The sequence below is a fragment of the Erythrolamprus reginae genome, unplaced genomic scaffold (genome assembly GCF_031021105.1).
Source record: "Erythrolamprus reginae isolate rEryReg1 unplaced genomic scaffold, rEryReg1.hap1 H_3, whole genome shotgun sequence".
NCBI classification, from domain to species: Eukaryota; Metazoa; Chordata; class Lepidosauria; order Squamata; family Dipsadidae; genus Erythrolamprus; species Erythrolamprus reginae.
In genome coordinates, this window is record NW_027248484.1 from 1,420 (window position 1) to 72,376 (window position 70,957).

The 70,957-nt window shown below is 44.5% G+C and overlaps 2 protein-coding genes across 5 annotated transcripts; both read right to left on the reverse strand.

Annotated features, from left to right (window-relative positions):
* Positions 1-15,200: 15,200 nt before the first annotated feature.
* LOC139155565 (F-box/LRR-repeat protein 18-like) lies at positions 15,201-40,263 on the reverse strand. 4 transcript variants are annotated; one of them, XR_011557092.1, is made up of 6 exons: positions 40,142-40,246; positions 38,181-38,381; positions 36,128-37,683; positions 34,304-34,522; positions 15,794-17,153; positions 15,201-15,651 (listed from the first exon to the last, which is right to left on the reverse strand). XR_011557092.1 is itself a non-coding variant. In XM_070730748.1 (5 exons), exons 1-5 carry the CDS (start codon positions 40,222-40,224, stop codon positions 16,997-16,999), a joined length of 2,211 nt encoding a protein of 736 aa, XP_070586849.1. In that variant the 5' UTR covers positions 40,225-40,262; the 3' UTR covers positions 15,201-16,996. The 4 variants fall into 4 exon arrangements, 3 of the variants coding, with proteins under 3 accessions (XP_070586849.1, XP_070586850.1, XP_070586851.1); XM_070730748.1 differs by having other exon boundaries at positions 15,201-17,153; positions 40,147-40,262; XM_070730749.1 differs by having other exon boundaries at positions 15,201-17,153.
* Positions 40,264-42,117: 1,854 nt separating this feature from the next.
* Positions 42,118-50,761, reverse strand: LOC139155541 (actin, cytoplasmic 1). Its single transcript, XM_070730721.1, has 6 exons — positions 50,346-50,761; positions 48,256-48,385; positions 45,568-45,807; positions 44,527-44,965; positions 44,101-44,282; positions 42,118-43,190 (listed from the first exon to the last, which is right to left on the reverse strand). The coding sequence occupies exons 2-6, from the start codon at positions 48,376-48,378 to the stop codon at positions 43,047-43,049; spliced, it is 1,128 nt and encodes a 375-aa protein (XP_070586822.1). The 5' UTR covers positions 48,379-48,385; positions 50,346-50,761; the 3' UTR covers positions 42,118-43,046.
* Between the last annotated feature and the right edge of the window lie 20,196 nt (positions 50,762-70,957).

The following is a 70,957-nucleotide window of genomic DNA, read 5'->3' on the forward strand; positions in this document are numbered from 1 at the left end:
GGAAATGGCCTTCTGCCGGGATTTATCTCCGAGAACATCCAAGGTTTTGATAAGGATTTACAGCTTCCCACGCTTCTGTCTCGCGCCAACGTTCAGCCTCTAGTGACATCTACCGGCTCGGGCTTGGTCTGTAATTTTGGCCCCAAAGCCCAGAAAGAAAATAACTAAGCTTTTTTTTTTTTCTTAAGAATTTTTTAGCTTTTAAATCTCCTCTTTATTTATTTTTTAAATTTATTTTTATAAAATAACTCAAGTGGGCCAACACACCTAACTCGGAGGGCGGCGACATACAATTCTAATAAATTATTATTATTATTATTATTATTATTATTATTATTATTATTAACGTAAATTCCCCCCCCCCAAAGCACCAGAAGGCAGGACAAGAAACATGCATGGAAATTAAATCGAGGAGAAACGCAAACCTGGAATGAAGGAGAAAGTTCGACCATGATCGAAACATTTAAATATATTAAAGGGTTAAATAAGGTCCAGGAGGGAAGTGTTTTTAATAGGAAAGTGAACACAAGAACAAGGGGACACAATCTGAAGTTAGTTGGGGGAAAGATCAAAAGCAACATGAGAAAATATTATTTTACTGAAAGAGTAGTAGATCCTTGGAACAAACTTCCAGCAGACGTGGTAGATAAATCCACAGTAACTGAATTTAAACATGCCTGGGATAAACATAGATCCCATCCTAAGATAAAATACAGAAAATAGTATAAGGGCAGACTAGATGGACCATGAGGTCTTTTTCTGCCGTCAGACTTCTATGTTTCTATGTTTCTAAGTTCCTAACAGGAAAGACAATTAACCAGTGGAACCACTTGCCACCAGAAGTTGTGGGTGCTTCATCCCTGGAGGGTTTTTTTAGATGAATGCTGAATGGTTATATTTATTTGTTTTTATTTGTTTTGTCAATATATATATTTAAATACACAATATAAGTCAAGTCTAAAACTTGGAACGAAAAGCATTAGAAGTAATAATATTCATATACATGGAGCAAATAAAATCTCCTGCTTGGGCAGGGGGTTGGACTAGATGACCTCCGAGGTCCCTTCCTTAAGTTTTGATTAGGTGGCTCAGTGGCTAAGACACTGAGCTTGTCAATCAGAAAGACTGGCAATTCGTCAGAAAAATCAGTAGCATTTAAAGAAAACTACTATAAAATGTTCTACAGATGGTATTTAGCCCCGTCAAGATTGGCAAAAAAATCTAACCAAATTCTAATTCAAAATGGTTGGAATGTAAAAATGAGTTAGGCACCTTCTTTCCTATGTAGTGGACAGGTCCCAAAGCGAAGGGCTACTGGAAAATATATTGATTGATTGATTAGATTTGTATGCCGCCTCTCTCCGTAGACTCAGGGCGGCTAACAACGATAATAAAAACAGCGTACGACAAATCTAATATTTAAAATAGCTAAAAACCCTTATTAAAATCAAACATACACACAAACATACCATGCATAAATTGTATAAGCCTGGGGGAAGGAATATCTCAATTCCCCCATGCCTGATGACAGAGGTGGGTTTTAAGGAGCTTCCGAAAGGCTAGGAGGGTGGGGGCAATTCTGATCTCTGGGGGGAGTTGTTATTATATATATAACTGGTTGCAAGGTGTAATGGAAAGAGATATAGAATTTACTCCGGAATTGTTTTTACTTGGAATAACGAAGAAACAGTATATATATGTGGTACATTGCTTAAAGCAGTGATTTTCAACCTTTTTTGAGCTGCGGCACATTTTTTTACATATACAAAATCATGGGGCACATTGAGCCAGGGGGGGAGGGCTAAAAAAAGTTTGGACAAAAAATTATCTCTCTCTCTTCCTCCCTTTCACTCTATTTCTCTCCCTCTTTCTCTCTCTTCCTTCCTCCCCCTCTGTCCATCCATTTTTCTTCCTCTCTTCCTTCCTTCCTCTCTTTTTTGCTCTCTTTCTATCTCTCCCTCCTTCCCTGACTCTCTTTCTCTCTCTCTTGCTTTCTTTCTCTCTCTTTCTCTCTTGCTTTCTTTCTCTCTCTCTCTCTCTTTCTCTCTCTCTCTTTCTCTCTCTCTCTTGCTTTCTTTCTCTCTTTCTCTCTTTCTTTCTTTCTCTCTCTCTCTCTCTCTTGCTTTCTTTCTCTCTCTCTTTCTCTCTCTTGCTTTCTTTCTCTCTCTGTCTTGCTTTCTTTCTCTCTCTCTCCTTTCTCTCTCTTGCTGAGCTTCGCGGCACACCCTGACCATGTCTCGCGGCATACTAGTGTGCCACGGCACACTGGTTGAAAAACACTGGCTTAAAGTATATATAGTAACTGTTAGAGGGATCTTGGGGTCCTAGTGGACAACCATTTAAATATGAGCCATCCGTGTGCAGCAGCTGCCAAAAAAGCCAACACAGTTCTAGGCTGCATTAACAGAGGGATAGAATCAAGATCACATGAAGAGTTAATACCGCTTTACAAGGCCTTGGTAAGGCCACGCTTGGAATACGGCATCCAGTTTTGGTCGCCACGATGCAAAAAGGATGTTGAGACTCTAGAAAAAGTGCAGAGAAGAGCGACAAGGATGATTAGGGGACTGGAGGCTAAAACATATGAAAGAACGGTTGCAGGAACTGGGCATGGCTAGTTTGATGAAAAGAAGGACCAGGGAACCATTTTTGCAGCCCATCTTTGGACCCGTTCAATTTGATCCATATCTTTTGTAGGTGAGGTCTCCAGAACTGGACACAGCATTATTCCAAATGGGGTCTCACCAGCGCTCTATACAGCGGGGTCACAATCTCCCTCTTCCTGCTTGTTATACCTCTAGCTATGCAGCCAAATTGTCTTTATCTGTTGATCAAGTTATAGCTATCTGTTATCTTCCAGCTGCATTCCAATTGATATCTACAACACTCCGTGGCCTGCATTGGCTGCTGATCAGTTTCCGGTCACAATTCAAAGTGTTGGTCATGACCTTTAAAGCCCTACATGGCATTGGACCAGAGTACATCCGGAACCGCCCTGCTACCGCACGAATCCCAGTGGCCGATAAGGTCCCACAGAGTTGGCCTTCTCCGGGTCCCGTCGACTAAACAATGTCATTTGGCGGGTCCAGGGGAAGAGCCTTCTCTCTGGCGGCCCTGGCCCTCTGGAATCAACTCCCCCCGGAGATTAGAACTGCCCCCACCTCCCTGTCTTTTGTAACTACTCAAGACCCACCTATACCGCCAGGCATGGGGGATTTGAGGCATCTTTCCCCCAGGCTTATTATAATTTATGTTTGGTATGTATGTGCTGTTTGGTTTTTAATTATGATAGGGTTTTTAGGGGTTTTTTTTCATATTAGATTTGTGCCATTATAATATTGTTTTTATCGTTGTTGTGAGCCGTCCTGAGTCTTCGGAGAGGGGCAGCATACAAATCTAATAAATAATAATAATTATGATTATGGTTATGGTTATGGTTATGGTTATGGTTATGGTTATGATTATGATTATGATTATGATTATGATTATGATTATGATTATGATTATGATTATGATTATGATTATGATTATGATTATGATTATGATTATGATTATGATTATGATTATGATTATTATTATTATTATTATTATTATTATTATTATTATTATTATTATTATTCAACAGCCCATTTCTGAAGCAAAAGCAGGGGCAGGTTTACAAATCAGCCAGTTGGTCTTCAAACCCAGCTTTGGAAGAGTTTTCCTTCTTCCACCAGCTTCACCCGACTGTGAGGTTTTGTGGGCACGCACACACCCAGACACACACACAAACAGCATGGTTTTCTCCGTCTGCGGGGAAATTATTTACATGAATTTTTGGCTCGGCCTCTCAAAGCATGACTCATAAAACTCTGGGCAAACCCCAGCGGAGAAAAATAAACAGTGTCTTTTGCAATCCAAACAGCTCTGACCTTGGCGGATGGGGCCTTCCACCTACAGTGGTGCCTCTACCTACAAATGCCTCTACTTAGGAACTTTTCTAGATAAGAACCGGGTGTTCAAGAGTTTTTTTGCCTCTTCTCGAGAACCATTTTCCACTTACAAACCCGAGCCTCCGAAACTGCACTGGAAAAGGCAGGGAGAAGCCTCTGGGGGGCCTCTCTAGGAATCTCCTGGGAGGAAACAGGGCCAGAAAAGGCGGGGAGAAGCCTCTGGGGGGCCTCTCTAGGAATCTCCTGGGAGGAAACAGGGCCAGAAAAGGCAGGGAGAAGCCTCTGTGGGGCCTCTCTAGGAATCTCCTGGGAGGAAACGGGGCCAGAAAAGGCGGGGAGAAGCCTCTGTGGGGCCTCTCTAGGAATCTCCTGGGAGGAAAAAGGGCCGGAAAAGGCAGGTAGAAGCCTCTGTGGGGCCTCTCTAGGAATCTCCTGGGAGGAAACAGGGCCAGAAAAGGCAGGGAGAAGCCTCCATGGGGCCTCTCTAGGAATCTCCTGGGAGGAAACGGGGCCAGAAAAGGCAGGGAGAAGCCTCTGTGGGGCCTCTCTAGGAATCTCCTGGGAGGAAAAAGGGCCGGAAAAGGCAGGGAGAAGCCTCTGTGGGGCCTCTCTAGGAATCTCCTGGGAGGAAAGAGGGCCGGAAAAGGCAGGGAGAAGCCTCCGTTGGGCCTCTCTAGGAATCTCCTGGGAGGAAACGGGGCCAGAAAAGGTGGGGAGAAGCCTCTGTGGGGCCTCTCTAGGAATCTCCTGGGAGAAAACAGGGCCAGAAAAGGCAGGGAGAAGCCTCTGTGGGGCCTCTCTAGGAATCTCCTGGGAGGAAACAGGGCCGGAAAAGGCAGGGAGGAGCCTCCGTGGGGCCTCTCTATGAATCTCCTGGGAGGAAACAGGGCCGGAAAAGGCAGGGAGGAGCCTCTGTGGGGCCTCTCTAGGAATCTCCTGGGAGGAAACTGAGCCGGAAAAGGCGGGGAGAAGACTCCATGGGGCCTCTCTAGGAATCTCCTGGGAGGAAACAGGGCCGGCGGGGAGAAGCCTCCGTGGGGCCTCTCTAGGAGCGTTCTAATTCCGCCTTCCATATTGGCATCCATATTCATCCACCGCATGATTGCAGCAAGCAAGCTGACGGTTATCCTTCGCTCTTCTGGGCACGGGCCAAGCCGAGGAGGGGGCAAAGCACCGCAGCATGCAATACAAGGGGAAGCTGCCCATTTCCCCCTCCCCTGTCCACCCGACACACACATTTATGATCTCTCTCCAGGGTCCCCTTTGAAAGCTACGATGGATCGTAAGTCAAACTGAAATGTGCCGGGCAAAGCAACCTTTACAGCTAGTAAGAAGGTGGAGGGGGGGGGGGAAGAGATCTTTATTTTGCCTCCGAGAGTCATTTAACTCCTGGCATTAGCATTCTGCAAGGGTGTGTGCATTTGATGTGCAATAAATAAATAAACAAACAAAATACATGACATCCATTGCCTGGTCACCCACTGATCCAATATTGGAAATTTTCAGTGTGTAGGGAGGGGGAGGGATGAGAATCGATCGTGGGCTCCTAAATAGGAATAATAATCCCCATTTTAGATTGGATCCCACTCTTTGGAGGCTCGCATCAGTCTTCGCGTCAAACGTGACCAAAAGTCCAGTTCCGTGGAATTTTGACCAAAGCTCTATGGAGTCTTGACCATAAAACCAACTCTATGGAATCTTGGCCGAAAGACCAACTCTATGGAATCTTGACCAAAAGATCAACTCTATGGAATCTTGACCATAACACCAACTCTATAGAATCCTGATCAAAAGTTCAATTCTATGGAACCTGGGCCATAAAATCAACTCTATGGAATCCTGACCAAAAGATCAACTCTGGAATGTTGACCATAAGACCAACTCTATGGAATTTTGACCAAAAGTCCAATTCTATAGACTCTTGGCCATAAGACCAACTCTATGGAATTTTGACCAAAACTCCAATTCTATGGAATTTTGACCAAACAATCAAATTGGACCAAAAGTCCAATTCTGCGGACTCTTGACCATAAGACCAACTCTTTGGAATCTTGACCAAAAGTCCAATTCTATGGAATCTTGACCAAAAGATTAACTCTATGGAATCTTGACCATAAGACCAACTCTATGGAAACCTGACCAAAAATCCAATTCTATGGAACCTGGGCCATAAAATCAACTCTACGGCATCTTGACCAAACCTCTATGAAATCTTGACCAAAAGATCAACTTTATGGAATCATAAATCATACGTAGGACACAAATACATGTACTCCTATACACAGAGAAGGAATTGACAAGCAAGCAATTTTATACTCAGATAGAAACATAGATGTCTGACGGCAGAAAAAGACCTCATGGTCCATCTAGTCTGCCCTTATACTATTTTCTGTATTTTATCTTAGGATGGATATATGTTTATCCCAGGCATGTTTAAATTCAGTTACTGTGGATTTATCTACCACGTCTGCTGGAAGTTTGTTCCGAGGATCTACTACTCTTTCAGTCAAATAATATTTTCTCATGTTGCTTTTGATCTTTCCCCCAACTAACTTCAGATTGTGTCCTCTTGTTCTTGTGTTCACTTTCCTATTAAAAACACTTCCCCCCTGGACCTTACTTAACCCTTTAAGATATTTAAATGTTTCAATCATGTCCCCCCTTTTCCTTCTGTCCTCCAGACTAGACAGATTGAGTTCATGAAGTCTTTCCTGATACGTTTTATGCTTAAGACCTTCCACCATTCTTGTAGCCCGTCTTTGGACCCGTTCAATTTTGTCAATATCTTTTTGTAGGTGAGGTCTCCAGAACTGAACACAGTACTCCAAATGTGGTCTCACCAACACTCTATATAGCGGGATCACAATCTCCCTCTTCCTGCTTGTGATACCTCTAGCTATGCAGCCAAGCATCCTACTTGCTTTCCCTACCGCCTGACTGCACTGTTCACCCATTTTGAGACTGTCAGAAATCACGACCCCTAAATCCTTCTCTTCTGAAGTATTTGCTAACACAGAACTGCCAATGCAATACTCAGATTGTGGATTCCTGTTTTCTTGATATACCTTTTTACATATAGGAAAGTGAACACAAGAACAAGGGGACACAATCTGAAGTTAGTTGGGGGAAAGATCAAAAGCAACATGAGAAAATATTATTTGACTGAAAGAGTAGTAGATCCTTGGAACAAACTCCCAGCAGACGTGGTAGATAAATCCACAGTAACTGAATTTAAACATGCCTGGGATAAACATAGATCCATCCTAAGATAAAATACAAAAAATAGTATAAGGGCAGACTAGATGGACCATGAGGTCTTTTTCTGCCGTCAGTCTTCTATGTTTCTATATCTCAACAATTCAAGCCCTATTGTATAGTTTGAACCCAATTTCTTACCTTTAAATCAGGTAGAACGAAGACAGCCCAGGTCTGCAGCTGCCACGAAACAACTACGCTGAGTGGACTCACATAGGAGTGACTGCCTAAAGGTGCCCTATTCAAGGAAGGTCAATGTAGATGTTGCACCAGGAGAAACACAGTGGAGCCTTTTTCTGTTCTCACAAGAAAACCAGATTAAACATCTTGTGACACCTGCCTCCCTCAGGTGCTCTTCATTTGTCACAGCTGCTTTCAATGTTTAATCCCCAAGTTAAAATTAAACTTTGTGGTTTTAAGATTGGAAAAGAAGGGGGAAAAATGGAGGGTGGGTAGATTTTACCCTGGGAAATGTCCTGTGTGTGTGTTTGTGTGTGTGTTAGGACACGCTCACTCCTTACTGACTGCAGTCTCTTCCCTTTGTGAACACGGTGAGCCTGCAGAAATTACAGACAGGTTAATTTGCTTATCCATACAAGACCGGCTGGGGAATTCTGGGCAGTTGGAAGAAACACAAAATTAACTCACGTACTCCTGACCATTCAAATAATGTACTGTATATCTAAAGTTTCGCATTCACACCATTACTGTAGGCTGAGAAAAAAAATGTGGTGCATTACTTTCTGGGCGACCCTTGTAGATAGATAGATAGATAGATAGATAGATAGATAGATAGATAGATAGATAGATAGATAGATAGATAGATAGATAGAGAGAGGGATAGAGGGGGGGAGGGATAGAGGGGGGGAGGGGATAGAGAGAGAGAGGGATAGAGAGGGGGTAGATAGATAGATAGAGAGAGAGGGATAGAGAGAGGGGGGATAGAGAGAGAGAGGGGAATAGAGGGGGGGAGAGAGGGATAGATAGAAAGATAGAGGGATAGATAGATAGATAGATAGATAGATAGATAGATAGATAGATAGATAGATAGATAGATAGATGGAGATAGAGAGAGAGGGGGATAGAGAAAGAGAGAGAGGGGGAGGGGATAGAGAGAGAGGGATAGAGAGATAGATAGAGAAGTGGATAGATAGATAGATAGATAGATAGATAGATAGATGATAGATAGATAGATAGATAGATAGATAGATAGATAGATAGATAGATAGATAGAGGGGGTCATAGAGAGAGAGATAGATAGATAGAGGGATAGAGAGGGGGGGTCAGAGAGAGAGAGAGAGAGAGAGAGAGACAGACAGACAGACAGACAGACAGACAGACAGACAGACAGATGGAGATAGAGAGAGAGAGAGGGATAGAGAGAGAGGGAGGGAGAGGGGGAGGGGGAGAGAGAGGGGGGAGAGATAGAAAGATAAACAGACAGAAAGATAGATGGAGAGAGAGAGAGAGAAGGGCTACCAAACTTTTTACTACCACACTGTGGGCATGGCTTGTGCAGGGCACCCTGCATTTCCTTTCAACATCTTTCAATGCAAATTGGGTGCTCTGGGGTGAAGTTCCATTTTTGCTACCCCACTGTGTCCCCCCCTCCAGTAGTAGCCTACCCCTGGATATAGAGACAGACAGACAGACAGACAGGTAGGTAGGCAGACAGACAGAAAGACAGACAGGCACGCAGGCAGGCAGGCAGGCAGACAGACAGATAGATAGATGGATAGATGAGAGAGAGAGAAAGATAGATTCAAAAATAATAATAAATTTGATGGCATTACAGCCGGGCAGGTGGGTGGGTGCAGTCGCTGTTACCGGTTCACCCAAACTGGCTAAATGCCACCTCTGGTCCTGCCCGTAGTTTCCAACCCCACATAAAATGGTAGAACTTAAAAGAAAAAAACCCTGCCACTGCATTCCAACATCTTTTACAAGTGAACCCCAACGCTCTCCTCCTTTCAAGCATTTAGAAGAAGTAAAAATAGGAGATAAAGCACACCCAGCCTAGCTCTTTTATGCTTTTTAATAAAAATTCTCCCTCCATCAAATATCACGTTTTTGAACATTCGGCGCTCCAAAATAGAGCAGTATTTCTTTTTTTTTTTTCTTTTTTTGTTTCCTTTAATGTTTTCAGACAGCCGTTTTTCAAAGTTTTCGCAAGAGAGAAGAAAAAAAACCTTTATCTTGCATCTTTGGAGGGAAGCGTTGACTTCAAAGCATTACGGTAGGAGGAGAATTCGCAAATACATACAGAAAGCTCAAATCCGAAAGGCCCCAGTAGCTTCGCGACCGTATTATTTAATTATCAAACAGCTAATTAGCAATGCTTAATTTAACATTCTCTGTATGTTCAGGAAGAAACTATCCTTATGGAAGGGAGCTATTTTAAGGCAAAAGGAGACCAGCTGAAAATAAATAACTTTAAAAGGTGGCGGCTGAGCAGCTTGCCTCGATAGTTAACAGAGGGAAAAAAAATTGCTTTTGTGTGTTTTTTTTAATTGTACATTTAAAACGAAATTTCTTTGTCTAATGTCAGATCTGCCGGTAATTCTCAATTATTTCCACTGAGCTTCAGCTAATGTTTGAGGGGTTGGGAAAGGGTGTCTGTTTTGGTATTTTTAATTTTTGCCCTGGAAGCAGGATTGCAAATATTCTTGATTGTTTCAACGATGGGGATTCTGCCTTTACTTGGAGTTATATTGTGTTAAGTGTTCCCTTTCTTTTTTTTTGAATAGTATACTGTATATTCTATACGTATTAGAAACATAGAAACATAGAAGACTGACGGCAGAAAAAGACCTCTTGGTCCATCTAGTCTGCCCTTTTACTATTTCCTGTATTTTATCTTAGGATGGATATATGTTTATCCCAGGCATGTTTAAATTCAGTTACTGTGGATTTCCCAACCACGTCTGCTGGAAGTTTGTTCCAAGGATCTACTACTCTTTCAGTAAAATAATATTTTCTCATGTTGCCTTTGATCTTTCCCCCAACTAACTTCAGATTGTGTCCCCTTGTTCTTGTGTTCACTTTCCTGTTAAAAACACTTCCCTCCTGAACCCTATTTAACCCTTTAACATATTTAAATGTTTCGATCATGTCCCCCCTTTTCCTTCTGTCTTCCAGACTATACAGATTGAGTTCATTCAGTCTTTCCTGATACGTTTTATACTTAAGACCTTCCACCATTCTTGTAGCCCGTCTTTGGACCCGTTCAATTTTGTCAATATCTTTTTGTAGGTGAGGTCTCCAGAACTGAACACAGTACTCCAAATGTGGTCTCACCAGCGCTCTATATAAGGGGATCACAATCTCCCTCTTCCTGCTTGTTATACCCCTAGCTATGCAGCCAAGCATCCTACTTGCCTTTCCTACCGCCCGACCACACTGTTCACCCATTTTGAGACTGTCAGAAATCACTACCCCTAAATCCTTCTCTTCTGAAGTTTTTGCTAACACAGAACTGCCAATGCAATACTCAGATTTAGGATTCCTTTTCCCCAAGTGCATTATTTTACATTTGGAAACATTAAACTGCAGTTTCCATTGCTTTGACCATTTATCTAGTAACGCTAAATCATTTACCATATTACAGACCCCTCCAGGAATATCAACCCTATTGCACACTTTAGAGTCATCGGCAAATAGGCAAACCTTTCCTACCAAACCTTCCCCTATGTCACTATGTATTCTAATCTATATGTATTCTATTCTATTCCATTCTATTCTACTCTCTCGATATATTCTGTTCTCTGTGTATTCTGTTCTATTCTACTCTATTCTATATTCTATTCTATATATATTCTATATACACATAAACCACACAACATAACTCCAAGTAAATCAAACTTCTGTGAAATCAAACTGTCCACTTAGGAAGCAACACTGATGGACAATCAATTTTACCTGCTGTTGTGCACATTCAACTTTCTACAGGACAAAGTATTCAATGAGAATATTTCATTCATTCAGATCTAGGATGGGTTCTTTGAGTGTTCTCTTTATTTTTTTGAGCAGTATATATTCTATCTATATATATTCTATTCTATATACTATTCTACTCTACTCTCTCTCTATTCTATTCTATATACTATTCTATTCTACTCTATTCGATATGCTGTATATATATACTATTCTATGGTATATATTTATTTATTTATTTTTATTTTATTTATTTATTTATTTTGTCCAATACACAATGAAGGTTTTAGTGGGTATATATCTATATACACATAGTAAAATACATGATGAAGGTTATAGAGGAGATACTCATAGTAAAATATAACTTGTCAGATAAAGCCTATGTAGTTTTAGTGCATGATATGACTGTATGTATGTTTTTTATATTGGGGTTCCTTGTTTTTAGATTTTTTAAATGTACAATTGTTATTTTAGATTTTAAATTATTAGATTTGTCAATACATATTGTTTTTTATCACTGTTGGGAGCCGCCCCGAGTCTGCAGAGAGGGGCGGCATACAAATCTAATTAATAATAATAATAATAATAATAATAATAATAATAATAATAATATATTTAAGAGATAATAGAAAATAATATTTCTAGATAATATTCTCAGTGTTCTGGAGGGAAAATAGTCCAAAGGCTCAGACAAGACAAGAGGGAAGGGCTTGAGGGTCTTCCAATCCTTTGGGTGGGTTTAGGGCAGTGTTTTTCAACCAGTGTGCCGTGGCACACTAGTGTGCCGTGAGACATGGTCAGGTGTGCCGCGAAGGTCAGAGAGAAAGAAAGCAAAAGAGAGAGAAAGCAAGAGAGAAAGAAAGCAAGAGAGAGAGAAAGAGAGAAAGCAAGCAAGAGAGAAGGAAAGAGAATGAGAAAGAAAGAGAAAGAGAGAGCAAGAGAGAGAAAGAAAGCAAGAGAGAGAGAGTAAGAGAGGAAGGGAAGGAGAGAGAGAGTAAGAGAGGGAGGGAAGGAGAGAGAAAGAGGGACATAGGGAGGGACATAGGGAGGGAGAGAGAAAGAGAGCAAAAGAGAGGAAGGAAGGAAGAGAAAGAAAGAGGGATGGAGAGAGAGAGAAAGAAAGGGGAAGGAAGAGAGAGAAAGAGGGAGGGAGAAAGAAAGAAAGCGAAGGGGAGGAAGAGAGAGAGAGAGAATTATTTTGTCCAAACTTTTTTTAGCCCCCCTCCCCCCCTACTCAATGTGCCCCAGGGTTTCGTAAATGTAAAAAATGTGCCGCGGCTCAAAAAAGGTTGAAAACCACTGGTTTAGGGGACGGGGGTGTGTGTGGCAAAAAAAGCCATTGCACCTCTCACCACCACCACCCCCTCCAATCCTGTTAGCGACCCAGGGGCTGTGAAGGTAATGCGGTCCTGGTGGCTCCAGAGCCAAATTAAACCAGGAAGCAACAATGGAGAAATAGAGCAAGGAAAAGCCGGCATCGTCGCCAACTCTGCCTGGTATCCTGGCATTCTCTTCTCGGCGTAGGGAACATATGGCCCCATGCTTTACAATCCTCACCCCATCGATCGGGAGGCCATTTCGGGCAGGGGGTCTGCGGGTCTACCTGTTCCCTTCTCCCAGAGCCAATTTATTATTTATTTATTTACTTACTTACTTATTTATTTATTTATTTAGTCCAATACACAATGAGGGTTTTAGTGGGTATATATCTATATACACATAGTAAAATACATGATGAAGGTTATAGAGGAGATACTCATAGTAAAATATATCTAAGAAAGAATAGAAAAGAAGGTATAGTAATAGAACATATCAATGAAAGAACAGAAGAAGAGATATAGGAATAGAAGAAAGGTGTAGGAGATATAGGAGAGCAATAGGACAGGGGATGGAAGGCACTCTAGTGCACGTGTACTCGCCCCTTTCTGACCTCTTAGGAATCTGGACATGTCAACCGTGGATAATCTAAGGGTAAAGTGTTGGGGGCTTGGGGATGACACTACAGAGTCCGGTAATGAGTTCCACGCTTCGACAACTCAGTTACTGAAGTCATATATTTTACAGTCAAGTTTGGAGCGGTTAACATTAAGTTTAAATCTGTTGTGTGCTCTTGGGTTGTTGTGGTTGAAGCTGAAGTAGTCGCCGACAGGCAGGACGTTGCAGCATATGATCTTGTGGGCAATACTTAGATCTTGTTTAAGGCGTCTTAGTTCTAAACTTTCTAGCCCGAATATAAATTGTAATTAACACCGATGCCAAAACAACGGCACTTAGGAGAAAATAAGCAGGGGATTAACATCTGCTGAAGCCTGCCTGGAGAGACCCCCCCAAGCCCCCTCCCTGGGTCTCTCAAACGCTCTTCTTGCATGCCGAAGGCTTGTGATGGAGCGGCTCGAAGGCAGCAAAAGACTAGGGAGTGTGCCCACCCCAGTGGCGTTGTATACGGGCACAGGCAGTCCTCAACTTATGACAGTTCATTTTGCAACCGTTCGGAGTTACAATGGCGTTGTTGGGGCAGTGAAGGGCTACCAAATGTTTTACTACCACACTGTGGCCGTGGCTTAGGAAGGACGCCCTGCGTTTTCTTTCAACATCTTTCAGTGCAAATTGGGTGCTCTGGGGTGGAGCTCCAATTTTGCTACCCCACTGCGTTCCACCCCATCTGGGCAGAAGCCCACCCCTGCGATGGGGAGGAAAAAGAAGGAACATTTTGACCGTTTTCACACCGCTTACACCCCCTAGGACAGTGACGGCAAACCTTTTTTCCCTCGGGTGCCGAAAGAGTATGGGTGCGCGAGTGCCCAGTCATTACCGGACTCCATAGTGTCATCCCCAAACCCCCAACACTTTACCCTTAGATTATCTACGGTTGACCTCTCCAGATTCCTAAGAGGTCAGTAAGGGGCGAGTACAAGTGCACTAGAGTGCCTTCCGTCCCCTGTCCTATTGCTCTCCTATATCTCCTATTCCTTTCTTCTATTCCTATATCTCTTCTTCTGCAGAAAAAACAATTGCTGCCAACCTGCCTTCCATTGAGGACCTGCAGACTGCACGAGTCAAAAAGAGGGCGGGGAAAATATTTACTGACCCCTCACATCCTGGACACAAATTGTTTCAATTCCTACCCTCAAAACGTCACTATAGAGCACTGCACACCAAGACAACTAGACACAAGAACAGTTTTTTTCCGAACGCCATCACTCTACTAAACAAATAATTCCCTCAACACTGTCAGACTTTCTACTAAATCTGCACTTCTATTCTACTACTTTTTCTCATCATTCCTTTCACCCATTTCCTCCCATGTTGACTGTATGACTGTAACTTATTGCTTATATCCTAAGATTTTTATTAATATTGCTTCATTGCTTATTTGACCCCTATGACGATCATTAAGTGTTGTACCACATGATTCTTGACAAATGTATATTTTATTTTATGTACGCTGAGAGCATACGCATCAAGACAAATTCCTTGTGTGTCCAATCACACTTGGCCAATAAAATTCTATTCTATTCTTTCATTGATATGTTCTATTACTATATCTTCTTTTCTATTATTTCTTAGATATATTTTACTATGAGTGTCTCCTCTATAACCTTCATCATGTATTTTACTACGTGTATATAGATATATACCCACTAAAACCCTCATTGTGTATTGGACAAAATAAATAAATAAAATAAATAATTCAAGGCCTGGGGAGGGCAAAAACCGGAATCAACTCCCCCCGGAGATTCGCACTGCCCCCACCCTCCTTGCCTTTCGTAAGAACCTGAAAACCTATTTATGCCGTCAGGCTTGGGGACATCAGATCCCAGCCTCTGGCCATTGAAGCTTTAGTATGTTTACGGTTGTAATTGTATGAATGATTTTAATGTTTAGCTTTTTTTTATAATGTTTTACATTATCTGTTTATATTAAATTGGATCTGGCTGTATTATTGTATGCTGTTTGGACACTGATAGGTTGCGAGACGCCCCGAGTCCACGGAGAGGGGTGGCATACGAGTCAAATAAATAAACACATTAAATAAATAAAAACAGTTTCAATAAAACAATAAAAACACGCAAACACACATTTTTCTCCCAGAGTGGTTGTTTTTATTTTTATTTTTTTAAAAAAGGAAGAACAGGACCGCCCCAAAAAATGTGTAAAGAAATGTTTATATGCCATCTGGATAGGCAAAGCCATGGTTAAAACCACTTAACACTGAATGGGCACGCCGGGTATATACATACACACACACACTATTACGGATACTCAAGCTGGCTGGTGATTTTGGGCACGGAGCAGCCCGAGTTGAGTCGTGAAGGATTGGGAGGCGGAGAGGGGCGAGGAGGAAGAAAAAAAATCTACAAAAGGCAAGGGGGTGCCATAACATTCCTGGCCTCCAGGTCGTCGGACCATTCTTTGGAAAAGCAACTTCCTTCCCAAAATGTCTTCTGCAGCCTGCCTGAGTGGCACACACACAAACACACACCAGGACAAAGTTACTGGCGGAGCAGTTACAGGTGGAACACAGTCCCCCCTAAGGCAGGGGGAGGCAAAGTTGGCTCTTCTAGGACACGTGGACTTCAACTCCCAGCATTCCTGAGCCAATCATGCTAGCTCAGGAATGCTGGGAGTTGAAGTCCACAAGTCACAGAAGAGCCATCTTTGCCTACCCCTGCCCCTAAGGCAAGATCCTCTAAAACAGGGGCGCCCCCTTTAAGACACGTGGGCTTCAATACCCAGAATTCCACCTGGCTGGGGAATTCTGGGCGTGGAAGTCCATAGGCCTTAAAGGGGCCACGTTTGAACACCTCTTACTTTAAAACCTAGAAAAGCGAGACCAGAAGAACTTCTATCTGTGCTCTAGGCGAACCCCCCATGAGACAAGAGGGCTTCTGCTCTCCACGATTATATTCTTGATTTTTAGAACTGCAAATGCTCCTGGCTGGTGGAATTTAGTCCAGAGAAGCCTGGTTGCTCCTGCTAAAATAAACTTAAAAAAAAAAAAGGCAGACTGATTAAGAGCCATTTGAACAATCCATTCCATGCATTTAGCGTTGATGGGAACATTTCTTGCCTCTCGCTATTTAAACACCGCTTTTAAATCTCTTTTTGACTCCCCCCCCCAGGAAAGGGACATTCAAGAAAACAGAAGGAAGGACACACTTGTCAGATAAAGCAGCTATGCAAACGGCATTAATGCAATGGCTAAAAAAATCCCAAATTCATCTGGATTCTCACAAGTTTGTCTTTTTTTGCCATCGTTTTTGGGAGCGCCTTAACGAGCGACGGTAAAGCAGGAATCCTGGAGCAGAGGTGCGACGTTTTCTCAACTCTGAGCAAGTGTGAGAGGTATGTGGACTTCGTCTCCACGCTGGCTGGGAGAAAATTCTGGGAATTGAAGTCCACAACAGCTTCAAGTGCCTCGGGCTGCGAGAAAAAACCACGCGAGGGACGAAGACGGGGAAAATGAGGTCGCCAGGGACTGATGCGATGGGGAAGCGGAAGAGTACATTCGTTCCAAGCTGAAATTTCTGCTTACCTTGAATCCCACCTCAAGTTAAAACGAGAATTTCAGACATTAAATAGCAAGGAAGAAAACAAACGGCAAAGGTCCCTTTTCTATTAGCCGCCCATTCCCACGTTCTGCAGAAACAAGGGCTAGAATTTCTTTTTTAAAACAATGATAATAATAATAATAATAAGGGTGATGGTGGTTACAACTTTTCTCCCAGGGCAAATTCTGCCCAAGCGGGATTCTCGGAGCAGCATCGAGCGTTTCAAAGACAGCCGCGAGGCTCCAAAAGCAGCGACACTCAACCACGGAGGAGAAGGAAAAGTTTCCGGCTTCCGGGTCCTGTTCTGGATGGGCTTCGCGCCCATCACCACCACAAATTGGGCGGCTCCTCGGCCACTCGGCTTTTGAACAAGGTGATCTCGTCCAGGTGCATCATGGGGACGTCGCGGATGACCTCAGTTAGGTCTTCGTGCAGGAGAGGGAAGACGACCACGTTCAGCGCTGGGCGCTCGGCCTGGAAACTAACCCAGAGACAAGAGGTGTTAAGATCAGATGGGGGGATGTCGGAATGGGGCGGTGGTTAGGGTGACAATTTCAGAGAGCTCCGATCGATTCCCAGCACAGGGAATCCTCGACTTAACATAGTAACATAGAAGATTGACGGCAGAAAAAGACCTCATGATCCATCTAGTCTGCCCTTGTACTATTTCCTGTATTTTATCTTAGGGTGGATATATGTTTATCCCAGGCATGTTTAGATTCAGTTCCTGTGGATTCTTCCTTCCTTCCTTCCCTCCCTTCCATCTCATCCTTCCTTCTCTTTCTTTCCTTCCTTCTTCATTCATAGAAACATCGAAGACTGACGGCAGAAAAAGACCTCATGGTCCATCTTGTCTGCCCTTATACTATTTCCTGTATTTTATCTTACGATGGATCTATGTTTATCCCAGGCATGTTTAAATTCAGTTACTGTGGATTTACCAACCACGTCTGCTGGAAGTTTGTTCCAAGGATCTACTACTCTTTCAGTCAAATATTTTCTCACATTGCTTCTGATCTTTCCCCCAACTAACTTCAGATTGTGTCCCTTGTTCTTGTGTTCACTTTCCTATTAAAAACACCTCCCTCCTGAACCTTATTTAACCTTTTCACATATTTAAATGTTTCTATCATGTCCCCCCTTTTCCTTCTGTCCTCCAGACTATACAGATTGAGTTCATTAAGTCTTTCCTGATACGTTTTATGCTTAAGACCTTCCACCATTCTTGTAGCCCGTCTTTGGACCCGTTCAATTTTGTCAATATCTTTTTGTAGGTGAGGTCTCCAGAACAGGACACAGTATTATTCCAAATGTGGTCTCACCAGCGCTCTACATAAGGGGATCACAATCTCCCTCTTCCTGCTTGTTATACCTCCAGCTATGCAGCTAGAGGTATAACTTAACATAAAAACATAGAAGACTTAACATAGAAACATTGAAGACTTAACATAGAAACATAGAAGATTGACGGCAGAAAGAGACCTCCTGGTCCATCTAGTCTGCCCTTATACTATTTCCTGTATTTTATCTTACAATGGATATATGTTTATCCCAGGCATGTTTACATTCAATTCCTGTGGATTTACCAAGCACGTCTGCTGGAAGCTTGTTCCAAGCATCTACTACTCTTTCAGTCAAATATTTTCTCACATTGCTTCTGATCTTTCCCCCAACTAACCTCAGATTGTGCCTCCTTGTTCTTGGGTTCACTTTCCTGTTAAAAACACTTCCCTCCAGGACCTTATTTAACCCTTTGACATATTTCAATGTTTCGATCATGTCCCCCCTTTCCCTTCTGTCCTCCAGACTATACAGATGGAGTTCATTAAGTCTTTCCTGATACGTTTTATGCTCAAGACCTTCCACCATTCTTGTAGTCTGTCTTTGGAGGAAAAAAATGTGGTGCATTACTTTCTGGGCGACCCTCGTATTTATCCTTGGTAATGCCCCAAAAGAGGATAGATAGCCTGTATTTATTCTCCTTTTTCTAGTTCTTTTAGGCATTGTTAGTCTGCCTTCTTCCCCATCACTCAAGAACCCGCTGCCTTAAATTTTCTGCCTGTGCCGTTAATTTTCCCTTATTAAAAAAAAGAAGAAAGGGACCGCCGTAAATTTCTCTCTCGTATCCACACACACCCAGGCTGCAGGCATGTTAATTAATGCAACAGGAAAAGGCACTGCAGCAAAAGTGTGCTTGTACACACTGCCGCAGCAAGGAGAGAGAGAGAGAGAGAGGCTGCGGCAACTTAAAATCCATCCAGAGTTTTTTTTCCTCAAGGAAAATGTCCATGAAATTGCAGGAGGGGGAACATTTATATACCTGTATTCCAAAAGCCGGGGCAAGCAGCCGTCTCACAGGATAACGACAGTTAAATAGGACAGGGCGTGAAAGGTGAAGGGGAGGTGAGCCAAGAAGGAAGCAGATGTTGGATATATTATACCCTGCAAATGCACGGGTGGAGTAAATCACAATGTTTGGCCTTGGATGCCAGTGGAGTAAATGCAGGTTACATCTCTTTTTTGGGGAGGAGGGGAGAAAGGAGGCCGTTTGTCACACACACACACACACACACTGGACACAATCCTGGGCCTAGAAAGCTTAGAACTAAGACGCCTTAAACAAGATCTAAGTATTGCCCACAAGATCATATGCTGCAACGTTCCTGCCTGTCGGCAACTACTTCAGCTTCAACCGCAGCAACACAAGAGCACACAACAGATTTAAACTCAATATTAACCGCTCCAAACTTGACTGTAAAAAATATGACTTCAGTAACCGAGTTGTCGAAGGGTGGAACTCATTACCGGACTCCGTAGTGTCATCCCCAAACCCCCAACACTTTACCCTTAGATTATCTACGGTTGACCTATCCAGATTCCTAAGAGGTCAGTAAGGGGCGAGTACAAGTGCAGTAGAGTGCCTTCCGTCCCCTGTCCTATTGCTCTCCTATATCTCCTATACCTTCCTTCTATTCCTATATCTGTTCTTCTATTCTTTCATTGATATGTTCTATTACTATATCTTCTTTTCTATTATCTCTTAGATATATTTTACTATGAGTATCTCCTCTATAACCTTCATCATGTATTTTACTATGTGTATATAGATATATACCCACTAAAACCCTCATTGTGCATTGGACAAAATAAAAAAATGAATAACTGCAGTGTTGCTTTCTTTCTCTGTTGCCTCTTGCTCAAACGTTATGCCATCCCTGTGGCAGAGAGTAGGATGCAATCTTCTCCCCCACCCCACACTGTGAAATGGACATTAAAATCTGTGCAACTACACAGTGTAAATTTCTTTCTTTCTTTCTTTCTTTTTATTTATTTCTTTCTTTTTCTCTCTCTCTCTCTCTCTCTTTCTTTCTTACCTCCGGAACCGCCTGCTGCCGCACGAATCCCAGTGACCGATTAGGTCCCACAGAGTTGGCCTTCTCCGGGTCCTGTCGACTAAACAATGTCGTTTGGCGGGCCCCAGGGGAAGAGCCTTCTCTGTGGCGGCCCCGGCCCTCTGGAATCAACTTCCCCCCGGAGATTAGAACAGCCCCCACCCTCCTTGTCTTTCACAAATTACTTAAGAGCCACCTTTATCGCCAGGCAATTGGGCCAAAAACACCCAGATGGCTTTTGTTCTTAAGGCAGAACTAGAACTCACAGTTCTCCTAGTGATTGGCCCAAAGTCACCCATCTGGCTCTCATGCCTAAGGCAGGACTAGAACTTTCAGTCTCCTAGTGATTGGTCCAAAGTCACTCAAACAACTTTCGTACGTAAGACAGAACTAGAACTCACATTGCTCCCAGTGATTGGTCCAGTCACCCAGATAGCTTTAATGCCTAAGGCGGGACTAGAACTTTCAGTCTCCTAGTGATTGGTCCAAAGTCACTCATAGAAACTTTCAAGTCTAAGACAACACTAGAACTCACAGTTCTCCTAGTGATTGGGCCAAAGTCACCCAGACAGTTTTCGTGCCTAAGGTAGGACTAAAACTTTCAGTCTCCTAGTGTTTGGCCCAAAGTCACCCAAATGGCTTTCGGGCCGAAGACGGGACTACAACTCCCATCTCCTGGTTAATTTCCAGCTGTGTGGGCCAACTCCCATCCTTTCAGCAATGGCCATGCAGCCTGGGGAAGTCTGGGAATTGTAGTCCCAACTGCATTTGAAGGCTGCTGGGAATTGCAGGCCTGTATTGTTTTCATACCAGCCAGCTGCAGCTTTTGAGAAAAGGTTGGAGGGGGAGAGAGAACTGACCCAGCTTTACTCCCAGCTCCACATTAATTGAAATTAAAGGTAGCTGTTGGAATCTATTTCCATAAATCAGCAAAAAGTGCACGGAAACAATTGGCCGGTTTATCTCATCAGGTTAAACAGCGCCAAAGCAGAAAGAAAAAACCCACTCCTTCCAATGATGTCTTCTTTCCAACTGCTTAATCAATGAAATTGAAATAAAAATAAAATACATATGAATCCCTGCCAATCTTAAGGGATGAACGTCCAGGAGCTGATTGCTCAAACATGGAAATTCCACCTCTCCGGTCATTGCTGGCTTGTTTCTTCAGCAGCTGAACTTCTCAAGGAAAAAACAACAACAGGGAAATGGGAATTGGGATACAGATGCCAAGTCCTGATGCCAGGGAGATGCCACCTGGAAGAAGAGCTGAAAAGACCTACATGGCACCGGACCAGACTACTTATGGGACCGTCTTCTGTCTCATGTATCCCAGCGGCTGGTCAGGTCCCACAGATTTGGCCTTCTCCGGGTCCCATCAGCTAGACAAGATCACCTGGCGGGACCCAGGGGAAGAGCCTTCTCTGTGGTGGCCCCGGCCCTTTGGAATCAGCTCCCTCCCGGAGATCTGTACTGCCCCCACCCTCCCTTCCTTCTGCAAAGCTCTAAAGACACTTCCCTGCCGACAGGCCTGGGGCCATTAAGTCTAACATCTAGCCCCGGCTGAAGAATGAGCTACTGTATATGTTTGTTTGAATGAGTGAGTGTGAGCGACTGATTTTAGAAATTAGGGTTTTCGGACTTAGAATTCTACATGCTTTGTATGTACATACAGTATTTCTATGGTGAGCCGCCCTGAGTGTGAGGAAAAGGGCAGAATAGAAATCAATCAAATTAATTGATTGATTGATCAATTAAATAAATAAATAGAGTGAGTAAATAAATAAATAAATAAATAGAGTAAATAAATAAATAAATGAGTGAGCAAATAAATAAATGAATGAGCGAGTAAATAAATAAATAAGCAAGCAAGCAAGCAGGTGGTTTACTGAGTGAGTAAATAAATAAATGAATGAGTGAATAAATAAATAAATAAGTGAGTGAGTAAATAAATAAATAAATAAACAAACAAACAAACAAACAAGCAGGTGGGTTAGTGGGTGAGTAAATAAATAAATAAATGAGTGAGTAAATAAGAAAGTAAATAAATAAAGAAATAAATAAATAAGCAAGCAGATGGGCGAGTGAGTGAGTGAATAAATAAATAAATAAATAAATGAGCGACGCGAGCGAGTAAATAAGTAAGTAAATAAATAAGTGGGTGGGTGGGTGAATAAAAGAAATAAATGAATGAATGAGTGAGTGAGTGAGTGAGTGAGCAAGCCAGTAAGCAAGTAATAGGTAGACAGACAGACAGACAGACAGACAGACAGACAGACAGATGATTGATCAATGATAGATAGATAGATAGATAGATAGATAGATAGATAGATAGATAGATAGATAGATAGATAGATAGATAGGCCAGTATTTCTCTTCCCTTTGGCTTGGCTACCCTGCCGTGGCCTGCAGTAAATTCATACTGAGCGCTTTGAAGCCCCAGAATATATGGCAGCTGGCTAAGTGCCAACCATCCCGTGGAGTTGAAGGGGAAGAGTTGGCACGAGAGGGCAAGGATGGGAAGAGGCAGGACGGCCCCTCGGAGGCTGGAGGCTCAGGGACCCCTATGGCAGGCAGGAAAAAAATGCCCTGGGGAAGCTGCTTCCCCCACCACCCCCAACATCTCTGCAAATTAAGAAGTTATTTCAATAATTGGCCAATTAAGCCTAATTTAGACATGGGAAACACGTTAATGGTTTAAGCCTCTTGTTCTGCCCCCCCTCCCCACCTCTTCCTCTTGCCACCCATTCGTGCATCAAGTGGTACACGTTGGCACAAACAAAGCGTGACAACTAGGCTTTCGATGGGAGAAAACATTTGGGAAGAGAGGAGGAAGGAGGAAGAGAAAGGAAGGAAGGAGAAAGGAAGAGAGAGAGAAAGGGAAGGAAGGAAGGAGGGAGGGAGGGAGAGTGAGAGAGAAGATGGATGGATGGATATAAGATGGCTGGATAGATATAAGATGGATGGCTGGATAGATCGATATAAGATCTTTATATCTCTCTCCTTCCCTCTCTCTCCCTTTTTCTCTGTCCTCCCTCCCTTTCTCCCTCTCTCTCTCTTAATCTCCCTCCCTCTCTCTTTCTTTCTCTCCCTCCATCTTTCTCTCCTTCCCTCTTTCTCTAACCTTCTTTCTCTCTCAATTCTCTCTCTCTCTCTCCTCCTTTTTCTGTCCTCCCTCACTTTCTCACTTTCTCCCTCTTAATCTCCCTCCCTCTCTTTCTCTCTCTCTCTCTGTCTCTCCCTCCCTTTCTCTCCCTTCCTCTCTTTCTCTAACCTTCGTTCTCTTTCAATCTCTCTCCCTCTCCTCTCCTCCTGTTTGTCCTCCCCCCCTTTCTCCCTTTCTCTCTCTTAATCTCTCTCTTTCTCTCTGTCTCTCCCTCCCTCTTTCTCTCCCTTCCTCTCTTTCTCTAACCTTCTTTCTCTCTCAATCTCTCTCCCTCTCCTCTCCTCCTGTTTGTCCTCCCTCCCTTTCTCCCTTTCTCTCTCTTAATCTCCCTCCCTCTCTTTCTCTCTGTCTCTCCCTCCCTCTTTCTCTCCCTTCCTCTTTCTCTAACCTTCTTTCTCTCTCAATCTCTCTCCCTCCTCTCCTCCTGTTTCTGTCCTCCCTCCCTTTCTCTCTCTTAATCTCCCTCCCTCTCTGTCTCTCCCCCCCTCTGTCTCTCCCTCGCTCTCTTTCTCTAACCTTCTTTCTCTCCAAATCTTTCTCCCTCTCCTCTTGTTTCTGTCCTCCCTCACTTTCTCCCCCTCTCTCACCCCCACTCCCTCTCCCCAGAGCAGAATCCAAAGCCAACAAGTGCTTCCTCCACCCTCAAGGAACGCAGCACACCAAGAAAGCAGCCTGGCCATTTATTATTCATTCAAGCTGACAGACGGAGGATTCGAGGGTTCCAAGCGAGCAGGAAGCCAAACAGACAATGAACGCTGGAACGAGATCTTAAATGATTCACTGCATTAAGCCCTCCGCCAGCAATCGGAGGTGGGGAGCCGGCCCAGCAAACGTGCTTAGGCAAGCAAAGAGGGCTTGGCAGCCCATGTACCAACAACGGGCTCGTCACCAGCCATCGCTGGAGAGTGGCAGAGCCTTTTCAAGGTCAGCAGGAGGGGCAGAGGAGGAGAAAAGGAGGAGGAGGAGGAATAAGCAGGAGGAAAGGAAAGGAGACCAGAGGAGGCAACATAGAAGGAGAGAAGAGGAGGAGGAATAGGAAAGGGGGGAAAGGAAAGAAGAGAGGAAAAAAGGAGAAGGAGGCAAAAATAGAAGGAAGGAGAGAGGAGGAGGAATAGGAAAGGGGAAAGGAAAGAAGAGAAGAAAAAAGGAGGAGGAGGCAAAAATAGAAGGAAGGAGAGAGGAGGAGGAATAGGAAAGGGGAGGAAAAGAAAGGAGAAAAGAAAGGAGGAGAAGGAGGCAAAATAGAAGAAAGAGAAGGAGGGGTAGAAAAGAGGAAAGAAGACAAAAGGAGAAGGAGGCAAAAATAGAAGGAAGGAGAGAGAAGGAGGAATAGGAAAGGGGGGGAAAGGAAAGAAGAGAAGAAAAAAGGAGGAGGAGGCAAAAATAGAAGGAAGGAGAGAGGAGGAGGAATAGGAAAGGGGGGAAAGGAAAGAAGAGAAGAAAGGAGGAGAAAGAGGAGGCAGAAATAGAAGGAAGGAGAGAGGAGGAGGAATAGGAAAGGGGGGGAAAGGAAAGAAGAGAAGAAAAAAGGAGGAGGAGGCAAAAATAGAAGGAAGGAGAGAGGAGGAGGAATAGGAAAGGGGGGAAAGGAAAGAAGAGAAGAAAGGAGGAGAAAGAGGAGGCAGAAATAGAAGGAAGGAGAGAGGAGGAGGAATAGGAAAGGGGAGGAAAAGAAAGGAGAAAAGAAAGGAGGAGAAGGAGGCAAAATAGAAGAAAGAGAAAGAGGGGTAGGAAAGAGGAAAGGAGACAAAAGGAGGAGAAGGCAAAATAGAAAGAGAGGAAAAGAGAAGGAATAGGAAACAGGAGGAGAGGAGAGAACAGGGAGGAAGGGGGAGGGGGGAGGAAAAATAAAAGAAAGAAGAAAGAGAAGAATGGGAAACAGGAGGAGGAGGGCTGAAGAAGGGGGAAAATTTGCAAAATTTGCAGCCTTTACCTGTAGCCCTGAGTAAAAATTCCTTACGTCACCTGTGCACCTGCAGGTTTCTGCAAATTCGGAATCCGCTCAGTTCTAACATTTATTTCATTTATCTAGCTAACTACGGCCACTGGCAGAAGGTACTCTACTCTTTGAGCTTGGGAATGCATTCATTGGAGAATGCTAAGGGTCCCGGATGTTACTTTATTGCTTGTATGCACCTGAACTATCATTAAGTGTTGGACCTCATGATTCTTGACAAATGTCTCTTTTTCTTTTATGTCCACTGAGAGCATCTGCACCAAAGGCAAATTCCTTGTGTGTCCAATCACGCTTGGCCAATAAAGAATTCTTTTCTATTCTAATTCTACTCTATTACACACACACACACACACACACAAAAAAAAAGAACAATGGAGATTCTCAGACAGCTTCTTGAATGAGAAGCGAAAGGAGAAAAAGGGGGAAGGGGGAAAACCCCTCCAAGAAGGCCCAGTCGTCTTTTGGAAAACAAGACCTTTGGGACCAAGCAGCTGATGGTAAAGGCTGCTGAGGAAAATGGTCTTTGTCTTCCCACCTCCCAGGGACCCATTAAAAGTCACCCACCCCTCTCTTCTTAAAGGCCTGCAAAGCATCTAGTTCTTGCTTTCCAGTGATTTTTTTTAAAAAATGGTAGTGGTTTTTATATAGAATGTAGTAGAACCGAATAGAACGGAGTGGAGAGGAGAGGAATGGAATGGAATAATGGAATACAGAATAGATTAGAGGAGGGTAGGGTATAGTAGAGTATACTAGAATAGAATAATAGAATGAAGAGTGTAGAGTAGAGTAGAATAATAGAATGAAGAGTATAGAGTAGAGTAGAGTAGAGTAGAATAATAGAATGAAGAGTACAGAGTAGAGTAGAATAATAGAATGAAGAGTATAGAGTAGAGTAGAGTAGAATAATAGAATGAAGAGTATAGAGTAGAGTAGAATAATAGAATGAAGAGTATAGAGTAGAATAGAGTAGAGTAGAATAGAATGAAGAGTGTAGAGTAGAGTAGAATAATAGAATGAAGAGTATAGAGTAGAATAGAGTAGAGTAGAATAGAATGAAGAGTGTAGAGTAGAGTAGAATAATAGAATGAAGAGTAGAGAGTAGAGTAGAGTAGAGTAGAATAATAGAATGAAGAGTAGAGAGTAGAGTAGAGTAGAGTAGAGTAAAATAATAGAATGAAGAGTAGAGTAGAGTAGAATAATAGAATGAAGAGTATAGAGTAGAGTAGAATAATAGAATGAAGAGTGTAGAGTAGAGTAGAGTAGAGTAGAATAATAGAATGAAGAGTATAGAGTAGAGTAGAGTAGAATAATAGAATGAAGAGCATAGAGTAGAGTAGAATAATAGAATGAAGAGTATAGAGTAGAATAGAGTAGATTAGAATAATAGAATGAAGAGTATAGAGTATATTAGAGTAGAGTAGAGTAGATTAGAATAATAGAATGAAGAGTATAGAGTAGAGTAGAGTAGAGTAGAATGGAATGAAGAATAGAATAGAACAGAACAGAAAACCGAACAGGAACAGGACTAGGACTAGAATAGAACAAATTAGTTGGAAGACACCTTGGAGGTTTTGGGGTCCAAAAAAGACTCCCAGTCCAGACAATTAGCACAGACCAAAGTGCTTCCTTTTTCAACAACAATTCATAAAGAAGAGGTCTCGTCTCACATGCATTTGTCACCAAGCCGACAAGGAATTTTTTTAAAAAAAAAAACCCGATCCTATTAATAAAAACCTAAAAATAACCCTGCTCCTACTCCCAATTTCACTTCGGTTCTGGAGCCAAGCAGGTTCGGTCATTGATACCTTAGCTTGTCCCCAGAGGTGTGAGTCCTGCCTGTGACCTAGAATTTGAGGCTGAAATCCCCCCCACCCCAAGGATTTAAAAACCCAAGTGTTACTCGAGTGTGTCTCGCTGGCTGGAAAGAGATTGTCAAACCAGAAGGAGGCCGTTTCGGAGAAGAAGCATCGATGGTGATTAATGAGCTGGAGGGACCCACTCTAAGTAGAAAAGGGAGGGGGGTTTGAGGAGAGGGAAGAACAGGATTAAATACAGTGATTCCTCGATTATCGCGAGGGTTCCGTTCCAAGACCCCTCGCGATAATCGATTTTTCGCGATGTAGGGTTGCGGAAGTAAAAACACCATCTGCGCATGCGCGCCCCTTTTTTTCCCTATGGCCGCACATGCGTAGATGGTGGAGTTTGCGTTCCCCGCCGCCCACGCAAAGGGGAAACCCCAATTCGGCTCCTCGCTGCTGCTGCGCTACCGAGCAGATCAGCTGCTGGGCGGCCGAAGGAACCTTCCCTGGGTCTTCCCCCTCTTGCTGGCGGGCGGGCGAGCGGCGGGCATCAGCGAGGAGCCGGGGTTTCCCCTTTGCGTGGGCGGCCGGGAAGACCCAGGTTGGGGGTTCGGGGGGGTGCTGGGAAGTCCCCCATGCCGGCTGCGACCTTTTAAAACAGCCGCGCCGCTTCCCAGCTGACTCCCGAAGCCAAACGCGGAAGTGGGTTTTTAAAAAATTAATATTTTTTTAAAAATCGCGATATAGCGATTTATTATTATTATTATAAAAAGTTTTGGGTTTTCCTTTTATCGTGTGGTGTGTGTCTTCCTGGACTAATTACCCTGTAATTACAGGCGGTTGAAACACGATGGCAGAACAGATAGATAGAGAGAGAGAGAGAGAGAGAGAGAGAGAGAGATAAATATTTTAGTTTTATTTTATTATTTGGATTTATAGATATAGATAGGTAGACAGGCAGCCAGGCAGATATGAGCTACTCTTTCCAAGGGTTGGTGGATAAGAGAATGAACAGAGGATCTTGAGAAGCAATGCAAACACTGCTGCTTGATATAAATTTTATTTATTTACAAGGGTAGGGAGGAGAAATGCACCACGAGGGTCCAAAGAAAGCTAAACATTTCTTTTAACATTGCCTTGTTTCCCCTAGCTCCTTCTGTAATGAGTAGAAAGCTGCTTTTTCTTAAGCCTTGGCACCCAGGGGTAGTAGCTCCACTGTGGAAATTCTTCTGCAAGGTGGGGAGGGGGGGGGGAGGGAGAGGACCCGAGGTGATAACAACTTTTCCTGCAGAATGGGAAGGGAGGGAGGATGATTCGTACAGGCAAGATGGTGGGGATGTTTTAAGGAACAGCCACAGCTCCACCTAATGGGAAATTTAACACAGACTCATTTTCTTATGAAAAGGAAGATGACCTGGGGATGGAGCTACAGGTGTGGCCTAGAAACAGGATGGGACAGGAGTCCTCACCTGCCTGGAGATGCCACATGTCGAATCAGAAAGGGAGGGAAGCAAGTTAAAACCTCTCTTAGGCAGAGAGGTTTATTATTTATTTATTTATTTATTTATTACTTAGATTTGTATGCCGCCCTTCTCCAAAGACTCGGGGCGGCTCACAACATGTAGAAACAAATCATAAGTAAACAGACAAATTTAAAAATATTTAAATATTTAAAAAACCCCATATGCTAACAGACGCACACACAGACATACCATGCATAAATTAAACATGCCCAGGGGGAGATGTTTCAGTTCCCCCATGCCTGACGGCAAAGGTGGGTTTTAAGGAGTTTACGGAAGGCAGGAAGAGTAGGGGCAGTCCTAACCTCCGGGGGGAGTTGGTTCCAGAGGGCCGGGGCCGCCACAGAGAAGGCTCTTCCCCTGGGGCCCGCCAACCGGCATTGTTTAGTTGACGGGACCCGGAGGAGGCCCACTCTGTGGGACCTAACTGGTCGCTGGGATTCGTGCGGCAGAAGGCGGTCCCTGAGATAATCTGGTCCGGTGCCATGAAGGGCTTTATAGGTCATAACCAACACTTTGAATTGTGATGGTGTCGTGCAGCCAATATAGCTGGCTACAGATTTCTGGGAGTTGAAGTCTTTAAGTCTTAAAGTTGCCAAGATTGGAGATCCTTGATATAATCCCTGTTTAAGCAAATCACGGCCGTTGTTAAGTTAGCAACAAGGTTGTTAAGTGAATTGGGTTCCTCCCACCGCCCACCCCCGACTTTGCTCATCCAAAGGTGGCAAAAGAGGATCATGTGACCCTGGGAGACTGCAACTGGCATAAGTACATGTCAGTTGCTAAGCCTCTGAAGTTGGATAGAAACATAGAAGATTGACGGCAGGAAAAGACCTCAGGGTCCATCTAGTCTGCCCTCATACTTTTTCCTGTATTTTATCTTAGGATGGATCTATGTTTATCCCAGGCATGTTTAAATCCAGTGACTGTGGATTTACCTGTTAGCCATAGCACTTTTTAAAAACAGAGCCAGCCTATTGCCCCCACAATCCGGGTCCTCATTTGACCCACATCGGAAGGATGGAAGGCTGAGTCAAACTTGAGCCGGTGATGACATTTGAACCGCTGACCCGCAGATCTTAGGAGTTAGCATTAGTGTAATTTCATTGTAATATTGTTTTATTATTTCTGTGAGCTGCCCCGAGTCTTCGGAGAGGGGCGGCATACAAATCTAATAAATTATTATTATTATTATTATTATTATTATTATTATTATTATTATTATTATTCCAATACATCACATCAAACGAGATCACTATGCTGGATTTCGTATTTCATCACCAGTCGGGCGCTTCCCAAGCACCTAGGACTGCGTGATGTAGCGGCGAATTATGTTTGCCGATCCCAGTAAAGCGGCCTTTTTGCAATTGACCGATGGAGATTTTGTCAATTCCGATGGTTTTCAAATGTCCATTGAGACATCTCCCCCAGGCTTTTATAGTTTTATGTATGGAATGCGCGTGTTGCATGGTTTTTAAATGAGGGGTTTTTAGATGCTTCTTTAATATTAGATTTGTTGACATTGTCACATTGTTTTATTATTGTTGTGAGCCGCCCCGAGTCTTTGGAGAGGGGCGGCATACAAATCTAATAAATTGTTGTTGTTGTTGTTGTTGTTATTATTATTATTATTATTATTATTATTATTACCACCTGAAACCTTGACACCGGCAATCAGTCAAAGAGGCCACAATGACCTGTAAAGCTGGGAAAGACCCTCGCGGGAATCCCTGAGGTCCACTGGCAGGTCACATCAAGTAGAGATGTGGAGATGAACCAGAGAAAGTAGCGAAAGACAGTTTCTCTTGGGCCCGGCTGCCGATGCTGAATATATAGTCGTGAGGATTAGCTGTCTCTTTTGACAGTCTCTTTCCTAATCTCCCTTCTTTACGCCACCTAAATTAACAGCCACACAAAAGACCCACAGGAAGGTTCGCCTCCCGTGGAGGTTTTCATTAACTCCAGCCCCCTTCACCCTCCTGGCTGAGAAAGTGGAAAGACCACATTCTGCCCTCTTTGTGCTTTTTGAATCAGGCGTCAGGGGAGCAAAAAAAAATGGTCCGGGTGGCTGTTTTAAGACACAGGATAAGCCGCCGCGAATGTTATTTCTGGCAGGAGCACCACATGTAATATCTCCCGTATTGTTCCAGCTGTCATCTGCCACCCCATTTAAAGCACTTAGCCACATGCAATATTATTTTCTTATATTTTTTTTGCTCTAAAAAGCTCCTCTATATATACGCTTAGAGACAAGTACGGTCTATTGAATTCTACTCTCCGGTGTAGTGATGACAACCAGAATAAGCTTAGAAAATACAGGAGGATGGGTGAGGAATGTGGAGCTGTCACAATCAGGCCGGCCCACCTCGAAAAAGTTGTTATTAGGCTTAAACGGACATCGTCACAAAGGACAAAGGGGCTCTGAGTGTTGGTTATGACCTAAAAAGCCCTACATGGCATCGGACCAGATTACTTGCGAGACCGCCTCCTGCCAGCAGCCAATTAGGTTCCACAGAGTCGGCCTTCTCCAGGTCCCGTCAACTAGACAATGTCGCTTGGCGGAACCTTCTCTGTGGGGGCCCCGGCCCTCTGGAATCAGCTCCCCCCGGAGATTCGTACTGTCCCCCACCCTCCTCGCCTTCCATAAGAGTTTTAAGACTCATTTATGTCGCCAATTAGACCTTAGCCCCTGACCAAGGAATGATTGTATGGTTGCTGCATAAATGGGTGAAATTGATTTTTAATATAACTAGGGATTTTATCTGTAGATAGTTATGTAGTTTTTAATTTAATTGGATTTAGTTTTATTGTAATCTACTGTTTCTAATATGTTGCAAGTTGACCCAAGTCCCAAGTTTACCGGTTCTCCGAGCTACTCAAAATTCCCACAACTGGTTCTCCAAATTACTCAATACCTGTTCTCCGAACTACTCAAAATTTCCACTACCAGTTCTCCGAGCTACTCAAAATTTCCACAACTGGTTCTCCGAATTACTCAATACCTGTTCTCTGAGTTACTCAAAATTTCCACTACCAGTTCTCCGAGCTACTCAAAATTTCCACAACCGGTTCTCCGAATTACTCAATACCTGTTCTCTGACCTACTCAAAATTTCCACAACTGGCTCTCCAGACTACTCAATATTCTCACTACCTGTTCTCTGAGCTACTCAAAATTTCCACAACCGGTTCTCCGAATTACTCAATACCTGTTCTCTGAGCTACTCAAAATTTCCACTACCAGTTCTCCGAGCTACTCAAAATTTCCACAACCGGTTCTCCGAATTACTCAATACCTGTTCTCTGAGCTACTCAAAATTTCTACTACCGGTTCTCCGAACTACTCAAACTTTCCACAACCGGTTCTCTGGACTACTAAATATTCCAGCTATCTGTTCTCTGAGCTACTCAAAATTTCCACTACCAGTTCTCTGAGCTACTCAAAATTTCCACAACCGGTTCTCCGAATTACTCAATACCTGTTCTCTGAGCTACTCAAAATTTATACTACCTGTTCTCTGAGCTACTCAAAATTTCCACTACCAGTTCTCCGGAATAGTCAAAATTCCTGCTGCCGGGCTAAACTGGAATCTCCTTCAAGTGTTTTGCCGATGCTCTCCGTAGCCACCAGCTCTTCAGCTGTTCTCTTCCACGTTCCTAACTCTGATTCCCTTAAAAAACAATAACAATCCGTGCAAGCTGCGAACATTATTCTTTGCATCTGATTCTTTGCCGTGGTCCTTTGTGCTATTACGTGAGATTAAAAATTAATAGCATCTTGGTTAGCTCTGACTGGTCAATGAATCAGGAGTTGCCTTCCTTAATGGACATCTAATTTCTTGTTCGTAATATCTAAAGGTGTTTGGCTTCTGCAGCTGAGTCAAGGCTTTGGGCATTGATAAAGGTTCAGACGTAATAGGCACCGTATTTTTCGGAGTATTTTAAACGCACCTCAGTTTTTGAAGAGGAAAATAGGGGGAGGGGGATTTGCTGACCACATATTCATCTGACTAGCATCCTTAGTATGGTCAGCTTCATCACATTATTTTATCCCCTGGTTAGGGCTGAAAAAAACCTTACTTTTGGAGAGAATAATAATGAAAAACAAACCCTGCAAAAACTTAGAGCTGGAAAAAACATTATTCGGAGGGAATAGCAATGAAAAAGATGTTACTAGACATTGGGCAGGTGAAGGAATGTATATAGTCCTTGAGGTACAACTACAATTGAGGCCAAAATTTATGTTGTTAAGTGAAATGTTTAGCAATAGCATTCAGATGTACCCCTTTCCCCCCAAACAAATAAGATCTCCCCTGATAATAAGCCCAATCAGGCTTTTGAGTGCATGGCAAAATGGCCAAGTGCTTATTTCAGGGTTCAAAAAATTATAAGACAGGGTTTTATTTTCAGGGAAACATGGTATATACTGCTTCTCAGTGCTTTACGTCCCTTTCCAAGCGATTTCCAGAGTCAGCAAATTGCCCCCACAATCTGGGTCCTTGTTTTACCGACTTTGGAAGGATGGAAGGCTGAGTCGACCTGAAGCCTGGTGTTATTCGCAAGCGGCACTCTGAGCACTGCATCACTGTGGCTTAAGTGACTTTTGCCTCACTTTACAGCCTTTCCTGCCACAGTGAGGAAGCGAATCATTGAAGTTGCTAATAACATTGTTGTTAAGTGAATCGGGAAGCTTCCCCATAGATTTGGATTGTCGGGAGATCAGAAAACTGGACCGTGTGACTCCCCCCCACCCCAGATACTGCAACCATCATAAATGCGAACCAATTGACAAAGACTCTGAATTTTGGATCAGGGGACCCGAGGGGATGCTGCAAATGTCGTAAGTCTGAAAAACAGTCGTAAGTCACCATTTTCAGAGCCCGCTGTAACTTTGAACGGTCACTAAACGAACCACTGTAAGTTGAGGACTACCTGTAATGGAGACATAATTTCTGGATAACTTGGGGGTGTGGCGGGAAAGCTCCCCATGGACGAAGACTGGTGGACTTCAACTCCCAGAATTCCCCAGAATATCGAAGTCTATAAGCCAAGGTTGGACACCCATAAGTTAAGGCAGGGGTGTCAAAAGTCAATTATATTGAGGGCCGCATTAGGGCTGTGGTTGACCTCGGGGGACCAGGTGGGTGGGGCCAACTGGGTGGGCGGGGACAGCTTGACAAACCACTCACTGGGCGTGGTTGATTGGGTGGGCATCGCCAGCTTGACGCCACTCACTGGGCCTGGCTGACTGGGTGGCCGTGGCCAGCATGCCACTCACTGGACGTGGCCAATTAAATGGGTGTGGCCAGCTTGACACCACTCACTTGGCATTGCCAACAAAGTGGGTGTGGCCAGCTTGACACCACTCACTGGGTGGAGCTGATTGGGTGGGCGTGGCCAGCTTGCTGCCACTCACTGGCTGGGGAGGGCTAGCTTGACACCACTCACTGGACATGACAGAGAAGGTGGGCGTGTCCAGTTTGACACCACTTACTTGGCATGGCCGACGGAGTGGGCGTGTCCAGCTTGACATCACTCACTGGGCGGGACTGACTGGGTGGGCGGGGCTTGCTGGCATGCTTCCCCTTTGCATTGGGTATACTGGCCCGAAGTGACGTGGGACAACCCCTTATATTTCCCAGGACGGCCCCACAGGCTTTGAGTTTGACACCCCGGAGTTCAAGCAACGAAGAAAGTAGCCGAACGGTCATGTTTGCCCTTCCAAAAAAATGCGCTCTCCAGATTAACGGCGCAACGGGGATGCGCCGAAAGGAGAACCGGGTGCGGTTTCTGGCACTCACCTCCGTATCAGGGTCTGCTGCAGGCTTTTGCAAAGGGTGAGCGACTCCCCCGTGAACATGTGGCACATGACCACCTCGCGGCAGGCAGCCATGAACGACATCACCGCGTCCGACTGCAGCGTCCCGCTCCGGGAGATGATGCAGAGGCGCTGCAGGGAGGAGCAGCAGCTGAGGGCGTGGAAGAACTGGGCGTTGGCGTGGAAGTAGGGCTGCTCGAGCCTGGCAGGGAGGAGGAAGGAGAAGGTTGGAAAAAGAGCTGGACCAGGTTTTCAGAGACATTTCAGAAGAATAAGTACAGATACAGTGGTACCTCTACCTACAAGCGCCTCTACTTATGAACTTTTCTAGATAAGAACCGAGTGTTCAAGATTTTTTTGCCTCTTCTCAGGAACCGTTTTCCACTTACAAACCTGAGCCTCCGAAACTGTAACCGAAAAGGCGTGGAGAAGCCTCCCTGGGGCCTCTCTAGGAATCTCCTGGGAGGAAAGAGGGCCAGAAAACTTGGGGAGAAGCCTCTGTGGGGCCTCTCTCCTGGGAGGAAACAGGGCCAGAAAAGGCAGGGAGAAGCCTCCGTGGGGCCTCTCTAGGAATCTCTTGGGAGGAAACAGGGCCAGAAAAGGCAGGGAGAAGCCTCCGTGGGGCCTCTCTAGGAATCTCTTGGGAGGAAACAGGGCCAGAAAAGGCGTGGAGAAGCCTCCCTGGGGCCTCTCTAGGAATCTCCTGGGAGGAAAGAGGGCCAGAAAACGTGGAAAGAAGCCTCTGTGGGGCCTCTCTCCTGGGAGGAAACAGGGCCAGAAAAGGCAGGGAGAAGCTTCCGTGGGGCCTCTCTAGGAATCTCTTGGGAGGAAACAGGGCCAGAAAAGGCAGGGAGAAGCCTCTGTGGGGCCTCTCTAGGAATCTCTTGGGAGGAAACAGGGCCCCCACCCTCCCTGTGGTTTCCCCAACCGCACACATTATTTGCTTTTACACTGATTCCTATGGGAAAAATTGCTTCTTCTTACAAACTTTTCTACTTAAGAACCTGGTCACAGAATGAATTAAGTTCGTAAGTAGAGGTACCACTGTATATGGAAATAGGAGAAAAAAATTTAAAAACAATTTAAAGACTGAAAAATCCCATCTTGTAATTGGCTGTTTGATCCGCCAGATGGCAATGTTGCTCTATCCTCTTCTGAAGAGTCCTGATTAAAAAATTGTGGGGTATTAATATTGTGGGGTTTTTATAATGTATTTTGTTTTTTAAACTTCTGTACGCCCACCAGAGTCCACTGAAGAAGGCCGGCCTATAAATGTGATTCAATTCAATTCAATTCAATTTATTAGATTTGTATGCCGCCCCTCTCCGAAGACTCGGCTTGGCTCACAACAATAATGAAAACAATATTCCAGCGAAAACACATCTAATATTAAAAAGCACATAAAACCCTATCATATTTTTAAAAAGCAAACAACACACACATACCCAAACATAAATATAAAAAAGCCTGGGGGAAAGGTGTCTCAACTCCCCCATACCTGGCGGTATAGATGGGTCTTGAGTAATTTACGAAAGGCAAGGAGGGTGGGGGCAGTTCTGATCTCCGGGGGGAGTTGATTCCAGAGGGCCGGGGCCGCCACAGAGAAGGCTCTTCCCCTGGGGCCCATCAAATGACATTGTATGGTCGACGGGACACGGAGAAGGCCAACTCTGTGGGACCTTATCGGTCGCTGGGATTTGTGCGGTAGCAGGCGGTTCCGTAGGTACTCTGGTCCAATAAAATGACCCAGAAGGATTCCCAGGAGACAGGAAAAGCAAAGGGGGGGGATCTTCTGGGCTTCTCTCACCTGAGATCCTGCAGGCACCTGCAATGCTTCAGCATTTCCACCAGAGCTGACACGTACATCACTTTCCCCATCAGGCCCAGGTTGGCCAAAGAGAGCGCCCGCAGCCGCTGGCACTGCACCCCGATGTTGACCAGCCCGTAGCCCGTGAGAATATTGGGCAGCTGAGCCAAGGTGAGGTTCTGCAGGAAGGCCAGCTGCCCAATGGCGGCCACTTCAACGTCCCCGATGTGCTGGGCCCGGCTGCAGGGGGGCAGAGAGTTCCGGATGGCTGGTTCGTTCCGCGGCATGGCCGAGGAAAAACTAGAGCCGATCAGCTCCAACTTCTCCAGGAACGGGAGGTTCTCCAGAAGAGTCCAGAAGACGGAGGAAGGCGGCCTGGCGTGGCCCTGCTCCAAGCAGTTCCTGGGGTACGCCTGCACCCCGATCCGGAGCTTCTTCCCGAAACCTTGAGAGACCGAATGAGCCACCGGCTGCACCGAAGGCTTGTCGGCCGTCAGCAAGGCGGCGGCGACGTCAGCCACGGCGCAAACCGGCAGCGCCAGGGACAGGAGGCCTTTCAGGCGAGCCAGGACCTGGCAAAGGTGCTTCCCCAGGCCCCCGGGGCTGTGGTGGTGGGCAGCGGAGAGGTTGAGGTGCTTCAGGTTCCCGCAGGAGCCCACCAGGGCCTCGGCGATCCCGCTATCGATGTCGTCCTCCGCTTTCCGCAGCAGGGAATCGGGCGAGAGGCAGTGGACGCAGCCGCTCAGGTTCAAGCCCACCAAACTGCCCAAGTCTTTGCCGCTGTTCAACACCCGCTGGACCAGCTGCCCGCCGGACAAACTGCAGCGGCTGAAGCTGAAGTAAAAAGGGTTGCGGAACTTCAAGTGCTGCAGCAGGCTGGAGCCGTTCATCCAGGAGCGCGGCAGCTGAAGGGCGTCTAACGTCACGTTCCGGGCCATGGAATCCAGGAGGTTTCTAACGGCGCAGCTCTGAGCGAAACCGCCCGGGGCGGAAATGAGGAAAGCGTGAAGTTTTTCCGGCGTCCGGTCGCTCAGCACCGCTAAGTACAGCCTCACCACTTCCTGGTTGACCGGGCCTGGCGCCAACCTGGCGTAAAAAACCCGTAGGTTCTGGTAATGGGGCACGTTACTCTCCCCTACCATGAGCTGCCCGGAGATGATGAGTCCCTCCCGGGATCGGTCAAGGATCTCGAAGTACAAGAGCAGCTTCTCCAGGCTGGTGCAGCAGGGGACCACCCCGTAGGAAGGCGTGTAGAGGGTCTGCTTCAGTTCCAGCACCCGGCTGAGGGTGGCTTTGCACTCGCTGCTCAGGTGGGAGGCGTCGAAGCCGGGGTTCACGTCGATGGCCAGCGAGCGGAGGTGCTGCAGGGCCGAGAGCATCTTCGAAAGGCGGAGGGAGGTGAGGTGGCAGCCGGAGAGGTTCAGCTTCACCAGATTCTTGCAGCGGGTCACCTGGTCGACGGTCAAGCCCGGCAACCAATAGCAGCCGGTCATGTCCAGCTCGTGGATCTCTTTCCCGATCTCCTTCATCAGCTGTTTCACCTTGTCTTTGTCCACCTGAGTAGAAACATAGAAACTTTCAAGACTGACAGCAGAAAAAGACCTCATGGTCCATCTAGTCTGCCTTTATACTATTTCGTGTGTTTTATCTTACAATGGATATATGTTTATCCCAGGCATGTTTAAATTCAGTTCCTGTGGATTTACCCACCACGTCTGCCAAAGGTTTGTTCCGAGCATCTACTATAATAATATTTTCTCACGTTGCTTCTGATCTTTCCCCCAACAACCCTCAGATTGTGTCCCCTTGTTCTTGTGTTCACTTCCCTACTAAAAACACTTCCTTCCTGAACCTTATTTAAGCCTTTAACCTATTTAAATGTTTCAATTGTTTCAAGCTTCTCAAACAAAGAGCGTTTTAGGGTGATGTCTTCAGTCTCCTCTTACTGCAATCCTTGTCTGAGCCAGAGACTCACTGACGAAAACTCAAGATTTTTTAAACACTACATTTTCATCCCGCTCATTCTGGATCGTCTCTGGCAGCCCCTGCTCACCTGGTAATCTTTATGCAGGATCACAGTGTGAGTGAGGCTTTTGTCAAGACTGAGGGTGGAAAGTTTCCGACAGACGCTTCGGACGTTCAAGACAAGATCCGACACGGGAGTATATCGCAAGATGTGTAAGAGGATTTCATCTGAAAACTCCATTAAGTTCATGCCGATATTCTCCTCCTGGTTCTCCTCGCTGGTTATGTCCTGCAGGAAAAAACAAGGCACAGTATAAATGAAAAGCTGGGGAAGGAATTGGTCCGATTTCTGAAGGGATTCAATCAATGTTTATCCGTCTTCGGAACCCTGCTCTAAAAAGACAGTTTGGTGTCAATATTATACAATATAATACATTTTAAGAAGGTTCTTAGTTGATACCCAAGAAGCTGGCAGCAATCCTGACCCAGAAAGGGCCGCAACTGGTATGCCAGGCGAACCTGGGCAAAGGTCCCCCTGGCCACAGCCGAGAGGTGATGATCAAGGCTCAACTGTGGATCCAGGAGGACATACTGGCCAGGCAGGCTCTGGATGATGGGAGAGACAGTCCCCCTAAAGCAGAGGGTCTCCAAACTTAGAAAATTTAAGACTTGTGGATTTCAACTCCCACAATTCAAATCCCAAAATTCTGGAAGTTGGAAGTCCACAAATCTTAAAGGTTGGGAACATAAGAGCATAAGAACATAAGAAGAGCCATGCTGAATCAGGCCAAAGCCCATCGAGTCCAGCATTCTGTGTCCCACAGTGGCCCACCAATTGTACATGGGGATCTTGAGCAGAAAGAGAAGGCAAGACCCTCCCTTTCCCTTGACCCCCAACAAATGGTACAAATGGTACTCAAGGGAACCCTGCCTGCCTCAACCAACATAGAGGCGGCACTTGGACATCCGTTTCAATAACCACCAATACACTTGCCATCCACAAATCTGTCTAATCCTGCCTTGAAGCTATCCAGGCTGACAGCTGTCATGGCATAAACCAATGACCCTCTGGGTGAAGAAATATTTCCTTTTATTTGTCCTCACTTTCTTACCTCTGAGCTTTAGGGAGGGCCTCCTCCTCCTAGTATTGTGTGATAGAGAAAATATTTTTTCTCTATCCACCTTTTCTATCCCATGAATGATTTTATATACTTTGGTCAAGTCACCTCTTAAACGCTTTCGAGGCTGAAGAGACCAAGGCATTGTAACCTGGTTTCATAAGGGAGGTGCTCCATTTCCTTGATCATTCCTGTTGCACCTTTTCTAGTTCCATTATATCCTTCTTGAGGTGCGGTGACCAGAACTGTATATAGTACTCCAAGTGTGGTCTCACCATTGATTTGTACAGAGGCAATACAACACTTGCCGACCTGTTTTCGATTCCCTTCGTAATTATGCCAAGCATGGAATCTGCTTTTGTTACACCTGCTGCACACTGAGTTGATATCTTCATTGAGCTGTCCACCAAAACCCCAAGATCCCTTTCTTGGGTTGTCTCAGAAAGCTTGATCCCCATCAGTTGGTAGGTATAATTGGGGTTCTTTGCCCTGATATGCATAACTTTGCACTTGGGTTGGGGACCCCTGCCCAAAAGGCTGCCTTGAAAGTCCTTCTCGTTAAATGCAAGCTTTCCAAACAGGGGTGTCCAGCACATCTGGAAGGGGGGGCAGAATGTCATTCAACATTCATTAATCTGCAAAAAAAGCCACAAGCCCCCGAAGGGACAACCCACCCACCCACAATTTAATGGCCGTCCAATAGCACAGGGCCCCTTGCCAGAAATAAAGACTCCTCCCCGCCCGACTCAGGCCCAGTCAAAATCGCCTCTGCCAAACGAAGACATCTCCCCCAGCCCTGACACGCGGCCTCCCGGGTTCAGACGTGCCCTGCGAGTCAGGGGTTGCCATGGAGACGCCGAGGCTGGCGGGGAAGGCGAGGCCCGTGGTCCGAAAGGAGGCGGAGGAGGGCTCTTCGGCGAGCCGGGCTTACCTCACCGGAGGAGGACGCCATGGTCCGGCAAAGACCCTCGTCCGAGCCAGCTGAGACACTCGCCCCCCGTCTCCTCGTCTCATAGGGCTTTCCCTTCAGCCGGCACACACCGAAGCGACGCGGGACTTCCGGCGCCTCCGCGACGTCACTTCCGCTCCGGGCGGCCGCCATCTTAGATGAGGCGCTGCGAGCGGCAGCGCCGTGTTGGGCGTGGCCTCAGATGCAGCTGGGATGTTCCAATTATGCAGCGCAGCACGGGGGTGGGACAAAACTGCCCCTGGTTTTTCCAACGCGCTCAAACTCCTGGTTTTGAATTTGGGGGGCTCCCCTACAGTTGCACGTGGGTCGAGATGTGTCTGTGGGTTATCTGCAGATCCTGAGCTCAAATCTGAGCTCAATTTCCATTTTAAAGCCTTTTGGGTTGCTCCCACATTTGTCTATGGAGATTTGTCAAGTCATCCATAGAATTAACAAGAGTTGGAAGGGACCTTAGAGGTCATCTAGTCCAACCCCCGGCCCCCAAAAGCAGGAGACCCTACACCATTTCTGACAGCAATCCAGTCTCTTCTTGAAAGCTTGCAGGCATAAAGCTCCCAGTTTCTAAAAGCAGGGTCTTCCCATTTAAAAAAAAAAATAGTTCCTAGTGTCAGAAAATGTCTTATTTCCAGCTTCAATCTCTCCTTGATACTGTAGACTGTTGTGAGTTTGGGTTTCCCCCCCGTGTAATATTTTCAGTGTCTTTGCGACATTTTGGCAAAATCATATTTCCCATCATCAGGCTGAAGTTATTGGCTTCGTGCTGCTTTGAATACGGATATTGTTATATCTTTGTATACTACTGTTATGTACTTGAATGAATAAATGAATGAATGATTAGTTTCCATCCATTATTTGTTCTCTAACCTCCAGGTGCTTTGGAAAATAGCTTGACCTCTTCCTCTCTAGAACAACTGAGCTCCTAAAATATTGGAACACTGCTGGTCAATTTTCTTCACTAGATTAGCCATGCCCACTCCCTGCAACCGTTCATCATAGGTTTTAGCCTCTGGTCCCCTAATCCAGTGTTTCCCAACCTTGGCAACTTGAAGATACAGTATCTGGACTTCAACTCCCAGAATTCCCCAGCCAGCATTCTGGGCAATTCTGGTAGTTGAAGTCCAAATATCAAGTTGCCAAGGTTGGGAGACACTGCCCTAATCATCTTGGTTGCTCTTCTCAGCACTCTTTCTAGAGTCCAAACTGTCCCACTGATTAATTGTTCTGTCAGGAAATTTCTCCTTAATTCTAAGTTGCTTCTCTCCTTGTTTAGTTTCCACCTATTGCTTCTTGTTCTGCCTTCAGGTGCTTTGAAGACTCCCATCTCCTTTGTGGCAACCCCTGAGATATTGGAAGGCTGCTATCATGTCTCCCCTGGTCCTTTTTTTTCATTAAACTAGCCATGTCCAGTTGCTGCAACCATTCAGGTATTTTAGCCTCCGGTCCCCTAATCATCTTGGTTGCTCTTCTCTGCACTCGTTCTAGAGTCTCAACATCCTTTTTATAGTGTGGGGACCAAAATCCAGGTCATAGTTTGCATTAACATAACAAAGTATAAACAAGTGATAAAAAGGATAATAGGACAGAAAGGACGGTAGGCACATTAGTGCACGCCCTTATAATAATAAAATAAAAATAATAATAAATTAGACTTGTATGCTGCCCCTCTCCAAAGACTGGGAGCTGACCTTTTAGAAAAGGGGAGAGGTCAACAGTAGAAAATTTAAGGTTGAAGATCTTGGGGTTAGGTGAAGAAACTTAGTCAGGTAGCGAGTTCCAGGTATTAATCACTCTGTTGCTGAAGTCATATTTTCTTTTTAAAGTAATTTAGACTTCTTTGTATCTATTGTTGCATTTATAATGTACGCCGAGTCAAATAAATAAACTAACTTGTAACCAACTTTCTAATACTTAAATTAACAAACGAAAGCAATCCAAAGTTATGGTTGTGCATCTTTATTTGAAACTGGGGAGAGGGGGGATTGGTTTACTTTTCCGAGAGTCAGTGTATACAGTTTTGCCTGCCCCTCCCCCCCTTACACATACTGGCATCAAAAGGGGTGCAAATGGTCCTTCCCCACTGGGAACTGGGGAGGGGAATACAAGAGGAAAGACTGTAAAACCCTTCAGGCGGTGCAAAAAACACGAGCAGCCCATTCATCTTTTGTGTTTTATTATTATTTTGGACTTGACCCAAAATAATCTTTAAAAAAAAAATAATAGATGGACGATCAAGTGTGGCTATTTTTTTTTAAAGTTTTGTTTTAAGGCGCAAGAAGACAAGAGAGACACTTGAATCATGATTCATAGGCAAAGCTAATACTTGTTTTCCGATAAAAAAAACAGAATAATAAACCTCGGGACTGTTTTTGTGTGTGTGTGCGCTCTTGAGAAAGAGCCGGGCTGCTGCCTTCACAGAGGCTGGTTTTAACTTCCCCTCAATGAGATTTGCTTTTTTTTTACAATTATTTGGAATGACTATTTTTGTTTTCAAAAAAGAAAGAAAGAAGAAACAACACACATACAATCGAAGTTCTCAGATGCACTGCAGAACTGGGGAGGGGTGATCGATGGGGAGGGGGTCGGTGTTCGCTCCAACACTTTTTTTTTTGCATTTTTTTTCTTTTTAAACAAAGGCTTCCGCCGTTCAAAACCTTTTTCTCTCACCGTTCCAGTTTTGATATCCTGAGTCAAGCGCCAAATAAACAAATAAGCCATGCCAAATTTCAAAAAAACGTGGTTTTTTTTTCACTTATGCGCAAGTTAGGGGGGGGAGGAAGGGGGGAAGGAATTATTATTTTTTTTGTCAAAAAAAGAAGGAAAAAAATTGCTATCGTGGTAAATTTTGAGTCCTGGTTTGTTTGTTTTTTTAGAAGCATTTGCGGTGGACGATGGACGGGCCGGATTCGTCATATTCCTGCTTGCTGATCCACATTTGCTGGAAGGTAGACAGAGAAGCCAGAATGGACCCTCCGATCCAGACGGAGTATTTCCGCTCAGGTGGGGCAATGATCTGGAGGAAGGGAAAAAGAGGAAGCAATTAGAACCAAAGCCGAATCAAGTTACTAGTCCTTCAAGATCCAAGGCATCGCATTTTTTAAAATGATCCCATAATCCCTTGCGGGGTGGAGTCTGGGCCGCTGAATGGAGCTAGCAGAATGTTTTACTGGCCCATTGCCTTTCCTGTTGCCAATGTGGAATTTTTGTTCAGTAGATATTCTTATTGTGTCCAGGGAGAGAAATATCTGCCACTACCCAGGATTGAGCTCACAGCCTCCTGCTTGTGAGGCGAGAGCTCCACCTCTAGGCCACGGCATCACATCCAATGCACCAGTTTCTGCTAGTTAAAGGACAGGTGGGGCCAAACCATTGGTCTGCTCCCAATTCTTGACCCAAACCTCCATAATCTACCAACCAGCTTGGACATATAATGTATGTGACTGCTTTATCATTAATGTGGTTTTTTTAATATGGGTTTTATAGTTATAGATTATATTCAACTTCTTTTCATTTTTCTATATCTATTTGTATTTATATTATTGTAAGCCACCCTGAGTCCTTCGGGACTGGGCAGCAAAGAAGTCGAATGAATGAATGAATGAAGTATAATGTTTAATGAGTTTGTATGAATATTTTAAAAGTTTTTTTTCTAGTTTTTAAATGTAAGTTACTAAATTTAACTTTTAATTCAAATTAACTATATCTTTTTTATATGTTACAAGCCGCCCCATGTAATAATAATAATAATAATAATAATAATAATAATAATAATAATAATAATTACAATAGGGACAAGCAAAAGTTGTGGTTGCTAACCCACAGCTTGCTGCTTGGGGGGCATCACAATGTTACAAGCTTTCAGAAGGAACCACAACTCAACCTGGTCCCTTTGTTGCCAAGTTGTTCACGGCTCCAAGCCTCACCTTGATTTTCATTGTGCTGGGTGCCAGGGCAGTGATTTCCTTCTGCATCCGGTCAGCGATGCCAGGGTACATGGTGGTGCCACCAGAGAGGACGGTGTTGGCATACAGGTCCTTACGGATATCAACGTCGCACTTCATGATGGAGTTAAAGGTGGTTTCGTGGATGCCACAGGATTCCATGCCTGCCAAGAGAAGATGCCCCCTCTATGAAGACAACTGGACACCAAAATCCCACCCTCGTTTCCGTTCCACATGGCCTTCAACCAAAGTTCAAAGATTCTACTAGAACAGGGGTAGGCAAAGTTGACTCTACTGTAACTTGTGAACTTCAACTCCCAGAATTCCTGAGCCAATCATCACATGTCATAGAAGAGCCAACTTCGCATAACCCTATACTAGAAGAATCGTGGTCCTTCAAGGACTTACCCAAGAAAGATGGCTGGAACAGAGCTTCTGGGCACCTGAACCGCTCATTGCCGATGGTGATGACTTGCCCATCGGGCAGTTCGTAGCTTTTCTCCAGAGAAGAACTGGACGCGGCGGTAGCCATCTCCTGTTCAAAGTCCAGGGCGACGTAGCACAGCTTCTCCTTGATGTCGCGGACAATTTCTCGCTCAGCCGTGGTGGTGAAGCTATAACCTCTCTCGGTCAAGATCTTCATGAGGTAGTCGGTCAAGTCGCGGCCCGCCAGGTCCAGACGGAGGATGGCGTGGGGCAAGGCGTAACCTTCGTAGATGGGCACAGTGTGGGTGACACCATCACCAGAGTCCATCACAATACCGGTGGTACGGCCAGAGGCATAGAGAGAGAGTACAGCCTGGATGGCGACATACATGGCTGGGGTGTTGAAGGTCTCGAACATGATCTAGAGATTGGAGACAAAGAGACAAACGTGAAGATCTGGGCCCAACAGAGGTCCTCGTCAACGTCATGCGCAGAACACTCTCCCAGAAAGAAAACCAAACACATGCTAGACACATACAAACCTTCATCGCCCCACATGTTAAAGCAAACCACCCCTCTTCCTCCTCCGTATTTGTGTTATTTCAATTTTGCAATTTCACCCAGTGAAAGAACACGACAGAAATCACTCAAGAACAAAGTTAGTTTAGAGGGAGGGGGAAAATGAGACAAAGAGAGCGAGCGAGCGGGTGAGTGAGTGAGAGAGAAAAGAAGTGGTGAAGCCGAGTAGACAAACAGGAGAGAGAAAACTTATTTTTGTTTTGAAAAAAGCAGATAAAAACCTTTCCAGGTCCAGCATGAGAGACTCAGAGATCAGAAAAGTTAAAATCCTGCAGAGCTGGAAGGATAAAAAAAAAAGAGAGAAGTAAAAGGTGAACAAAGAAGGATGAAAAGATTGCAAAGGATTCTTTCTTGTAGGCAGGAGAAAATAAATGAAATTACAGAAGGGAAATGATAGGCAGGTTTGCAAAAAGGACCCGACAGTGTGTAGACAAATACACATACCTGAGTCATTTTCTCTCTGTTGGCCTTGGGGTTCAGGGGAGCTTCTGTCAACAAGACAGGATGTTCTTCGGGGGCAACCCTGAGCTCGTTGTAGAAGGTGTGATGCCAAATCTTCTCCATGTCATCCCAGTTGGTGACAATGCCATGTTCGATGGGGTATTTGAGTGTCAGGATTCCTCTCTTGCTCTGGGCCTCGTCTCCAACGTAGCTGTCTTTCTGGCCCATACCGACCATCACACCCTGGGAAACGGAGGAAAGGAAGACTTCGTGTTTTTTTAATGTTGCATTTATTAATTTTTTCATTTATAGAACTGTTAGTATGTTAGTATGTATGAAACCTTCAGCACACATTAAACAAGAGTTTTTGGTGTAGGAAATGTGGGTTAGTCAGACAATGATTCATTAATGTATATATAATAATATTATTATTTACAAATATACAGAATAAGCAATACACATATAATACTACTAATAGTTTACAAACCAAGCAAGAATATAGCCCATGGCAAAAAATCTCTCTAATAAAGTAACTCCTCCCCAAAGGGAACCGTTTTGGCGCCCTCTTATGGACAACCAGTAAAAGTTCCTTAAAGGTAGTCTTCACATTATACAAGCTGACATTGTTAGCAACACCCAAGCAGGTTACGTTTAATATACTAACAAGAACACAAGAACATCACAATAATTCAACACAGACCCAGGCCCATTTTCTTACATTATATCTACTTAATTATACACATTAAATTTTATATTTACATGGTTCTTATTTTTCATCAGTCAGTTCACATTGTATTACAATCCTTTCTCTCTCCCCCCCCCCCCAATCCAGGGGTAGGCAAAGTTGGCTCTTCTATGACTTGTGGACTTCAACTCCCAGAATTCCTGAGCCAATCATGCTAGCTCAGAAATTCTTGGAGTTGAAGTCCACATGTCATAGAAGAGCCAACTTTGCCAACCCTTGCCTTAATCCAATCGTACCATTTATTCCGTGTTTGAAAAGCAAGACTTTGAACCACACAGCCATTGACGAAAGAAAGCCCTTGGCAGATGGACCAGCTCAAGCCAACATGCTCAAAAGCTGGCTTAGGTTTCGAGACAATTATTTGGATGGATAAGCAGAAGGCACCTTTGTCTATCATTGGCAGGAGTCTCCAAATTTGGGCAACTTTTAAGACTTGTGGACTCCAACTCTCAGAATTCTCCAGCCAGCATAGCTCCACAAGTCTTAAAGTTGGCCAAGTTTGAAGACCTCTGATTCTATGGAGATTCAAATCATGGCTGGCTGAAAAGTGCTTTTATCCCCCACCCCAATTAAAAAAAAAGGCAACTGAACTTTCTAGTTTTTTTTCTTTGCAAATCGCTAAAACCGAGCAGCTTTTTGGACTTGAAGCAAAACATATTTTGGGGGGAAAAATCAAGGAAGTCCAGTTGTTGGGGGGGGGTTGTGTGTGTGTGTGGGAGAGAGAGACAAACACCTTTGGAACACAAGGCCCTTGCAGCCATCCAGGTTTAAGAAACCTGGATGCCTTGAAGATCTGTGGATTCTCAACTCCCAGAATTCCCCTGCCGACCATTCCTGGATTTTCAACTCCCAAATATTTTGACAGGAGGAATCCTTCAATTTAGGTAGAGAAGATCTCTAGTCTCTAGTATCACAGGAGTAGCCCACCAAGTAGTTTGTTCAAAGTTTGGCTCTGAAGCCTGCCTGTTATCAATTGCAGATCATGGTTTAGAGTGGGGGTCCTCCAACCTCGGCAAAGCTGGCTGAGGAACTCTGGGAGTTGTAAGTCCGCAAGTCTAAAAGGTTGCTAAGGTTGGAGACTCCTGGTTTAGAGGGTGGCCATGCCATATCATGGCTTGGTCAAGAAAACCTCGATTTGGTTAGTTAAACTGGGTTTGATTTTCCTTAACATTTCTTTCCTAAATTTCAAGCTCAAGGTTGACTCAGCCTTCCATCCTTCCAAGGTGGGTCAAATGAGGACCCAGATTGTTGTATAAACCGCTTAGAGAGGGCTATTACTATTTCTTTCACACTCTCTCTCTTTCCTTCCTTCCTCAATAAGAGCCTCGGTGGTGCAGTGGTTAGAGTGCAGTACTGCAGGCTACTTCTACTGACCACCACTGGCTGCCCGCAGTTTGTCAGATCGAATCTCAGCAGGCTCAAGGTTGACTCAGCCTTCCTTCCAAGGTGGGTAAAATGAGGAACCAGATTGCTGGGGACAATATGCTAATTCCGTAAACCATTTAAAGAGGGCTGTAAAATCACTAGGAAGCGGTATATAAATCTAAATGCTATTTCTAAGCTGGTCAAGAAAAGACCAAAGAGAGATGTGTTAAGAATGAGCAGAAGCTCAAGTAGAGTTAAACTCATGGACCAAACTAGGATAAAACCTAGGTTCCACCTGCAAGGCCATGAACGAGGCTAGAAAGATGACCTTGAGATCTAGCAACTTATTTCCACACTCCCCAGACTTGGAAGGAGCTGCCAACCCTTCCTGGACTTCCAACTCCCCAAAATTTGGACAGGAAGAATTCTGCAGAGTCATCTTTCAATTTTAGGTGGAGAAGATTTAGTCTTGTTTGTGGTATCATGGGAGGAAAGCCACAAGTTTGTTCAAAGTTTGGCTCCGAAGCCTGCCTGTTATCGATTGCAAACTATAGAGGGTGGCAAGGGGGGCCAGTGTTTACCTGATGCCTGGGGCGACCCACGATGGAGGGGAAGACGGCTCGGGGCGCATCGTCTCCCGCGAAACCAGCTTTGCACATACCGGAGCCGTTGTCGACCACGAGCGCAGCAATATCATCATCCATGGCGAATCTAAGGATTTTAAAAGGGGGGAAGAGAGAGAAAGACCATTGAAGGCACAGCCAAAGCCAGTAGCAATATTGTTGTTTTTTTGTATCTGTTGTTGAAAGAGTCCTCTTTCAATTGGGCGGCATAGAAGTCGAATTAAATAAACTAAACCAAACAACCAACAAACAAACAAACGCAGCCGGCACCGCCCCACCTACTTCCTCTTTGCCTTCTTATCAATGCCTCCCGCGGCCACTAGGTGGCGCTCTCAGGCAGCCTTCGAAGCCAAGCGGCGGCGCGGCTCCCACTTTTACCATAAAAGGCAATCGCGAAGATGCAGCCGGCAGCCAGCTTTCTCTCCGCGGCGCTTGGCCACGCCCTGCCCATTTCCTCCCCCCCCCCCCAAATAGGGAGGGGCCCCTGGCCACGCCCAAAAGGCAAGATCTCCTTATCCTCCCCCCTCCCTCCAGACAAGACCACCAAAGGGAAGACCCCTCCCCAAACTGCCTGGCCACCAGTTTTGGGGTGGGCGGGGGGCTCCTAAGGCATTGCTACTCGCCCAACCAGGCTTTGCAAAAGCTTTACACCAGGGCGAGGCACGCCCACGCCCAAGCGCACGAGGCTGCCCCACTCAAAGACCCGTCTGTATTTTTTTTTTCCTCCCCCCTCCCCAACCCAAAAAGATACGATCTGGATTAGCTCCGGATCAACAGGCTACGTGCAAGGTCCGGGTAAACCACCCCAAGAAGGAACGTGAACCCCAGGCCCAAAGCGGGTGAACGGGGGTGGGCAAGGGGGAGAGAGAAAACCACAGCAGGGTCCACACCAAGCCAAAAGGAGGCTTAAATTGAATTGAATTTTTATTTTATTTTTTAAAAAAGGAAACGACAACAGAATTATCTCCCCCGACACGAGGGGGTTTTGGAAGCCATGGGATCCTTCTTGCATTCTCCCCCTTCCTCCCGTTTCATGAGGACTAGCCGCTTGCTGGTTTTTCCAACGCTCCAGAGAAGAGGGAAATTCTGCAGCGGTTTCTCCCTTAAGGGGAGTGCGACCCCCACCCCCCTCTGTACCACCCACCCCCCGTCCGGCCAACAGACCCAGGAAACAAAGAGACCCTCCTCGAGACTTTTGATTGATGGCTGCCTCACCCCTCCTCTTCTCGCCACCCACGTGCTGATCCTTACAATGGAAAAACCGGCTTTGCAACTCAACCCCCCCCCTCCCCCCAGAAAAGAGACCCTTTTCCGTCCCGTTGGAAGAAGCCCTCCGCGGCTGGGACTCCAGGGGGCTGCGACTTCCAAACCCCCCCCCCCCTTTCGTATGTCCCCCCCCTCCCCACCTTAAGCCGTTAAGCCCCGCCAAGCCGGGAGCGCCCAACCGCCTCGCCCTGCGCCTTTCAATTTGAACTCAGCACCTGGCTGAATTCCACCACCACCCCGCCGCCGCCCTACTCTTCCAAACGCATAACCCCCCCCTTCCTTCTTTCCTAGGGGCCAACATTGCGAGGCCGCTTTGCCCCAAGCCCCGCGGGTCCCGCTCGAGGCCGGCCGGCGCGCCCCCCACCCACCCAAACCCCAAAAGCATTTAAAGGGAGGGTCTCTGCAAACCCCCCCTTCCCACCTATACACCTTTTCCCCCGCCGGGTCCCTTCTGCCCCCCCAGAGCAGGGGCCCCACCCCACCAGGACAGGGGGGCGCCTCCCCAAATTCCATCCGCGGGCTCTCCAAATCTTTGCGCAAAGACTTGGCGTCTCCAAAAAGGCCCCGGAGAGCCGAGCGTCTCCCCCTCAAAACTGGGGGGACCCGAGAAGGGAAGGGACACCGTCCTCCATGAAAAGGCGCATCCGAACCCCCCCTCCAACCTCCCAGTCCCCCCCATTCCTCAGTATTGCCCGCGCCCCTGCCACCCCTTTGCAACCCAAACGCTGCGCCCACTTTTCTCGCCTTTTTGCGCCCGCGACCACCCGGTGCCGCGCTCTTACCTTTTTTTGGGTTAGCGGCTGTTGGAAAAAGAGGCTCGGCGGTGGCTTTCCGGAGACCCTTCAAGGCTCGGGGCGGGAGAGGGGGGCAAGCGAGGCGGCTGAGCGATCCACCGGCGGAGGGCGGAGGGAAAAAAAGAGAAAACCCGAGGACCGTGGGGGCGCCTTGACGACTGCGCGCTCGGCCGCCGCGCGTCGGGTTTTATACCGGCCGGCCGCCGCGGCTCTCGCCATAAAAGGCAAACTTCGGAACGGCCCGTCCGGATTGGCTGCGCCTCTCGGCTCGCTCGCCTTGACTCGCTCGCCGCCGTCTGGCTGCTGCAGTTTCTTTCTGCCCGATTCCTTCCTCCTTTCTCGCCTTTGAAAAAGAGAGAGAGAAAGAGAGAGGCGGCGGAGGATGGATGGATAGATGGGTGGGTGGGTGGGTAGGAGGGAAGGAACGGATCCCCTTTTCAGAGGGGCTTCTCTGGGTCCTGCAGACTGGTACCCAAAGTAGGAGAGAGAGAGAGAGGGAGGGAGACAGAGAAAGAGAGAGAGAGAGAGGCAGAGGAGCATAGATACATGGATAGATGGATGGGTGGGTGAGAAAGAACAGATCCCCTTTTCAGAGGGGCTTCTCTGGGTCCTGCAGACTGGTACCCAAAGTAGGAGAGAGAGAGAGAGAGGCAGAGGAGCATAGATAGATGGGTGGGTGAGTGAGAAAGAACAGATCCCCTTTTCAGAGGGGCTTCTCTGGGTCCTGCAAATTGGTACCCAAAGTCGGAGGGGGGTGTAGAGGAAGGGAGGGAGGAGAGGAGCTTGGATGGATAGATGGGGGAGAGGAAAGGAACAGATTCCCTTTTCAGAGGGGCTTCTCTGGGCCCTGCAAACTACTATCCAAAGTAGGAGAGAGAGAAAGGCAGACAGGAAGAGGAGCGTGGATAGATGGATGGGTGAGAAATAAAAGATCCCCTTTCAGAGGGGCTTCTCTGGGTCCTGCAAACTGGTACCCAAAGTAGAAGAGAGAGGGAGAGGCGGAAGAGAGGAGCATAGATAGATGGGTGGGTGGGAAGGAATGGATCCCCTTTTCAGAGGGGCTTCTGTGGGTCCTGCAAACTGGTACCCAAAGTAGGAGAGAGAGGGAGAGGCGGAGGAGCTTGGATGGATAGATGGGTGGGAGAGAAGGAAGGGGAGTTCGGAGTTGACGTGAGGGGTCTTCGGTGGCCTCGTTTTCTGGCACAGTTTTGTGGCCCAAACTAGGGAACTTTGGGGTCCTGGGTGGTCTCTGAGCTTGGGTGCTTTCCTGCAGATGTTTCACGGCCCAAAATTGGTACTGATGATGTTATCTAGTCTGGGTATGGAGACGTCTGAAAGAAAACAGGCAAGACTCAGAGAGCAGCAAGGGCTCCATCTCCTCTTCCTCACTCCCAAACTCCACTCCCTTCTAGCCCTGATGATGTTTCCTAGTTTGGTCATGAGACATCTGCAAGAAAACAAAGCAGCTCAAGGAGCCTTTACCTGGGTTTGTTGCAGAGTAACTGGCAGTGGTTAGAAACATAGCAGATTGACAGCAGAAAAGGATCTCATGGTCCATCTAATCTGCCCTGATACTATTTCCTGTATTTTATTTTAGGATGGATCTAGGTTTATCCCAGGCATGTTTAAATTTGGCCTTCTCCGGGTCCCGTCGACTACACAATGTTGTCTGGCAGGACCTAGGGGAAGAGCCTTCTCTGTGGCGGCCCCGACCCTCTGGAATCAAGTGATGGGTTTATTTATTTATTTATTGGATTTGTATGCCGCCCCTCTCCATGGACTCGGGGCGGCTAACAATAGTGACAAAAACGGAATGTAAAAATCCAATACTAGTACAGTACAGTCCTACAGGTACAGTCAGGTACGCAGAATCGGTAGAAAAATTTTGTCTTGGTGTGCAGTGCTCTGTAGCGATATTTTGAGTGTAGGAGTTGAAACAGTTTGTGTCCAGGATGCGAGGGGTCAGTCAATATTTCACCCACCCTCTTTTTGACTTGTGCAGTATACAGGTCCTCAGTGGAAGGCAAGTTGGCAGCAATTGCTTTTTCTGCAATTCTGATTGTCCTCTGAAGTCGGTTTTGTTTGGTTACAGCACCAAACCAGACAGTGGTTTATGGAAAGGCTTCAATTGTTTTTTGTGGCAGTGATGGGCTCCTACGGGTACGGTCAGGGACGCAGAACCGGTAGAAAATTATTGGTCAGGGACGCAAAACTGGTAGAAAAATTTTGAATTCTTTTCTTTTTTTCCCTTCTGGGCTCTGGGTATGTTTTTCCTATCGCAATCAATGAGGTTGAATGTGTATAATTTTAGAAGAGCTGTGCGTGTGTGTGTACATACACATACAGTTTATATAGCATATATTTTTGTGTGCCTGTGTGTAATATGTATGTGCACGTATGGCATATATACATAGAATTAAATAGTATATTTTGGATGTTCAGTCATAATAAATAAATGGGGAAATTGTCTCTCTTTGAGGTGAGGAGAGGCCAGGCACCCTAACCCTAATTCCTGATGTGAGTGACGTCAAGTTGGCCACCTTTATTTATTTATTTATTTATTTATTTATTTATTTATTTATTCATTCATTTGTCCAATACACAAATACATAGGAAGAAAATAAACATGTGGTAATATATATAAGGGTAAAAGTGAACTTAAAGGAGAGGATATATGAAAGGAAGAGAATATATATGATAGGTGAAAGAGAGGAAAGACAATTGGATAGGGGACGAAAGGCACACCAGTGCACTTATGTACACCCCTTACTGGCCTCTTAGGAACCTGGAGAGGTCAATTGTGGAGAGTCTAAGGGAGAAATGTTGGGGGTTAGGGGTTGACACAATTGAGTCCGGTAATGAGTTCCACGCTTCGATAACTCGATTATTAAAGTCTTATTTTTTACAGTCAAGTTTGGAGCGGTTCGTATTAAGTTTGAATCTGTTGCGTGCTCTTGTGTTATTGCGGTTGAAGCTGAAGTAGTCATTGACGGGTAGGGCGTTGCAGCATATGATCTTGTGGGCAATACTCAAATCGTATTTTAGGTGCCGTAGTTCTAAACTTTCTAGGCCCAGGATTGTTAGTCTATTTTTGTAGGATATTCTGTTTCGAGTGGAGGAGTGAAGGGCTCTTCTGGTGAAATATCTTTGGACATCTTTCGATATCTTTAATCCACTTACATGATCTTTAAGCCACCCAGTGGTCCCATGATCACCAACCCACTCCCACCTGGTCACATGGCCGACAAGCCACACCCACAAAATAAGCCTTGCCCACAGTGTGGTAGTAAAAAATTTTTGCAGCCCTTCACTGCCCAGAGGTCAAGGATCCCTCCTTTGAACTCTATTCAAATGACCTCTCCTGAAAATAGTTAAATTGTAGGACACATCTAAGGATATTAAATGCAGCGGTGGACTTCAAAGTATTTAAATTTTCTGTGCATCCCAGCGAGATTTCGCTTCTGCACATGCAAAAGAAGCAAAATCTCGCGAGAAGACGCGTCCACGCAAGAGATTTCGGTAATTTTTTTTTCGTTTCTGCACATGTGCAGAAGCAAAAAAAATCACCGATTTGCAGGAGGCAAAATCTTGCGAGAGGACGTGCGTGCAAGAGAGATTTATTTTATTTCTTTTGCAAATAACTCCTTGAGTTATTTGTAAAAACAAGGCAGGTTATAGCAATAGCATTTAGATTTATATACCGCTTCACGGTGCTTTCGCAGCCCTCTCTAAGCGGTTTACAGAGAGTCAGCCTGTTGCCTCCAACAATCTGGGTCCTCATTTTACCCACCTTAGAAGGATGGAAGGCTGAGTCAACTCTGAGTTGGTCACCATTGAACTCCTGGCAGTGGGCAGAGATAGCCTGCCATGCGGCATTATAACAACTGCATCACTGGGTTCCTTCCTTCCTTCTTTCCTCCCTCCCTCCGAGTCTTTGGAGAGAGGCGGCATACCAATCTAATAAATTATTATTATTATTATTATTATTATTATTATTATTATCCATCCTTCCTTCCTCCAAGTCTTCGGAGAGGGGTGGTATACAAATTATTATTATTATTATTATTATTATTATTATTATTATTATTATTATCTTCCTTCCTTCCTTCCTTCCTCCGAGTCTTCGGAGAGGGGCGGCATACAAATCTAATATATTATTATTATTATTATTATTATTATTATTATTATTATTATTATCCTTCCTTCCTTCTTTCCTTCCTTCCTTCCTTCACGTCTTCAGAGAGGTGCGGCATACAAATCTAGTATATTATTATTATTATTATTATTATTATTATTATTATTATTATTATTATAATTATCATTCCTTCCTTCCTTCCTTCCTTCCTCCGAGTCTTCGGATAGGGGCGGCATACAAATCTAATAAATAATAATAATAATTATTATTATTATTATTATTATTATTATTATCCATCCATCCTTCCTTCCTTCCTTCCTTCCTTCCTCCGAGTCTTCAGAGAGTAGCGGCATACAAATCTAATATTATTATTATTATCCTTCCTCCCTCCCTCCCTTCTTTCCTTCCTCCCTTCCTCCCTTCCTTCGTCCCTCCGCAAGCCATAGCAGGCTTATATACTGCTTCACAGTGCTTGTACAGCCCTCTCTAAGGCATTTACAGAGTCAACCTGTTGCCTCCAGCAATCTGGAGCCTCATTTTACCCACTTCGGAAGTGGCATAGAAAAATGAATGAATGAATGAATGAATGAATGAATGAACGCACGGACAAACAAACAAACCAGCAGGCTCAGTCAGGAATTGTGGAAGCCTTGGCCTCCCATCTTACTTGGGAGGCAAAGTAGAAATCGTATAGAATGGTGGTTGGGCAAGGGAAGATGGCTACAAATAAATGCAATATGCAAATATCTGAATGAAAGGGAGAATAAAGAAGCACCACTTAGGGAGGAGATAGAGTTAGAGAAAATAATAAGGAAAATTAAGAATACAAGGGTTAGGGAAATGAGAAGGAAAATATTACATAAGTGGTATCACACACACCCGTTCAACTTGCATACTTTCAGCAGAATGTGAAGCATACCTGTTGGCACAGGTAGCAAGAAAAGGGCGTGTTTATGCGTATGAGAACATCCAAGGGCATGGGGTGAGGTGCCATCATCTGATGACACCTCAATATGCGGATGACGCCCAGTTGTACATCTCCACCCCATGTCCACTCAGCGAAGCAGTGGAAGTGATGTGCCGGTGCCTGGAGGCTGTTGGGGTCCAGATGGGTGTCAACAGGCTCAAACTCAACCCTGACAAGACGGAGTAGCTGTGGGTTTTGCCTCCCAAGGACAATCCCACCTGTCTGTCCATCAATTTGGGGGGGGACTATTGGTCTGCAACTTGGCCGTCCTACTCGATCCACAGCTGACTTTAGAGCACCATCTTTCAGCTGTGGCGAGGGGGGCGTTCGCCCAGGTGCGCCTGGTGCACCAGTTGTGGCCCTATTTGGACAGGGAGTCTCTACTCACAGTCACTCATGTCCTTGTCACCTTGAGGTTCAACTACTGCAACGCTCTCTACATGGGGCTACCTCTGAAGAGTGTTCGGAAACTTCAGATCGTTCAGAATGCGGCCAGGCAAGCAGTCATGGGCCTTCCCAGATATTATTATTATAAAATCAATAAAAATATTTTTTTTTTAAAAAAAGGAATTGTGGAAGCCAATACTGGTAGGTAACAGATAGCAGATTAACAGAATTGGGACCTTGTAGGTCATCTTGTCCGACCTCCATAGCCTCGCCTCCTTTCCCAGCCCACCCAGAAGATAGCTACAAGGATTCTCCATCCAATCAACCAGGAGGACAGCAGAAGATGTGATGTTGTCTAGCAATGGCGATGAGGGAGGGAATTATCTATCTATCTATCTATCTATCTATCATTATCTATCTATCTATCTGTTGTGGTTGTCTCTGGCCCAGCTCCTGCCCCAAGGAATGTGGAAGTGGAGGTGGGGGAAACATCCACATGCCACAGGCCTGTTTAGCTCCCGATAGAATCTCCTGACGAAGGCTCCTCTGACGAAGGAAGCGTGAGTAGCAGGGAAGAGGGGAGTTTGGCAGAGAGCCCAGGAGGAGATCAATCATCATTATCATCCCTGGATTCTGAACAAGAACTTATGACGGACCCACGCATGTATAGAGTGATGCATAGGAGAAAACAACTGAAGGATTATTACAGGAGATAAGTGAGGCCACCTGTGGTTGGGTGGGGCTGCTGTAATTAGTGCTACAGATAAAAAGAACAATGTGCTGGTTTAGCCTTGTGGAAGTTTATCTGATTGATAGTTCATCAAGATCATGGTTTTGCTGTTTCCCCGTTCAAGACTGTGTGTGGACTTTCTGGATTTTGGAATTTGGACTCAATTTCCCAGCTACTGGGTTAGAAATTGGATTGCATTTAACCTGTGCTTTGTGTGTACCAGAAAATCCCTTTGACGTTTAAAAAGGGAGGTTTTTTTCTGCTTTTCTGTTGATAAAGACTTTTGGTTTTCCTTTTATCGTGTGGTGTGTGTCTTTTTGGACTAATTACCCTGTAATTACGGACGGTTGGGAGGCGCAGGCAGAACACTATCTATCTATTTATTGTTAGAGTTGAAAGGGTCAAGTCCAACCCCTTGCCTGAGCAGGAAATCCTACAGCACCCCAGCCAAATGGCAGTCCAATCTCCTCATGAAAGTGTCCAGAGTTGGGGGAGTTCACAACCTCCGCAGGCATATTGTTCCACTGGTTGATCGCTCTGACCGTCAAGAAGTTCTTCCTTCTTTCAAGGTTGAATCTCTCCTTGGTCAGCTTCCAGCAGTTATTCCTCGTCCGGCCCTCTGGTGCCCTGGAGAATAGAGTGACCCCCTCCTCTCTGTGGCAACCCCTCATATACCTGTATACTTTATTTATTATTTATTTTATTTATTTATTTTGTCCAATACACAATAATATACAATGAAGGTAATAGAGGACACCTTTGAGGAAATAGAATTAGAGAAAGAATAGAAGAGAGAGTATAGGATGAAATAATCAATGAGAGAATAGAAGAAAGATATAGGGATAGAAGAGAAGATATATGGGATATAGGAGAGACAACAGGCAGGGGTCTGAAAGCACTCTAGTGCACTTATGCACGCCCCTTACTGACCTCTTAGGAATGTGGAGAGGTCAACCGTGGACAGTCTAAGGGTAAAATGTTTGGGGTTAGGGGATGATACTACAGAGTCCGGTAATGAGTTCCACGCTTCAACAACTCTATTACTAAAGTCGTATTTTTTACAGTCACGTTTGGAGCGGTTAATATTGAGCTTGAATCTGTTATGTGCTCTTGTGTTGTTGTGGTTGAAGCTGAAGTAGTCGTTGACAGGCAGGACATTGCAGCATACTGCTATCATGTTCCCTCTGGCCCTCCTTTTCTCTAGCCCAGTGTTTCCCAACCTTGGCAACTTGAAGATATTTGGACTTCAACTCTCAGAATTCCCCAGCCAGCGAATGCTGGCTGGGGAATTCCAGAAGGTGAAGTCCAGATATCTTCAAGTTGCCAAGGTTGGGAAACACTGCTCTAGGCTATCCATGCCCAGTTCCCGCAATCTCTCTTCGTAAGTCTTGGTTTCAAGTCCCCTAATCATTTTAGTTGCTCTTTTCTGCACCTTCTCCAGAGTTTCAATGTCTCTTTTGAAGTGTGGTGACCAGAACTGGATGCAGTACTCCAGATGTGGTCTGACCAGGGTGTAGTAGAGTGGTATTAAGACTTCCCTGGTCTTGGAGTGTACCCCCCTGTTGATGCAGTTTAGAATTGTGTTGGCCTTTTTGGCAGCTGCTGCACATTGCTAAACACAATCTTATCCAGTGTCAAGGAACCCATAAAAAAAAATTGTGACTGCTCGAAAACTTTAGTGTACTGTAATTGCTGTTAAAATCTCCCATCTGGACCTTGGAGGGAATGGAGGGTTTTTGCTCCAGAGAGCAATTTTTTTTTATGACCTCTGAGGATCGGGGCAGGGTGGAGATTTGCAACCTTGGGGTCGTGGCTTGTTCTCTCCTGCCTGTCTCGCTCAAGGCCAAACCATCGGGGAGGGAAGAGTTTGTGCCGAGCCAAGGCTGACACGGCTGAGCTCGCGAGCGGGGGCGTTAGGAGCTCCAAGGCCTCAATTTTATCACCTTCCGTCTCTCCCCCTTGCTCTCGCTTTCCACAGAAGGGGAAAAAAGCCAGCCAGGACTGACCAGGTTCCAAAAAGCTAAACTAAGCTAAACTAAACTGAGCTAAAAATAATCCTTTCTCTAACTTATCATATATATTTTCTTTCTTTCATATATCCTCTCCTCTAAGTTCACTTTACCCTTATATGTATTACTGCATGTCTATTTTTCTTCCTAAGTATTTGTGTATTGGACAAATGAATAAATAAATAAAATAAATAAAAAGTAAAATAAGATAAAATAAGATAAAACAAAATAGAGTGCTGGTGAGACAGTATTCCCCAGCAGACGTGGTTGGCAAATCCACAGAAACTGAATTTAAACATGCTTGTGATAAACATAGATCCATCCTAAGATAAAATACAAGAAATAATATAAGGGCAGACTAGATGGACCAGGAGGTCTTTTTCTGCTGTCAATCTTCTATGTTTCTATATTAAGTCTTCTATGTTTCTATGTTAAGTTATACCTCTAGCTGCATAGCTAGAGGTATAACAAGTAGGAAGAGGGAGATTGTGATCCCCTTATACAGAGCGCTGGTGAGACCCCATTTGGAATACTGTGTTCAGTTCTGGAGACCTCACCTACAAAAAGATATGGACAAAATTGAACGGGTCCAAAGACGGGCTACAAGAATGGTGGAAGGTCTTGAGCATAAAACCTATCAGGAAAGACTTCATGAACTCAATCTGTATAGTCTGGAGGACAGAAGGGAAAGGGGGGACATGATCGAAACATTTAAATATGTTAAAGGGTTAAATAATGTTCAGGAGGGAAGTGTTTTTAATAGGAAAGGGAACCCAAGAACAAGGGGACACAATCTGAAGTTAGTTGGGGGAAAGATCAAAAGCAACATGAGAAAATATTATTTTACTGAAAGAGTAGTAGATCCTTGGAACAAACTTGCAGCAGACGTGGTTGGTAAATCCACAGTAACTGAATCTAAACATGCCTAGGATAAACATAGATCCATTGTAAGATAAAATACAGGAAATAGTATAATGGCAGACTAGATGGACCATGAGGTCTTTTTCTGCTGTCAATCTTCTATGTTTCTATGTTTCTAAAATATGAACTGAACTGAAGTACAAGTGCACTAGAGTGCCTTCCATCCCCTGTCTTATTGCTCTCCTATATCTCCTATACCATTCTTCTTTTCCTATATTTCTTCTATTCTTTCATTGATATGTTTTATTCCTATATCTTCTCTTCTTTCTTAGATAGATCTTTCTATGAGTATATCCTCTATAACCGTCGTTATATACTTCCTATATGTATACCCACTATAACCCTCATTGTGTAATGGACCAAGTCAATCAATCAATAAAATAAATAAATAAACCATACTAAACTAAACTGAACTGAAGTGAGCTAAATTAATAATAATAATAATAATAATAATAATAATAATAATAATAATAATAATAAATTATTAGACTTGTATGCTGCCCCTCTCCGAAGATAATAACTTTATAATAAAATAATAAATAAAATAAATAAAATAATAAAATAAAATATGAACTGAACTGAATTGAACTGAACTATACTAAACTAAACTTGATTTGTCTTCATTTTCCATCCACTTCCCTGGTAGGACTGTAGTGAAAAGTCTCCTTTCCTCTTTCTTTCTTTCTTTCTTTCTCTTTATTTATTTATTTCTTTCTCTTTCTTGCTTTCTTTCTTGCTTGCTTGTTTTCCTTCCTTCTTTCCTTCCTTCCTCTTTCCTTCCTTCCTCCATTCCTCCCTTCCTTTCTTTCTTTCCTTCCTTCCTCCCTTCCTTATTTCTTTCCTTCCTCCCTCCCTTCCTTCTTTCTTTCTTTGTTTCTTTCTCTTTCTTGCTTTCTTGCTTGTTTTCCTTCCTTCTTTCTTTCTTTCCTTCCTCCTTTCCTCCCTTCTTTCTTTCTTTCTTTCTTTCCTTCCTTCTTTCCTTGCTTCCTTCCTTCCTCTTCCCTTCTTTCTTTAATTATTTATCTTTTTTTCTATTAGCAAGAACATGCACACACAATTGTTCGACATTTTCTGCTATTCTTAAAGTCTCTTTTTTTGACAGAGGGGGAAGCAAACTTTCTTAAAACTTATTTTCATGGGGTGAAGGGGTCCAAATGGCCCTTCAAAGAATCCAAACTATATTTATGGCCCCAGAGTTTTGATTCTGTCTGACAAAGATGGGGGCTGTATAGGCCTCTGGAAGTTGGAGAAGAAAGCATTTCAGATTCTTCGCTTGAATTCTAAATCCAGCCGCCAATTCCTCGGAAGCGCAAAGGCGCAGATGTAACATTTCATGAACTCAGAAACGCATCCGTGTCCAACTCCACCTCTTCTTTTTCCTTCCTTTGGCTCAGCATCTCCTTTCTGAATTCTGCAACTCAAATTCTCCCTTCCTTTACTTTCATGTGCTAATTACGGAGGGCCTGTTTTTGGTGGTTGCTGTTCATAGCCTCCTAAAGATAGATTGGATGTGACAAGGCAAAAGGCATGGGCTAGGTCAGTTGTGGATCAACTTTTGGGGGGGGAAAGAGAGGGAGAAGGAGGAGAAGGGGAAGGAGGAAGAGAAGAAAGAAAAAGAGGAGGAGGAGGAAGAAGAAGAAGGAGAAGGAGGAAGAGAAGGAGGAGGAGAAGGAAAAAGAAGAGGAGAAGGAGGAGGAGGAGGAAGAAGAGGAAGGAGAAGGAGGAAGAGAAGGAGCAGAAGGAGGAAAAGGAGGAGAATGAGAACGAGGAGGAAGAAGAAGGAGGAGGAAGAGAAGGAGAAGAAGGAGGAGAAGGAAAACGAAGGAGAAGGAGAATGAGGAGGAAGGAGAAGGAGGAAGAAGAAGAGGAGAAGTAGGAAGAGAAAGAGAAGGAGGAGGAGAAGCAGAAGGAGAAGAAGGAAGAGAAGGAGGAGAAAGAAGGAAAACGACGGAGAAGAAAGAGCAGAAGGAAAACAAAGAGAAGGAGGAGGAAGAAGAAAGAGGAGGAGGACGAGGAGCAGAAGGAGGAAAAGAAGGAGGAGAATGAGAATGAGGAGGAGGAGGAAGAAGAAGAGGGAGAAGGAGGAAGAGAAGGAACAGGAGGAGGAGAAGGAAAATGGAGGAGGAGAAGGAGAATGAGGAGGAGGAGGAAGAAGAGGAAGGAGAAGGAGGAAAAGGAAGAGGAGAAGGAGGAAGAGAAAGAGAAGGAGGAGGAGAAACAGAAGGAGAAGAAGGAAGAGAAAGAGGAGAAAGAAGGAAAAAGACGGAGAAGAAAGAGCAGAAGGAAAACAAAGAGAAGGAAGAAGAAGAGAAGGAGGAAGAAGAGAAGGAGAAAGAAGAGGATGAGGAAGAGGAAGAGGAGAAGGAGGAAGAGGAAGAGGAGGTTCAGCCAATTGAAGCCACATGGGGAAAAACTCTACTCTCCTGGTCTGAAGGAACATCCCTTAACCCCCTTCTATCTTTTTGAGACCATGGGAGCTTTAGCAAATAAAACAGAGACATTCCAGGGTCTCCATCTCACCCATTCAAACTCCACTTGAATCTATCACAGTGACCCTGAAGCGCCTCCTCGGTTTTGTGGCTCTGGCTGATAGCTTTATCTTCCTTTCGGAGGTCAACTTGTACCAGGCCCTCAAAAGACCAAACATCCTAGAAAAGGCAGAACTCACTATCTGGAAGACACTCAATGAAAGTCGACAGATGGCACACGGAGCCATATCTGCAGGTACGCGAGCCGTTGCCCTAGCTCAACTCCAACATGCATGGGTGTGCCGTCCAGCTGATTTTTGGCTCCCAGAGGCTCTGGGAGGGCGTTTTTGGCTTCCAGAGAGCCTCCAGGGGGGGGTGAGCCTCGAAGTGATGAGGGCATGAGCGACTGTGAGCAGTGACTCCCGGTCCAAATAGGGCCGCAACTGGTGCACCAGGCGAACTTGGGCAAACGCCCTCCTCGACACAGCCGAAAGATGGTGTTCTTTTTAAAAAAAATATCTTTATTAATTATTTACATTAATAAGCCCAAAATGACATAGAAAGAAAAAAAGGCATACAAACATACATACAATCAAGACATGATAAAACATTATGCTTTATACATAAGTTAATTTGGTGTCCGAACTTAATGTAAGTACCTGCTATGTCGCATGATATTTTGTTTTTGCAGCTTATTCATTTGCAACCATTTCAGTTCCTACATGCTAATATACATTAATCTGCTTATGTTATTAATATCTGTTTTTCTACATTTCCTTTCGTTTCGACTGTATTTATTCTGTGGTATAATGGTACCTTGAATAAACTATATTTACATTTGGCAACAGTTTGTATTTTCTCTCCATTTTTTCTCCACTTTTTCATTTTGAATATGTATTCACAATTATGATTTTATTTATTTGTATAGGAATTTTTTTTTAGTTATCCAGACATACCACCTGTCCCAGGTACTGTGAAATTCCTTAATGTCTTTATTATTATTATTATTATTATTATTATTATTATTATTATTATTATTATTATGTCAGTACAACACAGCAAACGAGATCACTATGCTGGATTTCGTATTTCATCACCAGTCGGGCGCTTCCCAAGCACCTAGGACTGCGTGATGTAGCGGCGAATTAGGTTTGCCCATCCCAGTAAAGCGGCCTTTTGCAATTGACCGATGGAGATTTTGTCAATTCCGATGGTTTTCAAATGTCCGCTGAGATCCTTTGGCCCTGCGCCCAGTGTGCCAAGCATAGTTCCCTCTAAGCTGAGCAGTGAGCAATCGCTCACTTAAAAATCATCATCAACTCAGAGTTTTCCAAACCTGCCCAGAAGCCGAGAGGGAAAGAGTGAGAGAGAAGGAGAGAGAGAGGAAGAGAGGAAGAGAGAGAAACAGATAGAAAAAAGAGAGGAAGGAAAAGAGAAAGAAGAAGAATGGGAGTAAGGAAGAGAGAAAGAAAATCAAAATCTAGTTTGAAACTAGCTCAACTATTTAAGTATTTATTTATTTATTTATTTATTTATTATTTCTGTGCCGCCCAGTCCCGAAGGGACTGCCGCTCAGACACTATACTTTTCCACCCACCCCCCAAAAAAATTAGAGGAAACACTGGTGCCAAGGACCACTGGGAGCACTTTCACGGGCTTATGCCAGAGTCGTTGCAGCTCGATTTTTAGATCTTCGTATTTCACTAATTTCTCTAGCTGCTTCTCCTCAATTCTGCTGTTCCCTGGGATTGCGATGTCGATGATTCATGCTTTCTTTTTCTCCACGATCACAATGTATTATTATTATTATTATTATTATTATTATTATTATTATTATTATTATTTATTAGATTTGTATGCCGCCCCTCTCTACAGATTCAGTGTGGCTCACAACAGTGATAAAACAATATATAACAAGAAAATCTAATATTAAAAGTCTAAAATAACAATTTAACATTAAAAAAATCTAAAAGCCCCATTATTTAAAAAACATACACACAAACATATCATACATAAAACTACATAGGCCAGGGAAGATGTCTCAGTTCCCCTATGCCTGACGGCAGAGGTGGGTTTTAAGAAGTTTACGAAAGGCAAGGAGGGTGGGGGCAATTCTAATCTCTGGGGGGAGCTGGTTCCAGAGGGTCGGGGCCGCCACAGAGAAGGCTCTTCGCCTGGGTCCCGCCAGCCAACATTGTTTAGTCGACGGGACCCGGAGAAGGCCAACTCTTATCCTGTGGTTCTTGAGTAAGTTTAGTCATCTCTACTAAAAATGGTATTCTAATGTTAGCTGCACCGGAGGAAAAAAAGGTTTGCCGTCATTGTCCTAGATTGTTACTCAAGACCCACCTTTATCGCCAGGCATGGGGGAACTGAGACACTTCCCCAAGGCTTTTATATTTTATGTTTGGTATGCATGTGTTGTATGGTTTTAATTGTTGGGGTTTTATATATACTTTTTTAAATATTAGATTTGTATTACTATTATATTGTTTTTGTTATTGTTGTGAGCCACCCCAAGTCTTCGGAGAGGAGTGGCATACAAATCTAATAAATTATTATTATTATTATTATTATTATTATTATTATTATTATTATTATTATTATTATATCCCTCTGTTAATGCAATTTAGGATTGCATTGGCTGTTTTGGCTGCTGTTGCACATTGCCGGCTCAAATCTAGTTGGTTGTCCACCAAGACGCACCCTCTCCAACTGTCGGCCCAAAGACTCTGTGTAGGAACAGAAGATAGCACCCCTCGTTCCTTTCCCTTGGAGACCAAGAGCTGTGTCTTCTTCTCTTGCACATACAAAAGCTGAGACATCGTTTTCAGCTTCCTGGTCAGCCTTCCTTCCTCCTCCACTTCCCCATGGGACCTCACCATCTTGCATGAGAGCCGTCTCCGATGTCGGCAACCAGGGAAGGAAGGGGGTGTCCTGGTTGCCGACCGGTTTCCGGTCACAATTCAAAGTGTTGGTTATCACCTATAAAGCCCTTCATGGCATCGTACCAGAATACATCCAGAACCGCCTTCTGCCGCACGAATCCCAGCGGCCCATAAGGTCCCGCAGAGTTGGCCTTCTCCGGGTCCCGTCGATCAAACAGGGGAAGAACCTTCTCTGTGGCGGCCCCGGCCCTCTGGAATCAACTCCCCCCAGAGATTAGAACGGCCCCCACCCTCCTTGTCTTTCGCAAATTACTCAAGACCCACCTTTGTCGCCAGGCATGGGGGAGTTAGGATATTCTTCCCCTAGGCCATTACAAGTTATGTATGTTATGTTTGTGTATATGTTTGGTTTTTATAATAAGGGTTTTTAGTTGTTTTATTAAATTGGATTGTTACATGTTGTTTTTGTTTCATTGTTGTTAGCCGTCCCGAGTCTGCGGAGAGGGGCGGCATATAAATCCAATAAATAATAAATAATAATAATAATAATAATAATAATAATAATAATAATAATAATAATAATAATTTATTTTTATTTTTTAAAAGAGACGCTCTTTTTTTTTTTTACAGTTGCCCAATTTCTGTTTCTTCTCTCCGCATGCAGAAGTGAACGTCAGCTGCTTTGCGCTAACCTCAGGGACAGCTTCTGCGTGGCTCCGTCATTTCTCAGATGATACAGGAAGTGGTTTACGCCGAGTACAGGGGGGGGGTTGGCCGTTTCGGAGCAGGTATTGCAAGGCAGGGACATATTTGGAAATCGCAAACAACCGAGAAGGACTTCTTTGGTCTCTTTATGAAGTAACTGCTGTTGGGAGGCCCCACCGAAGCCGGATGGAACTGTGGCTTAATTCTATTTCATCTACTGTATTTTTGGAGTATAAGACGCCTAAGAGAGACTGATAATTTGGGTGCATTTTATACTCTGGATGTAGTCATACACACCCAGCCCTAACTAGCTGCTAATGATCTTCCCAACTCACATCTTGCAGGCTCTTTCATTGTTTCTCTCTGCAAAGAATGTTTTCCAAGCCCTAAGTCTTTGCAGGGTTTTTCCCCCCATTGCTCTAACGTGCTCTGAATAAGTTTCTTTCTTTCCAGCCCTAACCAGGTGCTAACAATGTTCCCAGCTCGTATCGGCTTGCAAGCTCTTTCATTGTTACTCTCTGCAAAGAATGTTTTCCAAGCCCTAAGCCAATAAATTATTCTATTCTATTTTATATTCTGTTCTATTCTATATTCTATTCTACTCTATCTATATTCTATATTCTGTTCTGTTCTGTTCTACTCTACTCTACTCTATATTCTACTATATTCTGCTCTATTCTACTCTATATTCTCTTCTCTTCTCTGTTCTGTTCTATTGTATTCTCTCCTTTCTTCCATTCTTCTTTCTTATTCTATTGCATTCCATTCTCTCTTCTCTTCTCTTCTCCTCTCTTCTCTACTCTTCTCTTCTCTGTTCTGTTCTATTCTCTCCTTTCTTCCATTCCATTCTTCTTTCTTATTCTATTGCATTCCATTCTCTCTTCTCTTCTCTTGTCTTCTCTTCTCTGTTCTATCCTGTCTCCTGAACAGCTAGAAATCTGGCCTAGGGCAGGCAGGCATTTTTGGGTGGAATCTCAATATTTTTTAAAACATGCCTATGAATCATAACTATTTCACCATCGGAAGGCCCTTGAAAAGTCATCGTATCAGCATCTTCCTTCTGCAATGGGTGGGGGGGGAGAAAGAGCCTCCATAAAGGCCCCCCAGTTGTCCCTGGATGCAAGGGTTACGGCAGGATGCCAGAAGGGTGGAGCCGGCTCGGACGTCTTTGAGTCAAAAGAAACCCCACATTTCCCTATTGGCCAGCGTGTGCAATTTCTGTACATGTCTCCTGAAAAGGAAGTGTTTGCCCAACGAAAGGAGAAGTCCTGCAACAGGAATGGACAGCGACCTCTGCCCCCCAGCCAGGCCTTCTCCTCTCCAGGGGACGGAAGATGTAAGACCAAAAACTAGAAGCGGGGTGGAAAAAAATAAGTTGCTCTCCTTATATTTCCCGACTGAGACGGATGAGTCCTTTGGGATCTTCCTTGGCTGTATCTCCAGATGGGATGGATCTTCCCCGGCCCATCTGGAGATGAATGCATGTGGCTGGAATGTGGTTGAGCTTAGTCTTTGGAGGTCCACATATTACCAGGAGGTTCATCCTGTTGAAACTCTGTCGGAAACTCTAACACCGCTGATCTGGGTGATCAAGTTGCTGGTTTTCCTCCTTGTCTACTATCAGTGAGACAAACCCAACTACAGGATACCAGTTTATTTATTTATTGTTAGAGTTGAAAGGGACCATGAAGGCCATCGAGTTCAACCCCCTGCCCAAGCAGGAACCCTATAGTACACCAGTCAAGTGGCAGTTCAATCTTCTCTTAAAAATGTCCAGAGTGTTGGAGTTCACAACGTCCGCTGGTAGGTTGTTCCATTGGTTGATCGCTCTGACCGTCAGGAATTTCCTCCTTATCTCCATGTTGAATCTCTCCTTGGTCAGCTTCCAGCCGTTGTTCCTTGTCCGGCCCTCTGGTGCCCTGAAGAATAAAGTGATCCTCTCCTCTCTGTGACATCCCCTCGTATACTTGTAGACTGCTATCATGTCCGCTCCGGCCCTCCTTTTCTCTAGGCTATCCATGCCCAGTTCCCTCAGTCTCTCTTTGCATGTCAACTCAACTCTTATATCTCGGTCTTCCTCGTTCTTCTTCTCCCACCCTTGCAACGAGGCACGACGTTGCATGGGAATGTCGAGAACACAGTCCACCAACCTATGGTCCCTGGACCACTGGTGGCCCACGAGAAAATGTGGGTGGTCCATGGAGAAATCATGGCCCCTGGGCCAGATATGGCTGAGAGCAATTATTCCAGTCCAGGGAGAAAAAAGGAAGGGAAAGGAGAGGAGGGGAAGGGAAGGAAAGATAACAAAGGGAAGGGAAGAAGGAAAGGAAAGGAGGAATAATGTACGGAAGGGAAGAAGGGAAGGAAAGGAAGAATAACAAAGGGAAGGGAAAAAGGAAAGGAGGAATAATGAAGGGAAGGGAAAAAGGAAGGAAAGGAGGAATATTGAAGGGAAAGGAAGAAGGGAAGAGAAGGAAAGAAGGAATAATGAAGGGAAGGGAAGAGGGAAAGGAATAGGGCTACAACTTTGAATACGAAACTGACTTTCCCAACAACATCAGCAAGTTACCATCCAATAAGCTTCAAGTGTTTTGCAATAATTACATTCACTTTAATAATTTTGTTGCAATTAAAACAGCCTTTAAAGATTTTGTTATGATTAAATAAGCATATATGATTTTGTTACAATCAAACAAGCATTTATGATTTCGCTACAATCAAACAAGCATTTTTGATTTTGTTACAATTAAATAAGCATTTATAATTTTGTTGCGTTAAATAGGTGCATTTCACATTAATAAAATAATTTATATGATTGTTATACCACGCATTACATTTATTTCCTGTTTCATTTTTAATGTATATACTTAATAAAGACTATTAAAAAAAATAAATTAAAAAAATCATATTAGTGGTCTGTGGGATGTAAAATTACGAATTTGGTGGTCCGTGGGATGTAAAAACATAACATTGGTGGTCCCTGAGGTCCCTGAGGTCCCAAGGAGCTGCTGATCCAGTTCTACAGAGGAATCATTGAGTCTGTCATCTGCACCTCTATAACTGTCTGGTTTGGTTCTGCAACCCAACAAGACCGACACAGACTTCAGAGGAGAATCAGAACTGCAGAAAAAACAATGGCTGCCAGCCTGCCTTCCATTGAGGACCTGTGTACTGCACAAGTCAAAAAGAGGGCAGGGAAAATATTTACTGACCCCTCACATCCTGGACACAAACTGTTTCAACTCCTACCCTCAAAACGTCGCTACAGAGCCCTGCACACCAAGACAACTAGACACAAGAACAGTTTTTCCCCTGAACACCATCACTCTGCTAAACAAATAATTCCCTCAACACTCTCAAACTGTTTATTAAGTCTGCACTACTATTACTACTAGTTTTTTCTCATCATTCCTATCACCCATTTCCTCCCACTTAGGACTGTATGACTGTAACTTGTTGATTGCTTCCTTAAGATTTTTATTAATATTGTTTCTTCATTGCTTATTTGACCCCTCTGGCAATGATTAAGTGTTTGACCTCATGATTCTTGACAAATGTATCTTTTCTTTTATGCACACTGAGAGCATCTGCACCAAAGACAAATTCCTTGTGTATCCAATCACATTTGGCCAATAAAGAATTCTCTTCTATTCTAAAACCCCTACAGCCACTGAGGACTTTCTCTCCTTGCCCCTCAAGACTGGACCGATTCGGTGCAGCTTTTCCGCCAGGCTTGTTGGAGACACACACACACACACACCCTTCCTTTGCAAAGAGGAGGCTCCTTCTGGGGTGGCCCCCCTTATCACCCCAATCGATCGACTCAGCTCCCTATCTTTTTGGCTTCTGCCTGGGCCACACCAGTCTGTCTGACAGTTCACTCCTCACCATAAATGGTCGCAATTTGCAACTCCCCGGTTGAAAGCAAGTGGGAAGTTGTGGAGAATTTCAGGAATGTGGAATACAACATGTGTGATGCATTTCCAGTGGGTCTGCTGGGGGTAGGGGGGGGGAGAAGACTCTTTCTTTCCCCCCCACCTCCCTCAAAAGCTTTAGGAGCCAAGAGGCCCCAAGAAATTTCTGGTAAAGTCAGCCAAAGAGAATCTGGCTGGGCCAAAATATTGTTCCTTTTTTTTCTTTCTCTCTCTGTCTCTCTTCCTCCCCGCCTCCTTCCTGATTTCTCTGGGACTTTCCATCCGAGGTTGGGCGTTCCTTCTCTTTCGTTTTGTCCTTCTTCTGCTACTTCTCTCCAAATGAATAAGTTGAAGCTTCTTTCTTTTCTTTTTGGTTCCTTCACTTTCTCTTCTCTCGCTTTGGAAAGAAACATAGAAACATAGAAACATAGAAGTCTGACGGCAGAAAAAGACCTCATGGTCCATCTAGTCTGCCCTTATATTATTTTCTGTATTTTATCTTACAATGGATCTATGTTTATCCCAGGCATGTTTAAATTCGGTTACTGTGGATTTACCGACCACGTCTGCTGGAAGTTTGTTCCAAGCATCTACTACTCTTTCAGTAAAATAATATTTTCTCATGTTGCTTTTGATCTTTCCCCCAACTAACTTCAGATTGTGTCCCCTTGTTCTTGTGTTCACTCTCCTATTAAAAACACTTCCCTCCTGGACCTTATTTAACCCTTTAATATATTTAAATGTTTCGATCATGTCCCCCCTTTTCCTTCTGTCCTCCAGACTATACAGATTGAGTTCATGAAGTCTTTCCTGATACGTTTTATGCTTAAGACCTTCCACCATTCTTGTAGCCCGTCTTTGGACCCGTTCAATTTTGTATTTAAATGTTTCGATCATGTCCCCCCTTTTCCTTCTGTCCTCCAGACTAGTTTCTGCTTTTCGCCAGAGTCCTTGAAGCTTCAGTCTGCTCAGGTTCAAGGCCTGTAGAAGACTAAAAGGAACGTCTTTCTTTCTTTCTTTCTTTCTTTCTTTCTTTTCTTCCTTTTTCTTCCTTCTTTCCTTTTCTTTTTCCTTCCTTCCTCTCTCCTTTGTCTCTCCCTTTCTTTCTTTCTTTCTTCTTTCTTTCTTTCTTTTTCTTCCTTTTTCTTTTTCTACCTTCTTTCCTTTTCTTTTTCCTTCCTTCCTCTCTCCTTTGTCTCTCCCTTCCTTCCTTCCTTCCTTCCTTTTCTTCCTTCCTTCCTTTGCTTTCTTTTCTTTTTCTTTCCTTCCCTTTTTTCTTCTTCTTTTCTTTTCTTCTTCCTTCCTCTCTCTCCTTTGTCTCTCCCTCCCTTTCTTTCTTTCTTTCTTCCTTTCATTTCCTTCCTTTCTTTCCTTTACCTTTTCTTCCTTCCTTCCTTCTTTCCTTTCCCTTCCTCCCTTCCTTCCTTACTTTCCCTTCCTTCCTTCCTTCCTTCCTCCCTCTCTTCTTTCCTTCCT

Bases quoted from the DNA above. Each gene is read 5' to 3' on its own strand.
- LOC139155541 (XM_070730721.1), bottom strand. From the start codon at position 48,378: ATGGATGATGATATTGCTGCGCTCGTGGTCGACAACGGCTCCGGTATG. The intron at 45,808-48,255 runs GTAAACACTGGC...TCCGTTTCCCAG, and splicing joins TGGGTCGCCCCAGGCATCAG to GGTGTGATGGTCGGTATGGG. The intron at 43,191-44,100 runs GTGAGGCTTGGA...CCCTTCCTCCAG, and splicing joins CCAGCACAATGAAAATCAAG to ATCATTGCCCCACCTGAGCG.
- LOC139155565 (XM_070730748.1), bottom strand. From the start codon at position 40,224: ATGAGACGAGGAGACGGGGGGCGAGTGTCTCAGCTGGCTCGGACGAGG. The intron at 37,684-38,180 runs GTGAGCAGGGGC...GTTTCTACTCAG, and splicing joins TCCTGCATAAAGATTACCAG to GTGGACAAAGACAAGGTGAA. The intron at 34,523-36,127 runs GTGAGAGAAGCC...CCTCCCTGCCAG, and splicing joins AGGTGCCTGCAGGATCTCAG to GCTCGAGCAGCCCTACTTCC.